The following is a 72,089-nucleotide window of genomic DNA, read 5'->3' as shown; positions in this document are numbered from 1 at the left end:
CTCCACCCTTCTGGACAACCTGGCTAATCTCGGACTCAATCAACTTGTTGACACCCCCACCCACTTAGCCGGACACACGCTCGACCCTATCTTCACCTCCAGCAAACACATCTCCTTCAATCATACCACAGCTCTCCTTTGGACGGACCATAGCTGTGTTCACTTCAGCTACAAAACTACCACGACTCACAACCCCCCACAACCTATTCCTCGAAGAAACTGGAGCAGAATCAGCACTGACCAACTCCTCACATCCCTCAACCAAAACCCTCCAACCCTCTCATCGGACCCAAATGAAGCTGCCACCAAACTCAAACAATGGATCACTCACAGCGTTGACGAATTAGCACCCCTAAAAAAACACCAGATCAAACAAGGTACCAAAAACGCCCCCTGGTTCAACTCTGACCTTAAGAATTCCAAGAAAATATGCTGTACTCTCGAAAAAACATGGAGTAAAAACCCAACCACTGACAACGTGACCAACTTCAAGGCAGCCACCCGCAAACACCACCAATTGATCCGATCCACCAAAAAATCAGCATTCAAGGATCGACTCGACAACAACGCCCACAACAGCAAGGAACTATTCGACATCGTCAAAGAATTTACCAACCCCACCGCAACCTCAAACGACATTACCCCCTCCCAAGACCTCTGCAACTCATTATCCTCTTTCTTCTACAACAAAATCGCCGACATGCATAACAGCTTTAAGGACATTTAGAAAGAACAGCCCACTCCACCCACTTCCAAAACCGAAACGCTCTCTAACAACCTTAGCGCCTGGAACCCAATCACCACTGAAGACACCGTATGCCTAATGAACTCCATCCATTCAGGTTCGCCAACCGACCCCTGTCCCCACCATATCTTCAACAAAGCAGACTCCATCATCGCACCCCATCTCCGTGATGTCATCAACTGCTCCTTCAACTCTGCTACCTTCCCAGAAAGCTGGAAACACGCCAAACTCAGTACCCTCCTGAAGAAACCCACAGCTGACCCCTCTGAACCTAAGAACTACCGCCCCATTTCCCTCCTCCCATTCCCTGCCAAAGTTATTGAGAAAGCCATCAATAGCCAGCTCGCCGCCTTCTTCGAATCCAACAACTCCCTCGATCCCTCTCAGTCAGGATTCCGAGCCAAACACAGCACCGAAACCGCCCTCATTGCAGCGACAGACGACATCCGAACACTACTGGGCAACTGAGAAACAGTTGCCCTCATCCTACTTGACCTCTCCGCCTCCTTCGACACAGTCTGTCATAGCACCCTCATACAAGGCCTCAGCAACGTCGGAATACAAGGAAAAGCCTTGGACTGGATCATCTCGTTCCTCACCGAGAGAACCCAGAGAGTCCGACTACCCCCATTCAAATCAGAGGCCACCGAAGTCATCTGCGGAGTCCCACAAGGATCTTCACTCAGCCCTACCCTCTTCAATGTTTACATGAGTCCCCTTGCATCCATCACGCAACAACACAACCTCAACATCATCTCCTACTCCGACGACACCCAGCTGATACTTTCCCTCACCAAAGACCCTAACACCGCCAAAACCAATCTTCCTGAAGGCATGAAAGAAGTAGCCGAATGGATGAAAAACAGCCGCCTAAAACTTAACTCTGACAAAACGGAAGTTCTCATCCTAGGATCTTCCCCCTCTGCCCGGGACGACTCATGGTGGCCCTGGGCACAGCACCCATACCCACAGACCATGCACGCAACCTGGGCTTCATCCTAGACTCCTCCCTCTCGATGACCAGACAAGTTAACGCTGTCTCATCCTCTTGCTTCAACGTACTCCGTATGCTCAAAAAAATCTTCAGTTGGATCCCCACCGAAACAAGAAAGACGGTCACCCACGCTCTGGTCACTAGCCGACTGGACTATGGAAACACCCTGTACGCCGGAACAACAGCCAAATTACAGAAAAAACTCCAACGCATCCAAAATGCATCCGCCAGACTCATATTGGACATCCCTCGCCAAGCTCACATTACCGACCACCTGAAAGACCTCCACTGGCTTCCCGTCAACAAAAGAATAACGTTCCGTCTCCTCACCCACGCTCACAAGGCCCTCTACAAACTAGGACCTGAATGCCTCAACACACGACTGTCCTTCTACACACCCGCCCGCCAACTAAGAACCTCCAACCAAGCGCTTGCTGCAGTTCCGCGCATCCACAGATCCACCATGGGAGGAAGATCCTTCTCCTACCTGGCGGCCACGACCTGGAACTCTCTCCCCACTCACCTCCGCCTCACACAGAACCACATTTCCTTCAGAAAGGAACTTAATACATGGCTGTTCGATAAATAATGCACCCCCTCTCACAAGCGCCTTGAGACCCTATGGGTGAGTAGTGCGCTATACAAATTCCTGAACTTGAACTTGAACTTACTGCGGGGCTCCCAAATACAGAGCATTGCAGTAGTCCAGTCTGCTAAGGATTACGCTCCTTAATACAAGTGAGCGAGTATCTTTCGGCAGATGTGGGAGAATCTGTCGTAACATCTGTAGAGAGAGAAGCAAATATTAGCAGTTTTATTTGCCTGGGACTCAATTTGGAGACTACCATCCACTAGTACCTCCAGGGTGCACACTGTTGTGGCAGGAACCAGGGGATCATCCTCTGGGGTGAGCTTAAACTCCAGCATTGGATGTTGATGCAGGCTGGTTGGCGGACAGAATATAAACTCTGTTTTTCCACCATTGAATTGCAGAGAATTTTGCCTGAGCCAGCCTACTGTCTGGAGCATACACTCCTGAAACTTGTCCATGGACACCGCCTGTTTTCCTTCCTGGTAGAACACCAATCGGGTGTCGTCCACGTGGTTAACCAGGTCGATTCCATAAGACTTGATTAGAGAGAGTAGAGGACACAGGTAGATATTGAAGAGGATGGGGCTTATTGCACACCCCTGCTGAACCCCATGAAGTACAGGAGATTGACTGGACTCAAACAGTGGCATATTCACAGTCTGTTGCCTCCCTGATAAATAGGATTGTAGCCACTGCAAGGCTCGTCCTTTCATCCTCATGTTTTCTAATCTTTCATCAGTACTGTATGGCTCACCGTATCAAATGCGGCCGACATGTCTAATAACACTAGAACAGAGAAATCTCCTTTGTCGGCAAGCAGCCGTAAATTGTCCATTACGGTAACCAGAGCAGACTCAGTACTGTAGCCCGGGCGAAAGCCAAATTGATCTCTATTTAGTAGATGATTGTCCTCTAGATAGCCTGACAAAGTTTTATTAACTATTTTCTCGAGGATTTTAACCGGGTATGGCAGAAGGGTTATAGGTCTGAAGTTGGCCGGGACCAAGGGGTCTAGGGAGGGTTTCTTAAGCAAGGGAGTAACTACAGCCTGTTTCCAAGCCTCCGGAACCACTCCTTCTTCCAGGGATTGGTTGCACATTAATCGCAACCAGGGAAGGGTTTCCTTCCCAGATACTTTCCAGATTCTATGCGGGAAGGGATCCCGGGGGGAGCCCGAGGTGATACTTTGGGCTAAGTTGTCAAAAAGGTCCTCTGAGGGGGTTTGAAAGTTTTCCATACAAGAAGCTGTCCCAAGCCCTTCAGTTAGTTGGGGTTTTACCGGTTTCCCACCCAAACTATCTCTTCCTAGTTCTTCATAGGATTTTTCTATGATTCTGGCAAGTTCAAATGGTTTGTCTGCTATATCTGTTTCCTTCAATTTCTGGCGGATCGCCACAGATGCTGCTTCTCCTTTTATGTTGGCTAATACCATAGCCGAGACCTGCTTGAAGTCTTTCAGTATTTTCATACCCAGAGTTAAAGCAGGTTCCGGATCATATTAATTTTGAATCTGTCTCAGTACATCTGGTATAACCACCATAGACAGAACACCATGTGTTTTTGTGTAGATGGAAGCAAAGACCATGCCGCAAGTGTCACAGTCTTCCACATGTGGTGCGATCCCATTGGAAGACAGATAGTCAGAATTCTGTGTTTCTCAGTAGGAGTAGTATCTGGAAATACTGCCTCTATTTGAGTAATTTTTTGTGCTAACCAGAATGGAATTTGTTCCAGTTTTGTGGGTACTTTACCAAGACATGATTGTATGTTCTGTGGTGTAATTTTGTTTGTGTTCCCCTAATGAGGGGTCAGCTGAGGAATATTAATTGTGGGTTGGACTGTTGAAGTCTGCATGACATATTGGACCAATTGTCTATGTATTTTAATTAATAGTTTTAGCTGAGCTAAAAGTTCCCGGTCTGACATTTTATCAATATCTGGATGTGGTGTGTAGCTGGCTAGAACCGGCCACGTTGCTCATGGTCTACTTAGTTGGCCGTGCCTGGTGATGTGATTTTGATGTTTTAGGGCGCCATTAAACCAGAGCAGGTGCTCTTGATAATTTAGTGGGATTTCAACGTCCTCTAAAGGAGTGTATATATCCGGAGGTTCCTCTATTTTGTAATAGTGGAAGTCTTTTGTCACAGCCTGTGCTGCTGGAAAATGTATCCATGAATAGAATACCTCTGTCTGCCGAAACTCATGTGCCTCTATCACAAATATGACTGTACCACCTCATGATGTCAGTCCATTTTCTATAAGTTTAAGAGTTATAGTTCTCCTACGTTGACCGGAATGAGTATAGCACTCGGGTCATTTTCTTGGATGGTTGTGTCATCCTCTATTAGTTGAGCTGCTATTCTAGCTCTTTCCCTTTCGTCGTCACTTTCTGACATTTTTATTGACTGAAAGTTTTTTGTTGCAGAGCGAGTTTCAAGGAAACAAAGATTAGGTGCACAATATTTTGGAACACTGTATCCTTCAACGTTGACTAAACCAAGAACTAATACATAGGATTCTCATCCTACTAAGTTCAGGCAGATATTAACCTTTCGCCCACTCCAGAAGTCTATTGGAGATTTTAAGGGAAAAAGGGGTCTGTGTGAAAAGCACGACTGAGTTACTCTAGTGTCGTGCGTTAGATTATTGCCTTACCAAACGTTGGGCGCCATGTAGTGTAGATCTTATATTCCCAATAGGCTCTGCGCATTGGAATAATATAAACAGCAGTGTAGACGTAGGACTGAGGTCGACTAGGTCTCTACTGACTATATTAGACCTAATTAGTTTTGCCAGTTAGCTCACAGGTCACTAGAAACTTTCTTGAATGTTCAGGTAAGAGTTAACTCTCCGGATTTAGACGAAGGGATTAGATTCTGACAACCATACAAACATGACAACTTTGCTCCCTCAGAAAAGAGTGTATCTCTAGAGTCATGTGAAAACAATAGGCAGCTATTTCACTCAGTCAACCGTGCATACTTAGTTTCACCAGAGTGCAGAGAAATAGAGAGACAGACGTTTTCAATAAAAGGTGGTATTTATTGAGCAGTTTTCTTTCTCATGCAAGAGAAATGAATTGCCACAATTGCAATACTTATCATAAAGCAAAGTGCGTACAGTAAAAGTAGTATTATGGAATAATACTGTAAAAGCATTGATATGGTTTCTTAGCCATATGGTACTTTAAAATGGATAAAATATATACATACATAAAAACATTGACTAACGTACTCAACTGGTGCTTATAACTACGCCTACCGCGATGTACCTGACCTTAGCCTAATACTTGGGAAGGAGTAAGTAAGTAGCAGTTTAAGTTAAGTTGGTTATGATTGTTTTGCCAAGAATCTGAATCAAGTATTCTCTTAAGGGTTTAGTCAGCTCCGTACCTTGGTAATATAATGTGGGAGGTCTGGTATCTCTTTCTTCAGGACTCGATCTCCCAGCGACCCGCAAGGGTGGCTGGAAACACCGGAGCTGGATTTTCTCGGCTGGAGAAAAAGACATTGTCTCTCTCAGTGCGTCAAAACGGGAGGGGCGGCTTCCGTGGGCTCTCGCATCAGCTGGGCTCTCTGGCAAGTAGATAGCCGCTCTGCTCCAAACCACTGTGTGTTTGCTTAAGGCAACTGTTGGTATATTTATACCTGAAAGGTGCCGAGTTTGGTGTATGGTTGGACAGAAGACGTCACTATGAACTAACAGTTCTTACTGGACTCCAGGAGTTCTTGTTCAAATCAAAACAAAAGCAGGGGGGGGGATTTCCCGGGCTGCTGGAGGCTTGATTTGTTTAAAGAACGCGTTTTGCTTTCTAGGAATCGATGGGAGTAGCCGTGCTGTGCTTTGGACTGCATGGGCTATTACTGAATATGGATATGATTCTTATGCCTTTATAAGGATATTATTCATTATAACCACATAAGGGCATTAATCAGGAATATCGAATTAGGGTCCTAGATAGAAATACAACAGAGTTAGGCCTAGATCTCTGTACTGGGGTGAATATATGACATTGTTCTGTATTCCATCCATCTATTGATCTTTTTGCATTTGTCACCCCGAGTAGGACTGGTATACTCAGACGTGAGTCCCGTGCTCTCCATGCCATTGGAGTCAAGCTATCCTGGCTGATGAGGGCTAAAAGCCCAGAACTGGTCCTAGGATGCTTGTTTCGAGTCCAGGGAGGATGTGGCCTGGCAGTTCAGGCTGGACTGTTCCCACTGGGTGCAGGGTCAAGACTGATTTGCATATGGATGGGCCCAAACTGAAATGTCATGATGAGCAAAAAACAATAGATTTAGGCCCAGATCTCTGTACTGGGGTGAATGTATGACATTGTTCTGCATTCTGTCCATCTATTGATCTTTTTGCATTTGTCACCCCGAGTAGGACTGGTATGCTCAGACGTGAGTCCGTGCTCTCCATGCCACCGGAGTAAAGCCATACTGGCTGATGAGGGCTGAAATCCCGAAACCGGTCCTAGGATGCTTGATTCCAGTCCAGGGAGGACCTGGCCTGGCAGTTTGGGCTGGACTGTTCCTATTGTGCGCATGGTCAAGACTGATTTACATATGGCTGGGTCCAAACTGGAATGGCATGGTGAACAAAAAAATGATTAATTTAGGCCCTGATCTCTGTACTGGGGTAAATGTATGACATTGTTCTGCATTCTGTCCTTCAATTTTTCTTTTTGCATTTGTCACCCCGATTGGGATGGGTATGCTCAGACATGAGTCCTGTGCTCTCCATGACACTGGAGTCAAGCTATCCTGGTTGATGAGGGCTGAAAGCCCAAAACCAGTCCTAGGATGCTTGTTTCCATTCCAGGAAGGACCTGACATGGCAGTTTGGGCTGGACTGTTCCCATTGGGTGCAGGGTCAAGACTGATTTGCATTTAGCTGGGTACAAACTGGAATGGCATGGTGAGCAAAAAATGATGGATTTAGGCCCAGATCTCTGTACTGGGGTGAATGTATGACATTGTTCTGCATTCTGTCCATCAATTGTTCTTTTTGCATTTGTCACCCCGAGTGGGATGGGTATGGTCAGACATGAGTCCCGTGCTCTCTATACCACTGGAGTCAAGCTATAAAGGCTGATGAGGGCTGAAAGCCGAAAACCGGTTTTAGGATGCTTGATTCCAGTCCAGGGAGGACGTGGATTGGCAGTTTGGGCTGGACTGTTCCCATTGAGCGCATGGTCAAGACTGATTTGCATATGGCTGGGTCCAAACTGCAATGGCATGGTAAGCAAAAAATGATTAATTTAGGCCCAGATCTCTGTACTGGGGTGAATGTATGACATTGTTCTGCATTCTGTCCATCAATTGTTCTTTTTGCATTAGTCACACCGACTGGGATGGGTATGCTCAGACGTAAGTCCTGTGCTCTCCATGCCACTGGAGTCAAGCTATCCTGGTTGATGAGGACTGAAGCCCAAAACCGGTCCTAGGATGCTTGTTTCCAGTCCAGGAAGGACCTGGCCCGGCAGTTCCATCTGGACTGCTCCCATTGGGCGCGGGGTCAAGACTGATTTGCATTTGGATGGTGTGAGGTGGCGGCCCCGCGGGCCTCCCAGGACGGCAGTTCTACCCCGCACCTACCTCAGTCTCTTCCCCTACCGGGACTACAAAAGCGCACACCATATCCTATGGCAAAGACAGAGCTCGGCAATCCGGCCATAACCCACGAGGCTCCGCCCTTCTCTCTTCCCCAGGGACCAACCAGAACCAAGAGCCCGGAGGAAGTATATCCCTCCGACCCCGGAAGTCCCGCCTTAGCGGCAGAGTCAGCACAGGATAAAAGCGGGATCCGAGCAGAACACCCTGTCGGAGTTTTGTGGCAGGAGATTCGGACTGGAGCTGAAGAAGGAGAGAAGACGTGTGACGGAGACGTGTGGACCGAAGAGTGGTGGAGCCCACAGGAGGTGGCTGAAGAGCGGCCGTAACTCACTTGGAGAGTTACGGCGGACCGGGTGAGTGTCTTAAGCCTTCCTTACCCCTACTCAATAGGAGTCCTAGTAACGCCCTGTAAATACACCCTTCTCTTTAGCATCACATACCCCACACTGTAGCATATTTGTACAGCACTTGCACTGTTTGAAGTGACCCCGTGTCCCCGTTCCCACACACCCCCTCCCGACATCCTTTCTATAAACCCCCTTGTGTTCCGACCTCCCTACACCCTCCTTTCCTCACGATATCCTTTCTCTTCCCGCCCCCTCACGACCCGGGTGACGGTGTTCGATATAACATCTGATCAAGGATAAGACTAACGGTCCTTTGTTTCTTCTCTTACTGCCCTCCGTGGACCTCCCCTACACCGGAGCTGTCGGAGAATCCCAGACCCAGGACTACACCCAAAACCCGGAGCGGACTGCGAACCCGGAACCCTTCTTACCTTCCTTTTTGTTGTGACATTTGATTCTGCCTCCTTGTATAAATAAACCTACAGAATAGCACACTACATACGGCCTCCTCGCCTGCTTTTACGGCCCGCAGATCGCCCACCCTTACATCTGGTGTTAGAAGTGGGATCTGCTGGAGGCATGGAGGCCGTGGTGAAACAGATGGCGGAATCCCAGGAGCTATTCGGGAAGCTTATGGAACAATTTCTCAAGACCGCTGAGACCGACAGGGGACAGCTCCATGACGTCCTTAAGGGTCAGGGCGTGGCCCATGAACAAACAATGGAGAAGCTAACCACCGCCCTGGGACAACCTAGACCGGTCTCCTCTTTCCCGTCAGTCGTTTTACAGAAGTATGTCCCGGGAGAGGACCCGGACTACTTCTTCACCAACTTTGAAAGGCTAGCGGATCGATGGGGTCAATACCTAGGTCCCCTTTTGACCGGCGACTTACAAGCGGCCTACCAGCAGGCCAACATCCAAGGCACCACCCCGTATGCAGATATCAAACAGTGTATATTGGAACGTTTGGGCATCGATGATGACACCTACAGGGTTCAACTGCGACAAGCAAAGGAGAAACCTCAGGAGAATCCGAGAGCTCTCTCCTTTCGGATCAAGGATCTCGCCAACCGATGGCTCCGACCTGAGACATCCACTAAAGACAATATCCTTGAAAAAATATATCTTGAACAATTTCTGAACTCCTTGCACCCGGCCACCCAGCGATGGGTGAGGCAACACTCTAGACTCACTCTTGAAACCGCCATAGAGATAGCCTCTGCCTATAGCCGGGCTCAAGAGCTCCAACGGGGAAAGGAAGAACATTCACACAAGTATTCCCACAGTATGGTCTCACGTCCCCCTCGTCCCCAAACAGCACGAAGACCGGAACCTCCACCTCTTTTGCCCTCACCGGTCCTGTTCCGACCCCCCAACCCCGGTCCCCAGTGTTACTCATGTGGTGGGTTTGGGCACATCGCACGGATGTGCCCGCAGAAGGAAGAGCCAATGGAGATCGGCCTGGTACGGAACTACCTGTGTCACCCTCCTGGGGCCGCTCCGCCGCCGTTTCACTGTCAGGTTTCTGTGGATGGACGACGATTGATGGCCCTGGCTGACACTGGGTGCCGTCAGAGTGTAGTAAGACCCCAAGATCTGGCCCATCCTGTCCAACACCCTACGGGAGTAGTGGCCATCCAATGTGTCCATGGGGACACCAAGCACTACCCTACCACTCAAGTACGGATCCATCATCAGAAGGATCCAGGAACCAACCTCACCGTAGGCCTCGTACCTGCTCTCCCTGAACAAGCCATCCTGGGGAGTGACTATCCGGGATTACCCACACTACTTCAGGAGACCTCGGATTCTCTGACCCAATGGTGGAAGGATGCTCCTTATCAGGGACAGTCTACCCCGGAGTCTACACCCAAACCACATAAACCCAAAAGCCAGAGGAGAAAAGAAAAGAAAGAGTATGTCAGCGCCTATCCCGTGTTAACCGAAGACCATCCCTGGCAGACCGATAGAGAATTCAGGGCGGCACAACAGGAGGATCCCCTCCTGCAGGAAGCCTGGGGAAGGGCCCTTGACCACGAAGATACCTTGCAAGTAGGTCCTTACTTTTTCAAGAGAAACGGGTTGCTGTACCGGGGAGGGGGGACACAACAGAACGCCCAGTTGCTCATCCCAGGTCCCTTCCAGCACAAAGTCCTCTTCCTTGCTCATAGCCACCTTTTAGGGGGTCACTTTGGGGATGAGAAAACCAGTCAAGCAGTCCTGGAGAAATTCTATTGGCCGGGGGTACACCAAATGATCAAAACCTACTGTAGGGAGTGCGTGGTCTGTCAGAAGAACAGCCGTTACCGACCACCCAGAGTCCCTTTACAACCCCTACCCCTCATAGACGTCCCGTTCAGTAGGATAGGAATGGATATCATAGGCCCCCTCCTACCTTCCCGCAGCGGGTGTCGCTATGCGTTAGTCATAGTCGACTACGCCACCCGCTTCCCGGAAGCCATACCCCTGCGCCAACCCACTACCCAGGCGATAGCAAAAGCCCTGATCACCCTGTTCTCTCGCGTAGGCTTTCCCAGAGAGATCTTGACTGATCAAGGTACACCTTTCGTGTCAGCCCTTATGAAGCGGGTCTGTGCTGAGCTGGGGATTAAGCAAATCCGTACCTCTGCCTACCATCCGCAAACGGATGGTTTGGTCGAACGGTACAACGCCACCCTCAAACAAACTCTCAAGAAGCTTTTGGGTCTGGAAGCAAAAAGGTGGGAGGATATGTTGCCACTGGCTCTGTTCGCCATACGCTGTAAAACGCAGAGCAGCACCGGCTATTCCCCTTTTGAGCTGCTGTATGGCCGGCCTCCCTGCACCCTGTTAGACATGGCACAGGAGGCCTGGGAAGCAGAGCCGGATCGCACTCGGCCGCTTCCAGAATACTTGGATAACCTCAAAACACATCTAGCCATGATACGGGACATAGTCCGACAGAACCTCGAAAATGCCCAAACTAGCCAGAAGAAACAATATGACAAAGGCACCCGTCCCAAAGTATTTGCTGTTAACGATTTGGTCCTTCTTATGATGCCCTCCTCCGACCAGAAACTCCTAGGTCGTTGGCAGGGCCCTTACACCATTCTACAGCAGGTCACGCCGGTTACCTATGAGGTGGAACTGGATGCAACACGCGGTGTCTCCCAAATATTCCATGTGAATCTGCTTAAAAAATGGGAAGGACCCCAGCCGGTGTTAACAGGAACCAGCCCAACCTTGACCTTTCCTTTTGACCCTTGTGTAGACCCTGACCTGTCTCCTGCTCTAGTCCAGGAACTCCGCAAAGCCCTAGGACCCCTTCAGAGAGTCTTCTCCTCTTCCCCAGGTCGAACCAGTATCACTGAGCATGCCATCGAAACTGAGCCAGGAAAGGTGGTCCGGCTACGACCCTATAGAGTACCCGAGGCCCGTCGGGCGGTCATAAGGCAGGAGATAGAAGACATGCAAAGGATGGGAATCATAGAACCCTCAGTGAGCAACTGGAATTCCCCTATAGTCCTTGTCCCAAAACCCGACTGGTCGGTCCGCTTCTGTATCGACTTTCGGGAGGTCAACAAAATATCCTCATTCGATACCTATCCCTTGCCCAGGGTGGACGAAATGATAGAGAGGATAGGGAAGGCGAAGTATATTTCCACCCTGGACCTTTGTAAGGGATATTGGCAAATACCCCTCAGGGAACAAGACAAGAAAAAGACAGCTTTCTCCACCCCTGAGGGGTTATACCAGTTCCTAGTCATGCCCTTTGGTCTTCACGGGGCGCCTGCCACCTTTCAGCGGGCAATGAACCATGTTTTGAGACCCCATGCACAGTACGCAGGCGCCTATCTAGACGACATCGTCATATTCAGCGACAATTGGCCACAACATGTGAAACATCTATGTAGCGTTGTCACTTCCCTGGGTTCTTTTGGTTTCGCCATAAATCCCGCCAAAACCACTCTAGCGGCAAAGACTGTCAAATACCTGGGGTATCTTCTGGGGGAGGGGCTAATAAGACCTCAGGAAAGCAAAACCGTGGCTATCAGTTCCCTATCCTTTCCACAAACAAAGAAAGACCTTCGAGCCTTTTTAGGGCTTCTCGGGTATTATCGGCGGTTCGTGCCCAACTTCTCCCAGAGAGCCGCCGCCCTGACGGATCTTCTCAAGAAGACTAACCGTTCTGATGAACTGTTACGAAACCCCTCTCCCGAAGCCTGGCACGCATTTGTTGATCTAAAAGAAGCCTTGACCTCAAGCCCTGTTTTGATACCCCCTGACTACTCCTTGCCCTTTATCTTGCAGACCGATGCTTCCGAACATGGGCTGGGGGCGGTGCTGTCACAAAAAAATCCCCTAGGTAACGAAAGGCCCATTCTCTATGTTAGTCGTAAACTATTTCCCAGGGAAAAACACTACGCAGTGGTGGAAAAAGAAGCCCTGGCCATAAAGTGGGCGATTGACAGCCTAAGGTACTACTTGGAGGGCCGAGACTTTATCCTCTATACTGACCACGCTCCCTTGGAGTGGATGGCCCGGAACAAAGGCCAGAACGACCGGGTCCTCCGCTGGTTTCTTTCCCTTCAGCCCTTCAACTTCAAAACTCTACACAGAAAAGGGGCAGATCAGGGCAATGCCGATTATCTGTCACGCTACCCTCATACTCCATCCAGTACAAGAAGGACAGCTAGGGGAAGGGTATGTGAGGTGGCGGCCCCGCGGGCCTCCCAGGACGGCAGTTCTACCCCGCACCTACCTCAGTCTCTTCCCCTACCGGGACTACAAAAGCGCACACCATATCCTATGGCAAAGACAGAGCTCGGCAATCCGGCCATAACCCACGAGGCTCCGCCCTTCTCTCTTCCCCAGGGACCAACCAGAACCAAGAGCCCGGAGGAAGTATATCCCTCCGACCCCGGAAGTCCCGCCTTAGCGGCAGAGTCAGCACAGGATAAAAGCGGGATCCGAGCAGAACACCCTGTCGGAGTTTTGTGGCAGGAGATTCGGACTGGAGCTGAAGAAGGAGAGAAGACGTGTGACGGAGACGTGTGGACCGAAGAGTGGTGGAGCCCACAGGAGGTGGCTGAAGAGCGGCCGTAACTCACTTGGAGAGTTACGGCGGACCGGGTGAGTGTCTTAAGCCTTCCTTACCCCTACTCAATAGGAGTCCTAGTAACGCCCTGTAAATACACCCTTCTCTTTAGCATCACGTACCCCACACTGTAGCATATTTGTACAGCACTTGCACTGTTTGAAGTGACCCCGTGTCCCCGTTCCCACACACCCCCTCCCGACACCCTTTCTATAAACCCCCTTGTGTTCCGACCTCCCTACACCCTCCTTTCCTCACGATATCCTTTCTCTTCCCGCCCCCTCACGACCCGGGTGACGGTGTTCGATATAACATCTGATCAAGGATAAGACTAACGGTCCTTTGTTTCTTCTCTTACTGCCCTCCGTGGACCTCCCCTACACCGGAGCTGTCGGAGAATCCCAGACCCAGGACTACACCCAAGACCCGGAGCGGACTGCGAACCCGGAACCCTTCTTACCTTCCTTTTTGTTGTGACATTTGATTCTGCCTCCTTGTATAAATAAACCTACAGAATAGCACACTACATACGGCCTCCTCGCCTGCTTTTCCGGCCCGCAGATCGCCCACCCTTACATCTGGGTACAATCTGGAATGGCATGGTGAGCAAAAAACGATGGATTTAGGCCCAGATCTCTGTACTGGGGTGAATGTATGACATTGTTCTGCAATCTGTCAATCAATTGTTCTTTTTGCATTTGTCACACAGACTGGGATGGGTATGCTCAGACGTAAGTCCTGTGCTCTCCATGGCACTGGAGGCAAGCTATCCTGACAGATGAAGGCTGAAAGCCCGAAACCGGTCCTAGGATTCTTGTTTCCAGTCCAGGAAGGACATGGCCTGGCAGGTTGGGCTGGACTGTTCCCATTGGGCACAGGGTCATGATTGATTTGCATATGGCTGGGTCAAAAAAAAAACAAATGAATTTAGATCCAGATGTCTGTACTTAGGTGAATGTATGACATTGTATTGCATTCTGTCCATCAATTGTTATTTTTGAAGACTTGATGTAACTGCATCTCTGTTCAATAGATACTCACATTTCCTCTGACATATCCATCCTTCTGTTAGTTCTTTTTAACGTTCTACTATCATGTTTGCTTCAAAATCTAATGTTGGATTGCTTGTCATGTGCCTGCAATTTCTGAATTTAGATGTTTGGTGGACAACTTGAGCTATGTAGTGATCCTTGTTGATTCTACTTCTATTGCCTACAAGTTCAATAATACTCCTTGTGCTTTTGAGTCAAGATGAAGTAGTATAACTCTTTGGGGAGGTATGTCTTTTAGTTGTGGGGTAAAATGTATTTTCTGCAATTTTTTTGTTTTCGTTGAAAACTTAGACATTTGTTCACATGAATGTATTTTGTCTGATTGAAGTTAACATTGGGTTTTAGTTTGCAAAAAATTGAAAAAATCTAACTTTTTGTTAGTTCCAGTAGGAACAAATGAGAGGCTCAATGATTGAAACTGGCCATTTATACACCGCCATCCTTTTTATGGTTTGCCCTAACTTGGGGCTGTAGCTATTTTTCTCTCTTGAAGCCCCATCATATTGAAATATGTTCCTCCTTTCTTTTTTTCATATCCCTGGGAGGGTTGACTTACACTGACACATTATCTAGTCTTTCTTTCCAGTTCACCAGCCAATTTGCAAATCCTGCTTACCAGAATGTCACTAGGTAAACTTTGCTTTCAAAAATGGACCTGCAGCTGAATCAGGGGAACCAGTATAACAAATAATATTTTTAGTTGGCAAGATATATGATGTTATTGGCCCATGTGGTGTTCTTTAGCAAAATAGGGAAACAATGAAAGCATCATAAAGGACTGTTTAGATAACCTACATGAATGGATGCCAGTAATATTGTGGTGTGCATGATACATTTCAGCAGCCTTTGAAGTTTTCTTTCACTATATTCAAACTTCAAGCATTTTAGAGCACATACATGATTCTTCAAAGGTGAAATCAGTAGTAAATATTTAACCTAGTTGTGGAGTGACATTCATGAATTATTTTTAATCAGAAAATTTAACCAAATGTGTCTACATCATTGTTAAACTGTCTAATGTTGTGATTACAATATATTATAAGTGCTTTTCCAAAATCATGACAATCATAAATACTATAATGAGCTTTTGTTTTAGTGCTGCTGTTTACAGTTGTGGTTGCAATTGTCATAGATATTAACCTTATTGAGAATAATAATCATCAGCCTTAGAAATAAACACAGAATTTCATTGGCTGCTTTTAAAATCACTTCTATTATGATTACTAAAAACAATAATATTGATAATATTAGTACTACTATTGGTACTACCGCTAATATTAGGAGTTTCATAATTAAAATAGAAGACTATATCTAAGTTCAAATGTTATTTTTTAGCTTCAATATATTCTGAAAGGGTTGCGTTCATAGGTTTTGAAAAGAAAATGAATGTATAGATAAATGAGAACGGTATCGCAAAGATACAGGTCCAGAATCCTTTACAGTGAATTGGATGTTTACTACTATGAATACCAGAGATGTCCTAGTACTTACCCTTACAAAACCCAACCCAAACAAACCTAATCCAATGTGATCCAATCGACTTAAAAATTTGCCCTGGGTTCTGACCCAGTAGTACACCCAGATTTTTGGCTTTAATGATCACCCTTTATTTAACCTTTTGCTGTGACTGAACCTCACTGCCAATATCTTACCCATGGTAAAAACATGGTAAACAGGCTCTGCATGTTTACCACCTGTGCATGCCTTTTATGGTAAGGCCACTGTGGTGCGGTATGGGGCATTTGGCTGGTTGCACTGGAGCATGTTTTCACAAGTGTGTGCATCTGTGTTCGGGCTGTGCATGGGAGACTACTGTTGTGCACACCCTAGTGAAGTAACAACACACAGGTAGCCTAGTGCAATGGGGACTATATTCACCTTGTATATGCGTATATGCGTCCTGAGCGTAATGTACACTATTAGGGAAAGTCGGTGTGCATTATTGTTCAACTATAATGACACTCTTTTTTACACATAGGGAGGAAACTGCCTTAGAATGTAGTTTCACCTCCCCAGGGCCTACAGAGACCATTGACGTCTTCTATTAGAGTGTAAACTGTGTGGGATTATCAAGTTTGTAACTTTCAAAATGGTAACTGTGCATCTTGTAGGTCATTTAGAGTTACCATATATTCCTGGATCAGTTTAGGATCAGAGCCCCGACCTTGTGGCATCCTGCTGTGCCCATTAATTGCATCTTCTCACTCAGCAGGAACCAAGGCTGCTCTACACAAAAGGAGCAATTAGAGGTACTATGCCCAGCACCTTGGAAGGAATGGGGTGGGGCAAAAACATCTGCATCAATCATTCAGCTGTCACAATTTTCAGTGGTCTTGGGCAGGCCCTTCCGGAAGGTGCCTGTCAGCTTGAGCCAAGCCGGGAGAGGATTCCAAAAAGCCCTCTCCTTGGTACAAGGGGGGCGTCTCCCTGACCCACTCAAATAAATGTTCAGTACTTTGTTTCACGAGTAAATAACTTTTTTTATCAAAAGTTCTGTAATAGTCAATAGTTGTTTTCATCAGTTTCGAATTGCTCTTGAAATAATCATCGATTCCATTGATATTGCGTAATAATAACAGTAATCGTAAACCAAACGTTTCTGTTATGCCCAATGCATTTTGGGTACAGATGCATTGCGAATGTATTGGGAATGACAGAAACATTTGGTTAAGATTACTGTTATTATGACACAATCATTATGGCATTGATGATTATTTCAAGAACAATTTGAAACTGATGTTTCCAGAAAATACGTTTTTTTACTTGTGAAAAAAAGTACTGAACATTGATTTGAGTGCATCTGGGAGACGATCCCCTTGTAGCAAGGAGAATGCTTTTTGGATTGCCTGTACATTTCTTCATACTCAGGAGGATCAACCCAGTTGTACCATCTACCTGTTTAACTTTTTTCACTCGATACATCCTATAGGAGGGTGCCTTTCTATTTCTAGTTCCAAGCCAGGAGGGAGCCACCCTTCAATCTATCAAGCAATCATTTGTAGAGTGCACTACTCACTCGTGAGGGTCTCAAGGTGGGGGGGTGCTGCTGCAACTGCTCGAATAGGGGGAGGGTGTTCCATGTCTTGGCGGTGAGGTGTGAGAATGATCTGCCACCGGCGGTCGTTCTGTTGATGCGTGGATCAGTGGCGAGGGCGAGGTCTACGAATTGGAGCTGGCATTTGATGTGTGGAAGGTGAGTCGTTTGTTGAGGTATGCTAGACCAGAGTTGTGGAGTGCCTTGTGAGCATGGATGAGGTGCTTGAAGGTGATCCTCTTGTTGACGGAGAGACAGTGCAGGTCTCGGAGGTGTGCTGTGATGTAGCTGTGGCGGGGATGTCAAGGATAAGGCATGCGGATGCGTCCTGTATGCGTTGTAGTCGTTTCCAGAGTTTGACCATGGTTCCCGCGTAGACTGCGTTGCCCTAATCCCATCTGCTGCTGACAAGGGCCTGGGTGGCCGTCCTTCTGGTTCCGGTGGGGATCCATCTGTAGATCTTGCAGAGCATTCAGAGGGTGTTGAAGCAGGAAGAGGAGACAGCGTTGACTTGCTTGGTCATTGATAGTAATGAGTCTAGGATAAACCCCAGGTTACGTGTGGTCGGTAGGTGTCGGTGCTGCTCCCAGTTTGGCCAGCCACCAGGAGTTGTCCCAGGTGGAAGGGGTGAAGTCAAGGATGAGGACCTCTGTCTTGTCTGAGTTCAGTTTCAGGCAGCTGTTCTTCATCCATTCGGTGATGGCCTTCATTTCTTTGTGGAAGTTGGTCTTGGTGGTGGTGGGGTCCTTGATGAGGGAGAGAATCAGCTGGGTGTCGTCAGTGTATGAGATGATATTGTGGGTGTGCGACCAGACGATGTTGGTGAGCTGTACCATGTAGATGTTGAAAAGGGTTGGACTGATGGATGACCCTTGGGGTACGCTGCAAAATGATCTTGGTGGCTTCAGATCGGTAAGAAGGGTGGTGGACACTCTGTGTTCTGCCGCTGAGGAAATAGGTGGTCCAGGGCTTTGTCGTGGATCCCTGCATTGTAGAGGGTGTGGTGGCAGACGGTGTCGAAGGTGGCTGAAAGGTCCAGGAGGATGAGGGCCTCAGTTTCGCCATTGCCCAGCAGGGTCCTGAAATCATCGGTGGTGGCGATGAGGGCAGTTTCGGTGCTGAGGTTGCTGCGGAATCCATATTGGGACGAGTCCAGAGCATTGTTCTCCTCAAGGAAGCGGGGAGGTTGCCTGTTGACAATCTTCTCGATGACTTTCGCCAGGAACGAGAGCAGGGAGATGGGTCAGATGTTTTTATGGGGTCCACCTTGGGATTTTTGAGAAAGGAGTTGATCTCGGCGTGCTTTCAGATCTCCGGGAAGGTGGTGGTCTCGAATGAGTTGTTGACGATCTTTCGGAAATGGGGTGCGATGATAGAGCTTGCTTTTTTGAAGAGGTGGTGCGGGCAAGGGTTGGATGGTGAGCCGGAGTGGATGGTGTTCATGATTTTTATGGTGTTGTCATTATTGACGTGGGTCCAGCAAAGCAGGAGGTTGGGTTGGCTGGGGATCAGTGGGTCTGAGATGTTGGCAGTTGTTGGGGGGCCTTGTTGTTGAAGCTGCCATGGCTGTTTGCAATCTAGCGGTGAAAGAAGATGGCTAAGGAGTCGCTGAGGTCTTGTGACGGCAGGATGTCGTTTGCATTGGAGCTGGGGTTGGAGAGTTCCTTCACGATGTTGAAGAGCTCTTTGCTGTTGTGTGCATTGTTGTTAGTGCATTCCTTGAAGGAGGTCCCTTTGGCGGTACAGATGAAATGGTGGTGCCTGCAGATGATGTTCTTTTGGGCTGCCTGGTTGTCCGGTGTCTGTTCATGGTGCCACTTCTTGTCGGGTCGTCGGCAGGTCTGCTTGGAAGCCTGGAGGTCGGCGGTGAACTAGATGGCTTTTCTGTCGGTGCGTCTGTTTGAGGGTTTTTTAATTGGGGCGAGAGTCTTTGCGCAGTTGTTGATCCATTGCCTGCGGTTGCTGGCGGCGGTGTCGACGGTGGCTGTTGGTGGGTTTCGGGCAAGGGTGGTGGTTTGCTGGTATTCGGTGACTTTGTCCCAGATGCGGCGGGGGGTCTGTTGTGGGTGGTGGTGCGTTGTGGGTTTCTCAAACGTGAAGTGGATGCAGCGATGGTCGGTCCAGTCGAGTACGGTGGTGTGGCTGAAGGTGACGTCATTGCTGGCATGAAATATGGGGTTGAGCGTGTGTCCGGCAGAGTGGGCAGGGGGCGTGACGAGCTGTTTGAGTCCGAGGTTGGCGAGGTTGGTGAGCAGGGTGGTGGAGTTGCTGTTGTTGGCGTTCTCGAGGTGGAAGCTCAGGTCTCGGATGGGGATATCATCCATGGATGCAAGGGTGTGTATGCTGACGAAGTCAACAATGGAGTCACTGAACTGTGGATGGAGTCCGGGGGTTCTGTAGATGAGGGTTCCTTTGAGGGTGGTGTTGGGCTTGATGTGGATCTGGAAGTGCAGGTGTTCGGCAGCGCTGAGGGTGTCTTCGGTGCTGGTCAAGATTCTGAGGGTATTCCTGTGGACAATGCCGATTCCTCCTCCTTCTCCGCCCACTGTTGTGGTCCCTGCAGGTGATCTTGTAGCCGTCCGGGATGGCTATCGCAATGTCGGGTGCCGAGGAGGAGTTCAACCAGGTCTCCGTCAGGAAGACGGCGTGCGGAGAGGATGTGTCAAGTAGGTCCCAGAGGACAATGGCTTGCTTGTGGGCGGAGCGGGTGTTGAGTAGTATGCATCTGAGGTGGTAAAGACCTACCCAGGTGGGTGGGGAGGAGGCTGGTGAAGCTGCAGCTCTAGCAGGAGAAGGGTCTGTGGGTGCACTTCGGAGTGGCCAGGCAGCAGGTAGATGCTCATCCGATGTTTAGTTCATGGATGGTGCTGGGGTCGTAGTGGTGGTGGGCATTGTGGTGGTCGCAAGGGCCAGGGGGTCTGGTGCTGGAAGTGGTCCAGGCGTGGACAGGTGCAGACGGTCTTGCCTTTGGCTTGCCTTTGGTGTGTCCCCTGCGCGGCTGCGCAGGGGCCACTATAAAAAGGGGAGTTGGGAGGGAGGAGCAGCTGGGAGGCGGGGTCGAATGAGTGAGAGGGGCAGGGCTGCAGGGGCACAGCGGCAGGAAGGGGAAGGCAAGGCTGGAACGCTGGAAGGGCTACATGGAGGAAAAATGGGCAGAAAAGAGCAGAATACAGAAGAAATAGAATAAAACAGCAGACAGTAAAAACAGGCAGAATAAGAACAGAGAGAGCAGATAGATACTTACGGCTCACCAGTGGGCCACCAGGGATGAGGCGCAGGTGGGAGCCTGTGGGTGGAGGAAGGCCTCAAACTCGCCACAGCAGCGAGATCAGGGAGCAGGGACACATGCACAGTTAGGTGGAGCAGTGCGACATGTTATGTTATGTTATATTATGTAAAGAAGTTTATAGAGCGCGCTTACACCCAGCGGTTGGGGACATGGGGAGCGACATGCCTGGAGCAGGATCAAGGGTTGCTCTCTTCACAGCGAATCGGCTGTCATAAGAAGGGGATGGGGGAGGTAGCAGCAGCTGGGAGGCAGGGGCAAATGGGCAAGCGAGGGGGGCGGGCTGCAGCAGGAAAGGGAAGGCAAGGCTGGAACGCTGGAAGGGCTACAGAGAAGAAAAAACGGGCAGAAAAGAGCATAATACAGAACAAATAGAATAAACAGCAGACAGTAAAAACTGGCAGTAAAAGAATAGAGAGAGCAGACAGATACTTACGCCTCACTGCTGGGCCACCACGGATGAGGTGCAGGCAGGAACTTGCAGGTTGAGTAGGGTCTTAAACTCACGGCAGCAGCGAGATCAGGAAGCAGGGACACAGGCACAGTTAGGTCGAGCTGTGTGGCCTGGGGAGAGACCTGCCTGGAGCAGGGCCAAGGGTCACTCTCTTCACCATGCAGCGGCCACCATAAGAAGGGGAGGTGGGAGAGAGGAGCAGCTGAGAGGCGGGAGCGGGGGTGAATAGGCGAGAGTCAGGGGCGAGAGCAAGGGGACGCAGCGGCAGGAAGGGGAAGGCAAGACTGGAATGCTGGAAGGGCTACAGAGAGGAAGAAACTGGCAGAAAAGAGCAGAATACAGAAACAATAGAACAGCAGGCAGTAAAAATAGGCAGAAAAAGAACCGAGAGAGCTGACAGATACTTACGACTCACCACTGGGCCACCAGGGAAGAGGCGTAGGTGGGAGCCTGCAGGTGGAGGAGGGCCTCAAACTCCTGGCAGCAGCGAGATAAGGGAGCAGAGACATGGGCACAGTTAGGTGGAGCTGTGCTGCGTGGGGAGCGACCTGCCTGGAGCAGGGTCAAGGGTCGCCTTTGAAATTCCAGTGTGCAAGTCTCTGTCAGTGATGTCAGCAAGAGGTGGAGCTGGATTTGAGTCTCAAGGAGATTATGTGCCCAGCGGCTCCTTGGTGATGCCATTTTGGATTGTCCCAGCATAGGGTTCGGACAGGTGTGGAGAGGTGATGTGGCATCCCATGATTGGTTTGGGGTGCATATCTTCGGGAACTTTCCTATCTTCTTTATAAACTCTTGCAAAAAGGAAGCCTTTTTTCTTGGCTGCAAATGTACTACCTGCTTCACTGCTGGATCCTGGGACGGCCATGAAGAACTGGAAGGAGGAACTCCTGTTTCTCCACTCAGGACCCAGGTCTCTGTACAGTTGCCCAAGGATAAGTGGGTCTCCCAAAGCCCCTCTAAGCGAGCTCTCTTATACCCCTGAGGACCAGTTAGGGGAAGCCCTACACTTTTCTGCTCCCACCAACAAAGCTGCAAAGGAGAACTGGCACAGGGAGCCAGGAGGACCCACTTTTTAGAGCACTGCTCCAATCTGGAGGCAAGAAGGTTTGTCGCAACTGCCCATGGTGGATAGAGCTTGCTAACAGGAATAAGATGAGCCTGGGATCGACCAATTCAGTCCAACGGTTCCCGACTTATGCCTTTTAAGGTTTGGCAACCTTTGACCTTTCCTTACACAGAGTGCATAGGGCTCCATCGCCATTTGATTGGATACCCCTGGGGGGAACCAGGGCCCGGTGCAAGAAAGCTGTCTTGGCAATGTTGGGGGAGAGGTGATTGGTGGGCCCCCCTGCCCTTGTCTCCATCTCACCCAGTGCCCACATGTACAGATCCATGCTAAAGAAGGCTGGGATCCCATCCCTGGACCCTACTGTCCTCTCTGGTGCAGGGAAGTGCTGTTGCACTTCCATGAGAATTTGAGGATTGGGCCGACCATTGTGCTCTCCCGCTGAAGGTGGGAGAGTCCCAGGACCCCCTTCCTGGGCTCCATTAAGGCGGATGAGAATGAGGGTGTACTGCTGCATACTTCCACATAGTCTTCTCTCCATGTGTCTGGGGAGTAGGAGGCAGCCGCAAAAGAATGCTAAGGACAGATGGCTGCTGCCACCCCCCCCCCCCACTTGTTACACTCTCCCTGCTCCCTGTCCCCATGTCAGAGGGGAGGAGAAGCGGCTATAAAAGGGAGTGGGCAGACACCAGAAAATGTTGTTAGCTCTTGCAAAAACAACAGTTGATGGACAGAATGCAGAACAATGTCATACATTTATCCCAGTACAGAGATCTGGGCTGAAATCCATCGTTTTTTTGCACTTCACACCACCCCAGTTCAGACATGGCCATATGCAAATCAGCCTTGACCCTGTGCCTCACGGGAACAGTCCAGCCCGAACTACCAAGCCATGTCTTTCCTGGACCTGAATCAAGCATCCTAGGACCGGTTTCTGGCTATCAGCCGTCTTCAGCCAGGATAGCTTGACTCCAGTGGTGTGGAGAGCATGGGACTCACTTCTGAGCATTCCCTTCCCACTCGGGGTGACAATTGGAAAAACAAAAGTTGATGGACAGAATGCAGAACAATGTCATACATTCACCCCAGTACAGAGATCTGGGCCGAAATCCATTGTTTCTTTGCACTCCACACCACCCCAGTTCAGACATGGCCATATGCAAATCAGCCTTGACCCTGTGCCTCACGGGAACAGTCCAGCCCGAACTACCAAGCCATGTCTTTCCTGGACCTGAATCAAGCATCCTAGTACCGGTTTCTGGCTATCAGCCGTCTTCAGCCAGGATAGCTTGACTCCAGTGGTGTGGAGAGCATGGGACTCACTTCTGAGCATTCCCTTCCCACTCGGGGTGACAATTGGAAAAACAAAAGTTGATGGACAGAATGCAGAACAATGTCATACATTCACCCCAGTACAGAGATCTGGGCCGAAATCCATTGTTTCTTTGCACTCCACACCACCCCAGTTCAGACATGGCCATATGCAAATCAGCCTTGACCCTTTGCCTCATTGGAACAGTCCAGCCCGAACTGCCAAGCCATGTCTTTCCTGGACCGGAATCAAGCATCCTAGGACCGGTTTCTGGGTATCAGCCATCTTCAGCCAGGATAGCTGGACTCCAGTGGTGTGGAGAGCATGGGACTCACGTCTGAGCATACCCATCCCACTCGGGGTGACAATTGCAAAAACAACAGTTGATGGACAGAATGCAGAACAATGTCATACATTTACCCCAGTACAGAGATCTGGGCCGAAATCCATAGTTTTTTTGCACTCCACCCCACCCTAGTTCAGACATGGCCATATGCAAATCAGCCTTGACCCTGTGCCTCATGGGAACAGTCCAGCCCGAACTGCCAAGTCATGTCTTTCCTGGACCGGAATCAAGCATCCTAGGACCGGTTTCTGGCTATCAGCCGTCTTCAGCCAGGATAACTTGACTCCAGTGGTGTGGAGAGCATGGGACTCACGTCTGAGCATACCCATCCCACTCGGCGTGACAATTGCGAAAACAACAGTTGATGGACAGAATGCAGAACAATGTCATACATTCACCCCAGTACAACTGCAGTTTTTGCAGTTAGCTCTTGCAGCAGCATGTAGTAGTGCTGCAGGCATGAGGAGCCGGAGGGGGCAGCCAGTGGTTGGCTCTCTGCCTGTCCTCCATCTTTGGAAAGCTGTGGGGTGCTCAAGTGATACCGGGCCCCCTTGACAAACCCTGAAAAAGCGTGGCAACAGTCTAACGTTCCATAGCAAAACAAAGGCAAACCTTTTAATGGCAATCCCTGGTATATTGGGAGAGCCGCTTCTATAATATTCACGGCACTAGGAAACTCATCCCATGATGCTTTGTGGGGCCGTTTATTGAAAGTGCATGTTTGCCCATAATTCAACCTGTGGTAGTCCTAGGACAATGTGACCCCCACCAACCCGTTCAGCACATTGTTCTCTTGCTTTGCAGGCCCTCTACTGGGCCCTAACTCCAAGTTAGGGACAATATCATCACCCTTCTCACTGTTTAACTAACTTGTAATCTTTCCTATGGCTGGAACTTTTGTTCTACAAATGGGAGTTGGTTGGTTTCTAAAGGCCTTGAGTATGGTACAGTTTTTGAAGGATTAAAATATCTGGAAAATGTGTAATGCATTGTTCTTGTAGTCATGCCGTCTGAGGGCTGATTGTATGGATACATTGGAATGTTTTTGCCCTTTATTTTGACTGATTGCAATGCTCTTTAGGTGTTGTTCTAACCAATTTAATAAGATTACAAAGTATATAGGGCATACATGTAGGAACACAAAGGTTATTCGTGATAAACGTTCTTGTGATAGGTAATAACTATTTAAAGTCTCTTGGTATATTGGGGTGAACCCTCTAGGAGGTCACCAGTGATCACCTAATGTCATCTATGGTACGTTCCATGTGCCAATGTACATTTTGTAAATAAATAGTATTTAGTGATGTGTGCGCAATAAATGTACTTCTCCTTTTTCTAAAGAAAAAGTACTGACTGGACAATTACTTATTGAGTGTTATTATTGCATGTCAATGATTGGTGATTCCTAGCCCACACCACCTCCCTGGAGTATGCCTTGGACTGCTCCGCCTTGCTACCCAGTGAGTCAAGTGCTACCATGGGGTGTCTGGTTTCCACTAAGAAAAATTTGAGGAACTATTATGTTTGCTGGCCACACAACTAATGACCAAATTTTCAAAACCTGTGTATTATATTCATCTCTGAGCTATTGTTCATCCCACAATGAATGCCAAGATCATGTAAGCACATGTATAACTATTTATGCGCTAGAAAACAAATCCTGCACACAGCCAGCAAGAGCACATGTCAAGCTATAGAGGTATCAACCAAACTAAACTAATGTTATTTGGGATACACACAATTACTAATCTGTCAGGCAAACACCAAGACTAGCCCTTAATCTGAAACTATAGTACTACATGAAACCCAATAGAAAACACTTTACCTGTGCACAATGCCATCACATGGATAGAGCAGCTAGGTTTTTTCCCCTTCGCCCTCGCTTGTTAGGATTCTGTAGATTTTATTTGCTGCAAAGGGGAAGCCAGAGGGTAACCGTAAACAATGAGACTGCACACAACACCAAAACATGATCAATTTGAAGTGAATTGAATATTTCTGGGATGCCTGCTGCAAGGTATACTTTGCCCTGGGCCCCACAAACGCTTCTGAGTGACCTGCTTGTGCCTCCGGTTGTATGCTTAAATGCAAGGTACATTGGGCCTACTGAAATAGGACAGGAGTGACTGAAAAAAACTGGATCCTCACAATAACACAGCTAGGGCACTCTCACTGGCCAAGATCGAAATCATCATGAAAAATATATGGGCAATACAAAATGGGGCACTAAGTGCATTAAGATTGCCCTTGTCTCAGTTTTCAGGAACAGGCAGAGTTGTAAGAAGATACATAATATAGTATTTGCCACAATTTTTGCAATTATCGAAGTAGTGGTCCAGAGTTCCTAATATTGCGGTTTACACTTACTTGCAGTGTGTGGATGAAAAAGGTGGGAAAATCCTTTGAATGTACTAAGAACATTTTACATTTGTTAAAAGAGGATAAAATAAGAAAAATCCACAAGGGATCAATGGTGTAGATTGCTCTTAGTTTTCCCAAGAGAAACTAACCATTGCAATCTAAAAATAATGCAAATAAGTAGATAATATAGAAATATGTGACCATGTTATTTCCATCAGATTTTTTTAATCTATTTTTTTATTTTGCTGCAATGGAACATTTACAAAAGCTATATAACACTAAATCTTTTTTACTATTTTGGCCACAGAAATATATGATGAGTTTTGGTTGTCAAAAAACATAGCCTTCAACCAAGCTGCAGCTTATGATTTTTCTTTGTGTACGATCATGTATCAATTTATGTTGTATACTCATTAACGAGAAATGGGTACAAAGGAAGTCAATGCTCTTGATATGATTAAGAATTAGTTTATGAATAGTGTTTTATTGAATAAATCTGAACTCTGAATTTAGAGCTATCTTTATTTCATGTAATTAAGAAGGCATTTTGCAAAAGGTGTGCTTTCTTGAAAACTGATTTACGGTTGGAAGCCACAAAATGGAGAATAATTCAATATATAATAACAGGTGTTATGATATTATTTGTACCCAAGATTCTCGAGGTAGAGACTGTGCCCCACTTGTGTGGGTGGGCCTAACACCCACAACATGGAAGGTCCAAAAATTCAATAGGCATCAAGCTTTTTCCGTGATATTTCAATCTTTTTCGGGATGTGTGAAGCAGGCACAACTACAAACCACAGACATTTCTGAAGACCATATACCTGGTGGAGTGCAGGGTGGAGTCGCTTGAATGGATTCTGTTTCTTATGCAGAATATCCTGAGACGTTAAACCTTGACTAAAATCTGTCGGGATAGACAAAGATCATCCGACTAAGGGTTTCTTCATTTTCCCTGATAAAGAGCTCCCGCTTGTCTGTGTGGGCCTATTCGTTGCACCAGAAACCAGTAAACATTTGGACCATGTGAAGTCTATTTCTGACCCCTACTTCAACATTCATGGGCATTATGTGTATGAAAACGTGCTGGACTTTTTGCAAGTCACATCTCTCTGGATTTCTCTAGGTCTCTAGTTTTCAGAAATTCCCAAAGCCGGTATGGTTCCCTCAATGCAGCTGAAACATTGTCAAAGCTGTGTCTAAATTAATCAAAAATTCCCTGTCACTTGCTACAGGGATGGCTGTGCAAATCCGGTTTTAGACTGCCTGGGGAGTCATAAACACAGTTTGACCTTACACTGTGGAGGTTGTGCTCCAATGCCAAAATGATGCATTGGTGCACCTGAGATTGGGTTACACCATGGCCATTTACTATTTTTTTTTAAACTTTCCTCCGCACATGTGCAAACTCTGATATCTTTCTGGCTTCTTTTTGAAGAGAGGAATGCCAAGGAACAGTCTTGAGACACTCCAGTTAGTACGCCTCCAAGACATTTTATTTTTCTCTGCACCTACATTAGTAAACTGGCACAAAGACAAAGTGGCCCCTCCTGGGCACTTCATGTGATATTACCCCTTATGATTAGTGTACTTTCTGAGGGTAAATCCCAAAGTTTTCTCCCAGGGGGCAGAAGGACACTTGAGTCATTAGAGGTGGCAGCCATTGCCCAAAGCTAGGACCCAGATGGCCTCCACCCCATTCACTTTTTAAATAAAAAATCTATCCCTGGTATCTAGGAAGCTTTGTAGTAAATGACCCCTCCCACCAACTGAGGGAAGAAAGGATGTATTGGCAGATGCATGATCTGGAAGCCCCACACCACATTTTTTTTAAAAGACAATTCTTCCTGTTATCTAGTGGAGGTAAATATTACTTTCAGCCTCCCAGTGGAGTGAAGAAAGAGTGTTGGGGCTTTAGTCACCCCCCCCCCCCTTTTTTTAAACCTTTTTGCTTCCAGGGGCCTTATTAAGCATTGTGATTGTTTGCACCGGCGCACCTTTTAAAAGTTGCGCTGGGCGCAAACAATCACAATGCTCCCTATTATGATGTATGCATTGCTGCCAAGGCAGCCGCGACCTCTCGCTGACCCTAGAGCGGTGCATTCATGTAAAGACACGGAGAAGCCGATCCGTGTTTTTAGCGTGCAGGCGGCAGTCGCCTGCACATTTACAGGGGACTAGAGATCCCCTGGCATGCTGGTGCAGTCAGTGCTGCACCAGCCTGAAAGGGGATGTCTGGGGGGTCCATGGAACCCCCCTTTACTCCCTGCAGAGGGCTGCTGTCAGGAGGTGCACTCTTCAGTGCGCCACCTTTTAAATGGCGCACAGTCAGTGCACCTCCTGATGGCTTCTTTGACTCTGCGCCTGCATCTGTAATATGCACAGGTGTAGATTCAAGGGAACCCCCTCATTTGCATAGGGCACGCCACTAGGCAAATGAGGGAACACCCTCTGAAGGTAGCTCTGGCACTTTCAATGCACAGGCAGGCGCTAGCAGTATTATAGAAGGGAACGCACAAGCGTCCGTGCCCTCTTCTGTAATACCAAAGTGCCCCGGGGGTGTGCAAAACAGGCTTAAATGCCTGTTGTGCCCCTGGGGCACTTATTGTAATACCGCCCATGGTTTCCAGAGTGCATTTTGCTCACACAAAGAGGGCAGATTAAGAACCAATAATGCACATTTCCCACTCTGTCGGGGGCAGACGGCACTCCCCTCCCACCTCAAACACTCTTCTTGTTCAGTAGATCTCTGACTGGGGATTGCCCTCATGGCAACCCCTGAACTGGGATCCACTAGTGAGATAGATCTTTGGAATGTGGAGAATCTTCCCTTTCCAATGATACCACTCCTTCTTTGTGATTAGTACCTCTGTGGCTTTGTTGTGCCGTCAAGCACTGAACACATTGAAAGCAGACAAATGACTCCTTTTACCTTGACTTTCTATAGTGCTGATGTCAGCATATTGTGCATGCTGATAGCCATTCACTAAAAACAAGCTGCAGGCTGCTGGTTAAACGCCCCCAAGAAAAAGGGAATCACTCTGGTCTGAGCAGAGGGATTCTCTGCCCATAATGCTGAGACAAGTAAGACTTTCAAGTATTCTGTACTTCATAGATAGTGAGGAGGATGTGACTGTCACGCCACCTGTATTTTTATGGTCTTGTTGTCATTTGTATCATTGTTTCAATAGAAACAGTATAGTTTTAATGTAAAATGTTTAATCAAATGTCCTATTACTTACCGGTAATCTTCATTACTCCAGGTCCAGTAGTCCTCGACACCTTCATACTAAACAAGTGGAGATAACCATCTCCCAACAGAAAAAAAGAACAGAGGCATGCTGGGACCCTAATACTGCCCCTCCCACTGAGAGTACATAAGCAGTACTTACCCAGCATCCCGTCTGTACAACCAAGCCCAGACAGGAAGGCCGGCCGCCCGGGAGGGAGGAAGGGGCGTATGAAGGTGTCGAGGACTACGGGTCCCGGAGTAATGAAGATTACCGGTAAGTAATAGGACATTACCCCCTGGTCCCTCCATCCTCGACACCTTCATACTAAACAAGTGGAGAATACCAAAGCAGAAAACCCGGCCTTCCGCACGCACAAGCACACCCAGGAAACCACAACAAAAGAAGCCACCCAAGGGAGCACCGAGAAGGAGGAAAAGAAGACCGCAGGAAACACCCGGCCCGTAACCCAGAACAGGACAACAGGGACAAGGACCGGAGACCAAGAAAAAGTCCAGGGCGGCCCGAAAAGGAGGCCGCCAACCTGAGAAACCAGCAACCGGAAACCGGACCAGTACACCAAAACCAGTCAAAACAACCCACCGGAGAAGACCGCCAAGGCCAGAACCAGCAGGAAGGGACACAGGACCAGTCAGACCCACCAGGAAGACAAGACAACCTGAAGAAGCCAAAGAAAGACAAGGTCAACAGAGCGCAGGCACAAGCACCCAGCCCAAAAGGAAGGAGAAGCACAGGGCCGAAAACACGGCCAAACTCCCAAAAAGAAAGGACTCGAGCCCAAGAGAGCTGAGGAGGAAAACCGGCCGAGAAGGCCCAGGAAGCAACAAGCACCCAGGAGCCGAACAGGACCGAAAACCCGGCCCAAAAGACAGGGACGGGAAAGAACCCCACAACCCAGTCAAAAGCCCACCAAACAAGGAAAGGCCAACAAGACCGGAAACCACAACAAAGAAAACCAGGTCGAAAACAGAGAAACCGACCAGAAGCCCAGAAAAACCCCAACCCCAAAGGGAGGGAACACAAGGCAGAAGGGGAGCACCGAGCAACCGGGAAACCCCAACAGCCGCCCAACAAAGTACAGAGGGCAGCATAAAGAAGGCGCCCAGAAAACACAGGAACGCCCAGGAACCCCACACCCAAGCCAGGCCGGCAACAAGGGCAGGAGCAGCAGGAAAAAGAAAGCCCAGGGAGCACAGCACCCAGACCAATACCACAAGGCCCCAACCCAGCAACGCCGGAGAGGAGCCAAGCAAACCTCAAAAAAGAGGACAACTAACGCCAGCACAACCGGGAAGCCAGGACCAGAGCCAAGCAACCCGATCACGCAGGAGGACCCGCAGGCCCAAACAAAACCCGGGAACGAGCCCAAGCAGAGCCCACTGCACAGCAAAAAGGCAGGGAGAAACGGGGAACCCCAGCCCACCACCGCCAGAACCACACAGAAGGGCGGAAAAGAACAGAGAAAACCGCCAAAGCTGAATCCAGAGGAAGCAGAGGGCCACAAGCAGAAGACCCCAGACAACCCTCAGCCAGGACGGAGAACCCCACCGAGGCAAGAGCACCACGGAACCACACCCCACCGAGAGAGAGGTGGGGGGAGGGCACCCAACAGCCCCACAACGGGAACCAAGGCCGGAGAAAACAAGAGAGGCAGAAGCGAACCAGGACATAAAAAACAGGAAACGCACAGCAAAACACTCCCAGAGCAGGCAAAACAGCCAGGAAGCCCAGGAGGCACAGCCCGAGGACAACCAGAATGAGCAGGAAGCCCGCAGACCACCGGAGGCAAAGGGCCCTTCAAACGCCACAACACAGGCGAAAGAAGACCGCCAAGAACCGCCAGCAGGAAAAAGGCCCCGAAGGACCCACCAGGGTGCGGGCCCAACAGCAGAGCGCCCCGCCAGGACACAAAGAGAGCCCAGGCAAGGACGCAGAGCCCAAAAGAAGACCAACACGCAAGAGCAGAAATCTCCAGCAGACACCCAGCCAGCGCAGAAAAGACAGCACGGCCCCAGACCACCACCCGGGAGAACAGGAGACCCGGAGAGGGGAAAACAGGAGCCCCGCCAAGGGCGCGGCACCAGCAAAAGACAGCCAGGCCCAAACAGCGGAGGCAGGAACACCAGAGCCCAGAAGGGAAAACACCACTGGAAAAACAACCCGGGCGGAGGAAGCACCAGGGCAAGAAGAGCAAGTTCCCCACAAGCCCCGACAGAGAAGCCAAACCCACAGGAGACCCCCAACCGGGAACAAACCCGGCAGGAACCCAGGCAGCACCAGGAGCAGGCAGAAAAACACCTAAAGCAAGCCAAAAGGCAAGCACAGGGAAAGCCCGGGCAGGAGCAAGGAACAGAAGCAGCCAGACCCCAGAATCAACCCAGACCAAAAAAGGTCCCGGGGCAACACCCGAAGGCACACGCCCCCGAAGCAAAGGAGAACAGAACCGCCACAGCCAAGGCAGCACCAAATACCCAGGCGCAGGCAGAACGCCCCAAGAGCACCAGGACTGACACCCGGAACCCGAACAGGGACCAGGCACCCCCCAAGGGAGGAACCAGAAGCCACCGCAGACCAAACCCTGACCAACCAAGCCGAAGCCAGGAAGCGGAGGCGCACCGCAAGCGGAGCACAGACCACAACATAACAGGCAGCCCGCAGCGGAGGCAAGGCCACCCGGAAAAAAAGGGGGCAGAAGCAGCACAACCAACGCTAAGCCACAACAGCCCCCCAGGAGACACCTCCAGAAGGAGGAGCAGAGGGGCAGAAAGAAAGCAGGAAAACCCGCCGCCGGCAAACAGGAACCCAGGGGAGGCAACAGGACCCCCCCTCCCCAGCCAAAACATCGACCCCCCATTAACCGGGGGCCGGGAGCTGCAAAGGAACCCGAAGAAGGGGAAACAGAAGCGAAACCCCAACAGACTGCCGTCCAGAGGAAACGAAAGGCGAGCCACGTCCAAGAGCAGCAGAGGGCAAGGGGAAGCAAGCAGGAAGGAGAAACCCCACAACACAGGGAACCCCAGGAGCAAGCAAAACACCGCCAGGAGCAGGGACACAACCAGAAGGCAGCGAACCAAGGGGAGAAGCCCGGAGGCAGAAACCCCCACCACGGAGACCAAGGGCGAGGAACACACAAAGGAGGCGCCACAGAAGGGAACTAAACCTAGGTGAAGGAAGCCAGCGCCAAAACAAAAAGGCAACAGAGGGGCAGAGCAGACAAAAGAGCACCAAACCCCAAAACAGGCCAGCATCCCGAAGCAGAACCCCCCCAGGCGAAGCAAGGAGTAGGGGCCGGCAGCAGCAGAGCAACCCCCCCCCTCCAGCCCCCGACCACAAAAAAGAGGAGCCAGGGAAGAGGCAGTGGCGTGAGGGAGAAAAAGAGCCCCGAAGAACACCAAAGAGGCACTCAGCAGCCCGCACATCCACCAACACACCCCAACCCCGGGAGCGCAACACAGCAGGGCGTCCCGGAGGAGGAGAAAAGCAGCCCGGAGCACCCCAAACCAAGGCAAACCAGGGCCACCCAAGCCAGAAGCAAGAAGCACAGCGGGGAGGGATACCAGGAGGACCCACAGGCGCAGCAGGCCACCAGCGAGAAGCACCACACAGAGGAAGACCAACCAACCTGGCAACAGGGCACACCGCCAGCATGTAGAGCAACAGCCAAGCAAGAAGGAGGCCACGGAAGCAAACCCCCGGGAGGCATACCCCGAGGCCCACCAAACCACAGCCAAGACCAGGAATGCGGGGAGGGGCAGGACAAGAGAGCCAGCCCCCACGAGGAAGAAACCAACGCTCCAGAACAGCGCCGAAAGGAAGAGACCCCAGAAGGCGCAGCCAAACAGCAGAAGAAGCCCACAAGAGCAGGCGCCGGAGACCACACGGCCACCCGGACGGCACGGGCCTGCACAGGCCAGACACATATGGCCGTACCCAACACAGCAGTACATGCAGCAAGCACATAAACAGCCGCTGATGCCATGAACCAGCAACGCCCAACCCAGGAGCACACAGGACCGCAGAAGAGCGCCCCACACACACACACACACAGAGTGCAGGCCCCCATGTAGAATGTAGAGGCAAGCGGGACACCCCTGAAGGAGGGGGGCCAACCGCAAGAACAAAGCCCTCCCCCCAACTCACAGGACACCAGGGGACCGAAAAATGGGCCCCCAGGAGGCAGAGGAACCACCGGCACCAATAGCGGCAGCCAGCAGCCCAAAAAGAGCCGAAGGAAAAACCATCTCAGCACAGGGCGCAGGGCGAGCAGGAAAGACAGCCACAAACCCCCGTCAAGTGCCACATGGTCCCCCGCCTCCAACCATCTGCCCCCAAGTTCGCCCCTAACAAGAGACACCACAGCCCAGGCGACACGTCCAAGCACCGGCGGGGACGGACCTCAGCTGAGCAGCATCAGGGCTCCGGAAACATGAAGGGGCAGTCAGCACCACACCCCCAGCATGCACCCGCCGCCCCCCAGCAACCCCCAGGACGAGGACGCGGCACAGAGGCATGACCCCCGGCGCCACGCACCAGCGCCGGGCGCGCAAACGGGGAGCAAAGCACAGATCGCAGCAAAGAAGGGGCAGAAATAAATACCGCTACGCTGAACTCACCCGGGAGGAAGGCCCGACCTACGAACCAGGGCCCCCCCCCACACCAGCCACAAGCGTACAGCAGGAACCATGCCAGGGCCAGGAAGGCAGCCGGAGGAAACATGATGCGACTTCCAGGCAGCCAGGATCCAGGAAGACGCGCCCCACCGACCTGGAAGAGAACCAAAGGCCGGCGCACCAGCCGCAAAGGGCCGGCAAACTCCAGAACACCGGCCAGAAAGAAGCCATGCCTCCCAGCAAGCCAGGCAGGCCGGGAGGCAGACACAGCAGGAAACAGCACCCCAGCCCGCGAAGCCGGGCAGGGGAGCAGGGAAGAACCAGCACGCCACCCCAGCCCAGCAGGAGCAGGAGCAGCAAACATCACAGCACACCATCAGTCCATTCTGTCGAAGACAGAAAAAAAGAACAGACGGGATGCTGGGTAAGTACTGCTTATGTACTCCCGGTGGGAGGAGCAGTATTAGGGTCCCAGCATGCCTCTGTTCTTTTTTTCTGTTGGGAGATGGTTATCTCCACTTGTTTAGTATGAAGGTGTCGAGGACGGAGGGACCAGGGGGTAATGTTTAGCTCAATAGGATTTTACCTTCAAATCATATTGACGTGTCCTTTCAAAAAATAAAAATCACAGAATGCCTTGCTCAACTGATCTTTTCCTTCGTTGTAGTTATTTTATGTCCATGTTTTGACTTTATTGTGTTTTATGCCATTGTTAATATTTTTGTATATAGCTACGAAATGGTGGCTAAAAATATACCTATGGTTGCGAAACATTTCCATTGCGATTTCTGGCAGAATGTGTACGCTGGAATACGTTTTTTGTTTGTTATTTTGCATCAGTTATTTAGTGAATGGTGTGTCTCTAATTGTCTTCATGGGGATTGGCTCGTACTCCTTCGAGGTCTCGCGTTCCCGGAGCTGCGCACACAATCACGACTACAGAAGCCCCACGAGTCAAAAAGCGCTAAGCCACTGCTAGCAGATGAAATATCCCGCTGCCACCAAGGACCCAAAGCATTTAATGAGAATAATAGCAGCTGCATGTGCAGAGACGGAGTGACGGTATAGATTACATGGTAAATCTCAGGGATAATGAAGAATCTTGGGACCTGTGCGAGGCAGCAATAAATCCGTGCCTGTTAGAACTGCAATTACTGCTGTCAATGGCCCGTTCCTTGGATATATTATTCCAAAGATGTCCCTTTCCTTATATCAATAATGGTAGAATAAAGAAAGGCTTGTGGTAATTAGCGTAGCAAGATTATGAAGAAACATGGAACCTAAAATGTGAGATCAGCAGGATTAAGTGTCTGAATTTTAACCATTTAGTTACACTGATAGAAGAATGCAAATGAAACTTTGATATAATTGCAAAGTTAGTGACATGTCTACAAATTTCGTCATTTGAAGGACATTCAACGCAGAAGAATCTATCCTGTCTTCATTTCAGTTAACATATATATATGTATATATGTATATGGAATTCAGAAGGCCATTAATAAAGTATTAATCTGGCAATTTTTTTAAACCAATTTTAACATTAACTTTATATTACTTAAGATCTGACAGAAAAAGCCACACTTTTTCTACTTAATTTTAGTACCAAATGTGTTTAGGTTAAGTAGTTGTTGTGAAAGTGACCACTTATTGGCAGTTAGTCTGTGATCACATCAGCTAAACAAGGAATGCTCACTCAAGTATAAACAAATTCAAACACAAGGTTCTTTCCGTTTTTTGTAACTTGGCTGGGCACATCCGGGGTACATCCTTTTTGGTGCTGAGCCTTCTTTTAGTCTCCACTGAGCAAATTGTGTTCTTTTAATCTAAAGTGCAGTGTTTACCATGGTTATTAAACTGTACAACAAGTCTAGTAATTGTTAACCAGCATTTCTCTTGAACGATGCACAGTGACTGCCCTTGATTTTTTTGATAAAAGATTGGCTTAAACTAGAAGAAACTAAGAACGAAGACTCATTTGCAGAATATCGTGATCGATCAAGAAGAGAAGCTGTGTGTGCCAACCCAGGACCTCATGTTGAGGCTCGTTACAATGGAATATCCCCCTAAAAAAGCAATGTCCATGAATCTCTGTACTCGCTGCCTCATTGAGTGTGCAGGAGAAGATTGTATTACCCATGGCGGCGTTGCCAGTTACATAGAGGAACTCTAATAGTAATTCTGGCAATGACAAGGAAGCTGCCAGAGTATCAACCTAATTAAAGAAAGATTTGTTTGATATAATTCTAACCATTCAAAGTGGTCCCAAACAGAAATGTATTTATATGCCCCCCATACAAGGATAAGCTCTACAACGTGCAGGTGTCATGTAGAAGGATCCAAATTCACCTGATACCTTCTCTTTCCTCTAAAGACAGTGAAACAGTTACTCTTAAACTATTCTCAAAACTGCAGTTTAGGCTGTTTTTTGTTCTTGCATCAGGATGTTGGAAACACTCTATTCTATGGCCTCTCAGACTCAACACAGAAGTCCCCTACTCCCTCCCCCTCACAGGACATCCTACACACTGTAGCACATCTCATTTAGGACCTAAACATGACCAAATCCGCCCCATCTTGATGGAACTACACATGGTGGCCTATGCCATCATCAAGACGAGTTTCACCATTAACAAAGCTGTAGCGATAAGATATGATACCCTCCCTCCCATCGTCTTTGCTGTATCACAGTTTTTGTTTGGTGTGTGGCATAGACGGAGAAGTTTTCTATATTATCTGTGTTCATCTATTAACTGTATCATATAGTGTGATAACTATCAAGTTTAATCCAATTTAAGGCTCAAGTTTTACTGTATATGTAATTTATTGTTTTAATATCCTGTGCTTCTATTTACTTATTTTATCTGCACTTTTATGGTCTGTGTTGACCGAAATAAAGTTATCAACTGATGGGAAAACCTACATATTTGTCTATCCAGCTCATTATCTCCAGTGACTTTTGGCACACCTGAGGCTGAATAGCAATGGATTGAAAAAATGAGGAAACAGCCTGTCTCAATCTATTCGTCCATGATCAGAAACAATATCTCAATTTCCACAAGGACCACTCCAATTTTTTTCTAGTTTAAAACAAAGAGCTGAAGATGCACCTCTTCCATATCTCATTCACACTCTTTTCCTTTGATCCCGTGCGGCTCTACTGGTTAGGTTTGTGTGGGAAAAGATAAATACTTCCATAAAAAATGATGAAGGATCCATTTGAGGTCGAAGGTAGTTTAATCCATCTTCTTCAGCCAGCAAGCAGTTACATAATTCCCATAACAGAAAAAGCTTAACTTCCCCCAGACACTGTACATTAGAAAAACAACACTCGAAGTGGAACATGACCACTGCAACACGAGAATGAAATATGCTGGGAATGGAGCGTGACCTCCACGAGCACGGAAAGGAAAGTGCTCGTGGAAACCACGCCCATATATGTGAAATACATATATAACAGTTTGTACTACAAGGATTCTACATACCTACAATCTGAACTAAAGCCTTTCCTTTTCTAGAACATGCTGCAAAGTGAATTGATGATCAGTCCTTCTTTGTCAGATAATGTGACTGAGACCTAGAGAAAAACATCTTCCAGTTTCATGGGGAGGGGAAGCCAGGACGCCAGGATCTCAGTCAGTGTCTCTGTGTTTCAAAGTCTGCAGCGTATCCATTAAAGCACATAACTGGACTGGCGACTATCTGATCATGTGAGCCTCCAATACCAATCTACAACTTTTTTTTCATTCAATGCACAATTTTGATCATTTTGGAAATTCACATGATGATGGCTGAAAGAAATGAATTTACTATTTTGTACTTTCTATTCTATCAATATATCGTGGGAAGAAAGAGTACAAGATAGTTTCTAGAGGGGATGCTTGGGAGGTGGATGGTGTTCTCAGGGACCCACCAAGCTTTTCCACCCAGGCAGGTGTAGCCAAACCTCACCTGCCTCTAGGATAATCCTAATTCTAATTAATAATATACCCCAGTTGGCCATTAATTTCTAACAATCAATTATGCCGAACATATGGACTTAATTCCGGTGCTTTGTGACTGATTCCCTTTATTACTTCTAAGACTTATCACAATCCAAAGCGAACCTACTAATTTAAGTAGATCTCAAATGCGTAATACCCATTAATACCTAATTGAATAAAAACATAATTTGTTTCTAGTAAATTTAGTAGCTTCGAGTATTTATTTTTAGAACTTTCATAAAGTCACTACAGTTGTAATGAATAGTGTCTCACATTAGATCAACCAATATGAGGAAAACTTCTATAATTGTTTTTTCTATATGTTAAGCTTGTATGTTCCTTGCAAAAGAAAAAGATTCTTGTACTGTATATTAAGCTCCTCATTTCATGATTTGACTCATTTCAACCTCTCCTGCCGGGGTTCTAATTTATGGAGGTCTTCTTAAGGACTATGCCCCTCTGATTTGGAAGGAACATAGACTCTAATAATGAACATAAATTTGTGAAAGTACAAAAGTATATTTTGACATAAAAGCAAATGTGCTAATTAAGTCTAATGTGGACTACTTACTGGTTTAACTTGCTGATGGTGTAATCTGAATAAATGTGGTTGAACTGTTTAAGATTGAATTTTGATGTAATGCCTAATTCTCCTCTGTGGTCTAATGTTTTCACTTTAAAGGTGGAAGATGAAACAGTTAAAAAACAATGCTCAACTAGGTATGGGGGTGGAACAAAGTGACATTTTCACATTATCCGTTAAGCAGGAAATTCAACACTTTTGGGCCGATTTTGATTCTGGTCTGGTTCGGAAAGCTCTCCGACTGAGCCGGATCCAGAGTGTTTTCCGACTGTGCCGGACTTCTCCAGTCCGACCGAGCGAGTACGATGCGGCTGCATGCTGCCAGACTCAGTTTGGTCGGACTCCCATTGAAGTCAATGGGAGCCAGTCATACGACACGTACATGGACTCCCATTGACTGAATGGGTATGTATAGCAAAAGGGTGCCCCCTGCAGTGGGTACACACTGGTGCCATTCGTACATGCCTGTGTAGGGCCCTGTGTCCAAGTCGTTAGGCTTCGGGTGACGGGGACCCTGTACGGCTCCCCAAAGGCAGCTTCCCGGATGTTTTGTGAGCCGGAAACTTTGGGTCGATCAGCTGTTCGACGCGTACATCGTACTCGCTCGGTCGTTAAACGTCTCCATTGTGCGGTGCGAATTGTGTCCGTACAAGTCGGTCAGAGCGGTTCAGATCTGGAAACAGTTTGGTTGGAACAGACATGGACAGTCTCATCATACTTGCTGGGTCTCACAGGTGTCCGTGTCAGTCGGGAAACATGCATCCGACACATACCTTTTTCCTGCTGGATTGCATTCGGAGACCTTCTGATCGAGATTGGAATCGACCTCTTAGCATTAGAAAGCCCTCCGGAATACCTTTTGCAACACAATTTGGCTATGGACAATCACTTTGATCCAAGAAGACTTTCATTGACAATACTCTAGTTAATTTACCCTCGGTCTGGAATGCCACATCTGTGTGACTGTCCATATGGATTTTTTTCTGGAATTTTCTGCTTGGATTGGATAGGTTCATACTTGTGATACACTTGTGCTGATTCTTACTGTCAAACGTAGTTAAGCATATTGCTGTGAAAGAATACTTTTAGTTTGGCACCGCCTTGCCTTCTATTTATGTAAGCATTCATCTTGCGTTTTGCAATTGGTGCTGTATATTTACTCCCTTAAAACTGAATTCTAGAAAGTGATTGTGTGGTACCTTCAAGGCAAATGTGGGAATTGTAGTCAACATCCTTGTCGAAGGGGTTATAATTTGTGCCAATAAAACCAACAGATTAAATCTATGTCCACTCTGAAATGTACAGATTTAAAACAAAATAAGATTAAGATCCGTTTGGTCACCACTGTGGCAGAGGGCACATTGAGTCATAGAAGTCTGTGAAATTCATCTACTTTCTTCCCACTATCTAACAAGACCCCCCTTGAAAGTTTTAACATTTGAAAAAAAGAACGAAATAAGGTGGACAAAATAAAATGCTGTATGAAATGGAAATTGTTTAGAGTAGTGCTCCTTGTCAAGAAGAATTCACAAGAAGACAACACCATAATCATTAACACTTCAGACAGAGATGGCACTATCGTCATCCTGTACATGGTGAAGTACAAGCCAGAATCATGAGAGATATAAATAATTAGAAGTGTTACAGGAAAATACTAATGGCTCCTGTATTATATTATCCCATTTGGCATGATCAAACCCCCCTTTTTGTCTGGACAGATACTGTTGGCTTTTATTTGACTAGGATGGATACTGCTAACCAGATCCCATTACATATACTTTGATCTCTAAAGATTGACCCAATTGGCAAACTCCTACTTGTCAATGTTAACTTTTCCATAAGGCCATAGAATATGGTGCGAATACAGCCAGGGCATGAAAAGTAAAATTTTTCATGTGGACTGCAGCACTTAGTGTGTCATCGGTTAGTACAACGAAGGAAAACATGGCTTCCAATCTACCATTGGAGCCTGATTGCTGCAGTTTAAACCTCTAATGCGATCAGTTAACACTAACCCCCAGGTGAACACCTCCCTTTTAAATAATAGTCACCACTTAGTAAGCTATGTAGCCCACAACGAAGGGTGCATGGTATTTAAAAGTGGGATTTGTAGATGTTTTTTAACCCCAATTCCATCCAGTTATAAAGGCCTAAAGGCTATTTACACTGTGGCAGACCTAGCTTACCTATGTAGAAAACTAGAGTACAGATTAAAATGACATTAGTGTATCTTGTGAATTGGACCATCAATACAAGTAATCTACTATTTTTTAATATGTATTAAAAATCAGGTGAAGGCCAATTTGTAATAAATACTAAAGACAAGTAACCTTTAGAAAGTTACTTTGTAGATGTCTGAAGTGTCAGGAGGCTTATTAGCATAAGGCTTTACTAGCTCCCTCCAGTGCTCAGCCTTGATTTAGGTGTGAAATGCCTCACAGGTGCAAATGATTGGCTGACCCAACTGGGCAGAGATGGCTCATCTGAATTCCACAGAATATGCAGGGCAGAGGCAGTGAATATTCTTTTTGACAATATAGTTTTAAATCAAGTTTGGCGGGTAAATTAAGCCACAAGTAACATATGGGCATATTTAAAAGGGAGACAACAGGATCCTAAGACATTTCCTGTGGATCCCCTGTCTGGTTGCTTAAGGAGTTTAATGTGAGTACAGTGCCTGCCTCAAAGTGGATTTTGGTATTCCAGGGAGGCTTACCATAGCACTCTCCCCACACACACACACCCAACCCTCAGAATCCAAGCTTTCTTGGATATTCCCTGATGCATTTCATTTTGGCCTGTTTGTAATACTGCAAACAGGAACTATTGCAAAGTAGGTAAGTCATGGTCTAAGAACATTTAATTCATTAGTCAGAGAGGAAATATAAGTGTTTTTAGGGTGTCCCCCCACCCACAGACTGGTGAATCCTACAATGCTGGACTCGCACACCATTTCTCAGAACACTGCTCAGCTTGCAAAAGGATTTCAGGTGGACTGAACTTGCTGCTCTTGTCATCTTTGACCTGTGAGAGGGTTCTGAGGAGGTTGGACCATCTCTCCACTTGAAATCCACAGAAGGAAAGATCTCCAAGGATGGTAAGGCTTGTCCACTGGGTTGCTCCAGAAACATAAAAAGATGAAGAGGACATTCAAGTGAGATATCCCAACTGACCAGTGGCAACTGGACCTTATGCTTTGCTATTGATCTCTGCCCGATATGTCTTGAATATTTACAACAAGGGGTGGTGAGGGACAGAGTCTCTGAATTAAACAGAATACTCTCACCCAGTCAAGAGATCAGGGCTAGATCCAACACCGTTTTTTAGCTCACTGCACCATCCCAGTTTCAGAACCTGGCTGTATGCAAATTAGTCTGTTCCTGTCCCAGTGCATGATGGGAACAGGGCAAACCAAACTACAAAAGCCAATTCTTACACTGGGAAGGAAACAAGCTACCGGGGACCGGTTTCTGGCATTTCAGCCTCTTCGGCCCGGCTTGCTTGAATCCTGATGGTGCAATGAGCAAGGGACTCACATCTGAGTATACCCTTCCACGCTTAGGGTGGACAAAAATATTTACAACAAGGGGTGGTGAGGGACAGAGTCTCTGAATTAAACAGAATACTCTCACCCAGTCAAGAGATCAGGGCTAGATCCAACACCGTTTTTTAGCTCACTGCACCATCCCAGTTTCAGAACCTGGCTGTATGCAAATTAGTCTGTTCCTGTCCCAGTGCATGATGGGAACAGGGCAAACCAAACTACAAAAGCCAATTCTTACACTGGGAAGGAAACAAGCTACCGGGGACCGGTTTCTGGCATTTCAGCCTCTTCGGCCCGGCTTGCTTGAATCCTGATGGTGCAATGAGCAAGGGACTCACATCTGAGTATACCCTTCCACGCTTAGGGTGGACAAAAATATTTACAACAAGGGGTGGTGAGGGACAGAGTCTCTGAATTAAACAGAATACTCTCACCCAGTCAAGAGATCAGGGCTAGATCCAACACCGTTTTTTAGCTCACTGCACCATCCCAGTTTCAGAACCTGGCTGTATGCAAATTAGTCTGTTCCTGTCCCAGTGCATGATGGGAACAGGGCAAACCAAACTACAAAAGCCAATTCTTACACTGGGAAGGAAACAAGCTACCGGGGACCGGTTTCTGGCATTTCAGCCTCTTCGGCCCGGCTTGCTTGAATCCTGATGGTGCAATGAGCAAGGGACTCACATCTGAGTATACCCTTCCACGCTTAGGGTGGACAAAAATATTTACAACAAGGGGTGGTGAGGGACAGAGTCTCTGAATTAAACAGAATACTCTCACCCAGTCAAGAGATCAGGGCTAGATCCAACACCGTTTTTTAGCTCACTGCACCATCCCAGTTTCAGAACCTGGCTGTATGCAAATTAGTCTGTTCCTGTCCCAGTGCATGATGGGAACAGGGCAAACCAAACTACAAAAGCCAATTCTTACACTGGGAAGGAAACAAGCTACCGGGGACCGGTTTCTGGCATTTCAGCCTCTTCGGCCCGGCTTGCTTGAATCCTGATGGTGCAATGAGCAAGGGACTCACATCTGAGTATACCCTTCCACGCTTAGGGTGGACAAAAATATTTACAACAAGGGGTGGTGAGGGACAGAGTCTCTGAATTAAACAGAATACTCTCACCCAGTCAAGAGATCAGGGCTAGATCCAACACCGTTTTTTAGCTCACTGCACCATCCCAGTTTCAGAACCTGGCTGTATGCAAATTAGTCTGTTCCTCTCCCAGTGCATGATGGGAACAGGGCAAACCAAACTACAAAAGCCAATTCTTACACTGGGAAGGAAACAAGCTACCGGGGACCGGTTTCTGGCATTTCAGCCTCTTCGGCCCGGCTTGCTTGAATCCTGATGGTGCAATGAGCAAGGGACTCACATCTGAGTATACCCTTCCACGCTTAGGGTGGACAAAAATATTTACAACAAGGGGTGGTGAGGGACAGAGTCTCTGAATTAAACAGAATACTCTCACCCAGTCAAGAGATCAGGGCTAGATCCAACACCGTTTTTTAGCTCACTGCACCATCCCAGTTTCAGAACCTGGCTGTATGCAAATTAGTCTGTTCCTGTCCCAGTGCATGATGGGAACAGGGCAAACCAAACTACAAAAGCCAATTCTTACACTGGGAAGGAAACAAGCTACCGGGGACCGGTTTCTGGCATTTCAGCCTCTTCGGCCCGGCTTGCTTGAATCCTGATGGTGCAATGAGCAAGGGACTCACATCTGAGTATACCCTTCCACGCTTAGGGTGGACAAAAATATTTACAACAAGGGGTGGTGAGGGACAGAGTCTCTGAATTAAACAGAATACTCTCACCCAGTCAAGAGATCAGGGCTAGATCCAACACCGTTTTTTAGCTCACTGCACCATCCCAGTTTCAGAACCTGGCTGTATGCAAATTAGTCTGTTCCTGTCCCAGTGCATGATGGGAACAGGGCAAACCAAACTACAAAAGCCAATTCTTACACTGGGAAGGAAACAAGCTACCGGGGACCGGTTTCTGGCATTTCAGCCTCTTCGGCCCGGCTTGCTTGAATCCTGATGGTGCAATGAGCAAGGGACTCACATCTGAGTATACCCTTCCACGCTTAGGGTGGACAAAAATATTTACAACAAGGGGTGGTGAGGGACAGAGTCTCTGAATTAAACAGAATACTCTCACCCAGTCAAGAGATCAGGGCTAGATCCAACACCGTTTTTTAGCTCACTGCACCATCCCAGTTTCAGAACCTGGCTGTATGCAAATTAGTCTGTTCCTGTCCCAGTGCATGATGGGAACAGGGCAAACCAAACTACAAAAGCCAATTCTTACACTGGGAAGGAAACAAGCTACCGGGGACCGGTTTCTGGCATTTCAGCCTCTTCGGCCCGGCTTGCTTGAATCCTGATGGTGCAATGAGCAAGGGACTCACATCTGAGTATACCCTTCCACGCTTAGGGTGGACAAAAATATTTACAACAAGGGGTGGTGAGGGACAGAGTCTCTGAATTAAACAGAATACTCTCACCCAGTCAAGAGATCAGGGCTAGATCCAACACCGTTTTTTAGCTCACTGCACCATCCCAGTTTCAGAACCTGGCTGTATGCAAATTAGTCTGTTCCTGTCCCAGTGCATGATGGGAACAGGGCAAACCAAACTACAAAAGCCAATTCTTACACTGGGAAGGAAACAAGCTACCGGGGACCGGTTTCTGGCATTTCAGCCTCTTCGGCCCGGCTTGCTTGAATCCTGATGGTGCAATGAGCAAGGGACTCACATCTGAGTATACCCTTCCACGCTTAGGGTGGACAAAAATATTTACAACAAGGGGTGGTGAGGGACAGAGTCTCTGAATTAAACAGAATACTCTCACCCAGTCAAGAGATCAGGGCTAGATCCAACACCGTTTTTTAGCTCACTGCACCATCCCAGTTTCAGAACCTGGCTGTATGCAAATTAGTCTGTTCCTGTCCCAGTGCATGATGGGAACAGGGCAAACCAAACTACAAAAGCCAATTCTTACACTGGGAAGGAAACAAGCTACCGGGGACCGGTTTCTGGCATTTCAGCCTCTTCGGCCCGGCTTGCTTGAATCCTGATGGTGCAATGAGCAAGGGACTCACATCTGAGTATACCCTTCCACGCTTAGGGTGGACAAAAATATTTACAACAAGGGGTGGTGAGGGACAGAGTCTCTGAATTAAACAGAATACTCTCACCCAGTCAAGAGATCAGGGCTAGATCCAACACCGTTTTGTAGCTCACTGCACCATCCCAGTTTCAGAACCTGGCTGTATGCAAATTAGTCTGTTCCTGTCCCAGTGCATGATGGGAACAGGGCAAACCAAACTACAAAAGCCAATTCTTACACTGGGAAGGAAACAAGCTACCGGGGACCGGTTTCTGGCATTTCAGCCTCTTCGGCCCGGCTTGCTTGAATCCTGATGGTGCAATGAGCAAGGGACTCACATCTGAGTATACCCTTCCACGCTTAGGGTGGACAAAAATATTTACAACAAGGGGTGGTGAGGGACAGAGTCTCTGAATTAAACAGAATACTCTCACCCAGTCAAGAGATCAGGGCTAGATCCAACACCGTTTTTTAGCTCACTGCACCATCCCAGTTTCAGAACCTGGCTGTATGCAAATTAGTCTGTTCCTGTCCCAGTGCATGATGGGAACAGGGCAAACCAAACTACAAAAGCCAATTCTTACACTGGGAAGGAAACAAGCTACCGGGGACCGGTTTCTGGCATTTCAGCCTCTTCGGCCCGGCTTGCTTGAATCCTGATGGTGCAATGAGCAAGGGACTCACATCTGAGTATACCCTTCCACGCTTAGGGTGGACAAAAATATTTACAACAAGGGGTGGTGAGGGACAGAGTCTCTGAATTAAACAGAATACTCTCACCCAGTCAAGAGATCAGGGCTAGATCCAACACCGTTTTTTAGCTCACTGCACCATCCCAGTTTCAGAACCTGGCTGTATGCAAATTCGTCTGTTCCTGTCCCAGTGCATGATGGGAACAGGGCAAACCAAACTACAAAAGCCAATTCTTACACTGGGAAGGAAACAAGCTACCGGGGACCGGTTTCTGGCATTTCAGCCTCTTCGGCCCGGCTTGCTTGAATCCTGATGCAAATCGATTTGGCCACTATAGGTGTGGCAGGGTATACTCAGACATGAGTCCCTTTCTCACTGCTCCATCAGGATTCAAGCAAGCCGGGCCGAAGACGGCTGAAATGCCAGAAACCGGTCCCCGGTAGCTTGTCTCCTTTCTGGTAAAGAATTGGCTTGGTAGTTTAGTCTGCCCTGTTCCCATGATGCACTGGGCCAGGGACAGACTGATTTGCATATAGCCAGGTTCTGAGCTGGGATGGGGCAGTGAGATAAATAACGGTGATGGATCAAGCCCTGATCTTTGGACTGGGTAAGAGTGGTCTGCTCAATTCAGACACTCTGTTCATCACCACCCCCTTTTGCAAATCGATTTGGCCACTATAGGTGTGGCAGGGTATACTCAGACATGAGTCCCTTTCTCACTGCTCCATCAGGATTCAAGCAAGCCGGGCCGAAGACGGCTGAAATGCCAGAAACCGGTCCCCGGTAGCTTGTCTCCTTTCTGGTAAAGAATTGGCTTGGTAGTTTAGTCTGCCCTGTTCCCATGATGCACTGGGCCAGGGACAGACTGATTTGCATATAGCCAGGTTCTGAGCTGGGATGGGGCAGTGAGATAAATAACGGTGATGGATCAAGCCCTGATCTTTGGACTGGGTAAGAGTGGTCTGCTCAATTCAGACACTCTGTTCATCACCATCCCCTTTTGCAAATCGATTTGGCTACTATAGGTGTGGCAGGGTATACTCAGACATGAGTCCCTTTCTCACTGCTCCATCAGGATTCAAGCAAGCCGGGCCGAAGACGGCTGAAATGCCAGAAACCGGTCCCCGGTAGCTTGTCTCCTTTCTGGTAAAGAATTGGCTTGGTAGTTTAGTCTGCCCTGTTCCCATGATGCACTGGGCCAGGGACAGACTGATTTGCATATAGCCAGGTTCTGAGCTGGGATGGGGCAGTGAGATAAATAACGGTGATGGATCAAGCCCTGATCTTTGGACTGGGTAAGAGTGGTCTGCTCAATTCAGACACTCTGTTCATCACCACCCCCCCTTTTGCAAATCGATATGTCTTGAAGGCCTTTGAACTTTACTTCTGTTGTTGTTTGGGCACTAAAACAAGTTTGGGAATATTTCCTACGTTTTTACTTCAGAGCTTCAAGGGTATTGACTGAAAAAATTCTGACGGCAGTTCCACGGTGTCTGACTGAATCTCTGGCTTGTCCCATGCAGAGAAATACATTTCCTCAGAAAAATGGCAAAGCCCCTTTTCAGATTGAGACTTAGGGCCTGATTAGACCTACGGAATGCTGTGGCCATGGTGGCAGTGCCGCACTGGCGGTCTGACTGCCCTATGAGAGTTTTTTGTCTGGACTGCCAAAGGACCACTGCAACCTCTGGGGATCCATTATCCCTCTGCAGTGTTACAGCAATGAGAGGCCACAATATGAAGGTGGTGCTGCTGCAGAACTGCCAAGCATAATATGAGTTTTCTGCCATGCACCCTTTTCATGCAGTGAGCCCACCATGAAAAGGGTGGCATTGAGCAAACTAGGGGGGCCCTACAGGGCCCCCTGTTGCTTCTGGGCCAGGGGATGCATACTAGGGGGCACATGTTAAACCCCACTGTCTATGTGCACCCCCAGTTCCTGCACAGCATGAACTTCACAGTCCATGCCATGCAGAAGCTTGCTTTGGCGTTCCCATTGAAGTGCCTTCCTAAGGCTCACCACCTAGGACTGCCAAAACACCACCTGGCAGACAAGAGAAAACTCTTAATGTGGCCGGCAGTCGGCGGACAAGTCTGGCACTGTAGAAGTAGGGTGCTGGCTTGGCGGTCTGCTACTACAGTGCAAAGCTCATAACCAGGTCCTAAGAAACTTTTTTGAAATCCCTATTTCCAGGCCCCAGTTGGGGGGGATATATATCGCTCCAACTCTGCTTCAAATTACGTACAGGTAACCCACACCAAAGGGATCTTTTATTAATCAATATATTGTTGAGGAACAGGGACACACCAATCTCCAGAGGCTTCTCTGTAGCTCATAACAGGAGGCCAGATTTGGGTAAATATAGTGCCTAAAAGCATAAAGCACCACTTGAGGTTATCTGGTCTTGCTAGACCCGGGAAAAGTGCAGCCTGACTACGATGGAGCATGGGACAGATACAAGGACCAGGTTGGTCTCGCTGAAATAGTTACTTACTCATAGTCTGGTGAAAAGTGCATATTTAACAATGAAAGAGGCCACGAGGAGCAGGGAGGGCATCAGCATTGTGGATGGTCATCGGTGTAGAGAGCAGTGCAGGTTGGGTTTCATGACCGGTTGTTGTTGTAGCTCAAAGATCCTATTGGGCATTAAGGATTTTTGATGCTGGAGTTTCATGTTGGTGGTCATTGAGAGCTGTTGATTCTGTAGAACGAATAGCAGATCTTGCATTGTCACTCATCGCTGGCAGTCTCTGTAGCATGAACATGAAGAGTTGGGTCCACTGAAGTTTCACCTTGGTTGGCAGTGAGATTTTGGCATGAACTGGCACATAAGTGGTGGCAAATAGCCCAACACATTGATTGCTCCTTTTTTTCTTCAGAGGGGCACACTCTGATGCCATCTAAGGGTCCAGACCCTTGGCTTCTGCCGCTTTGGGCTCAGGGACTCACTCTAGCAGATGTCAGAAGGGCTCAGGCAGGTTTATTTACAGCAGGTCAGCTGGGCAGTTGCAGAGCAGCCCATGGAGATTTGTGTGTCCCTGTAGATCCAAACATGTCTGCCACCTTACCCTTAGAGTCACTCTGTCTGGGATAAAGGTGACCAGGTCCAGTCTTCCTTCTCAGAGAATAGGGCAGGCCTCAAGCAGCAGGACGGTCTTCTGGCAGCATAGCTGTCCTCCTTCTGTGGTAAAGGAGTTTACTGAAGATTTGGTATAAGAGTACTATTTTCATACCCAGTGTCAGCTTTGAAGTGGGAGAAACTTTTGAGTTTTCCCCTCAGATGATTCAGGAAATTCCTTTTTTGTACTGAGTAACACCCACTAAAATGATCTCCATTTTTAATCAATTCAACACAGGAATGTTTCTGGGGTAAATTACGTCATTACCGGCAAGCATAGAGATAGACATAGGAATCAATGCATGACATATTGAGAGGCACATTTCAAAATCACAGCGGCCATCTTTAGCTAGTAAATGACTATACGAAGATCATTAGTTTGCAGCACCACTATCAACTATACAGTGCATTATAATTTTGAGTAATATTAATCATTTTGCGTGAAGGCAATCTAGCCTTGGATAGGCAGTGTGCGCAAAAAACTGTATAGTGTGTAGTAAATCCAAGCAGTGTTTAATGTAATGACACATTTCAACAAGAAAATAAGAAAATAATAATAAAATAAATAATATCATTTTGTGTATAAATATACATCAGATCTAGAAGGCCAAGTTGCTTAGTACGATATTGCCCTGTATGGGCTCTTAAGTGCCGAATATTTACAGTGTGGTAAAGGTTGCAAACAATGTGTCATATTTTTATGCAAATCTTGAACAGATATATAAATGCAACTGCATCAATTAACTGGATTCATAATCATTTCCTAATCAATTCTGCATCTTATATCATCTTAATGAGGTAATGTGGAATTTATGCAACATGTGCCAGTTCATCAAGAAAATGGATTTACAGTGGGAAAAAAATAAATAAATCGATTCACCGATTTGGCAAGTATTGACATTCTTGTCAGCAAGGGGTATTCCAATGATTGCATTTTTTCATGATCATCAATTGTTACCCTCGATCCATTATTTTATTTCCATTGTAATTATCATGCCTTAAAGGCCCAAACCAATTTTTATCCCATCAAAACAATTCATCAATATAATTCAGTTCATTATACCTAAATCCCACTGAATATATACACTTCCAACCTTAGAAGGCACATATCTACTGCTACGAGTGTCATTGTGCTTTCAAATCACCTTAGTGTTCTTGTTCCATTACATGTGGATCTACATTATGACAGAGAGGAATGGAGTCGACACAGAATCTTGACCACAGATTACTTTAAAAAGTTACTAGCCCAGATGAATAGCTAGTTCTTCTTCCATGTTCAAACCTAGTGGGGCCTTGGTTTGTAAGTCTATTATAAACTGTATTCCAGTCTACATAAATGAAGTTCTCTGTCTCGTCCACGTTCTTTGATTGGGACGTGGTTCAGCCAGTAGAACTTGAGAAGATTTCTATTGCTCTGGTGGAAGCGAGCAAAATGCCTTGCTATGGGACAGGTTACATCTAATTGACTTGTAGGTAAATCAAAGACAGACATCTACTTAAGACAGAACAAACCTGTATATCTCTGTATGATAAATATCTATCATGCAATGATGGCAATGTACTGGCAAAGAGACTCACAGACAGTGAATGGTCCATTCTCTGTTACTCCGAAATGCCATCCAATGAAAACAATGCATGATGCATTTAACATCTGTAATGTGACATCGTTTTGCATAACCCATATTGAGAAAGGCAAAGAATACCGAAACGCGTCTGTGGTTAATAAAGAAGTCTGAGACACCTGTGAGTGCTCCGTGAAGCTTCTTAAGGAGCATTGGTGGATGATTAATAGCATGGGGCCACGTCCATGAAAGGAGCACCCATTCATTAAAAGGAGTTCGGCATGATATGCATGGCATTTGGTGATAATATATATTTATATATATTTGTTTTTTTATCCAATGTGCCTGCGCATAGGAGGTCATGCAACATTGCCTTCATTGAAGTGCAGCCTGTTTCATTAGTTCATATTTAGTCATTTTCATGTCGACGCGTTTCAGGATAGCAATCCCTTCTTCATGGGCAGCAGGTAAGAGATATAAAAAGCGCCCTACTTCATTTTGCACGCTTTTATTCACATTAGTATGCACGCCTCCAGAGGGTGTGATTAGTTGCCTTCTGGGACATAGAGTCCCCATGGTGCGCTTGCAGTGTTTCCTTTCATAAGGTCTTTCAGCTTGCCTGCAATTTAAAGTGCATTATTCACCTTAGTAGGTAATGAGCCCAAGTCCACAGGCTTAATTGGCATGGCGCTGTACTTTTCAAGTTTGGAGGTTTCCAAACCGCAGTCTCGCAGGCTGGTTTTCCTTCTCCCCAGCCAGCGATGGTGCTCCTCCTCACGGATGGCTGCCGTGAATAATCTTTTAACCAATGTGCCTGCGCATAGGAGGTCACGCAACATTACCTTCAGAGAAGTGCAGCCTGTTTCATTAGTTCATATTTAGTCATTTTCATGCCGACGAGTTTCAGGATAACAATCCCTTCTTCATGGGCAGCAGGTAAGAGATTGAAAAAGCGCCCCACTTCATTTTGCACGTTTTTATTCACATTAGTATGCACGCCTCCAGAGGGTGTGATTAGTTGCCTTCTGGGACATAGAGTCCCCGTGGTGCACTTGCAGTGTTCCCTTTCGTAAGGTCTTTCAGCTTGCCTGCAATTTAAAGTTCATTATTCACCTTAGTAGGTAATGAGCCCAAGTCCACAGGCTTAATTGGCACGGCGCTGTACTTTTCAAGTTTGGAAGTTTCCAAACCACAGTCTCGCAGGCTGGTTTTCCTTCTCCCCAGCCTGCGATGGTGCTCCTCCTCACGGCTGGCTTCCGTGAATAATCTTTTACACCAATGTGCCTGCGCATAGGAGGTCACGCTACATTGCCTTCAGTGAAGTGCAGCCTGTTTCATTAGTTCACATTTAGTCATTTTCATGCCGACGCGTTTCAGGCATGAAAATGACTAAATATGAACTAATGAAACAGGCTGCACTTCACTCAAGGCAATGTTGCGTGACCTCCTATGCGCAGGCACATTGGTTAAAAGAAAATATATATATATATATATATATATATATATATATATATATTACCTACTGGCAGTCGCCAGTAGGTAGTTATAGTTAGGATTATTTTGAATAGGGAAATCGCAACATTCTATTGTGAATAACTTTGGCGCCGGTTGAGGAATGTGCCTGAAAATTACCTAAAATTTGCCTGGCGGGGCTCCGGCCCTTCCCTGAAAGTTTGGGGGGGAATTCGTTAAGCGGGGGCCGAGAAAAAAGGGGGGTCCCAAAACGTGTTTTCCCCATGTTAATTTCCATAGCGTGGTCAACCTCACTCTTAGCCCGAACAGCTGAATGGATTTCCACCAAACTTGGCCAAATTGTAGGGACTGGTAGCCCGATGTGCCTTTGATTTGTCTCAGGATATGTGCTCCAGTGGATTTTGAGTAATTTAGGTTAAAAAAAATATATATCTTTAAGCGCGCTCCGGTTACCGGCACCGGGGCGCGAACCAGCTCGCTAAACGAGTTCGCGCACGGAAACCTGATTGGCTCTCGGGTGTCTGTCAACATTCCAAAGAGTCCGGAGCGGCCGCCATCTTGTGTCTCGGTAGGATCGAGACACAAGAGGTGGCAAAAATAAAGGGGGAAATGACCAAATGGGGGCAGAGTAGATCCCCCCTGACCCCCTAGGTCTGATGTGGGGGCCATAAAAGGGCTCCGCGGGGCAAAAACATTTTTTTTTTTCGATTTGCACGGGTGGAGCGCCCGGTACGCGCACCGGGGAGCGTACCGTGGGAAAAAAAAGAATGACAGAGTTTTAAAAAAATGTAGCCTTTTTTTATAAATTGGAGGTAGTTCTAAAAAGAACAGTTTTTTTTCTTTTTTTGTTGTTTTATATTTTTTTATGTTTGTTTGAACATTTTGTACTTTTTTTGGCTTTAATGAACAATTTTATATATTTTTTTTTTTTTTGTGGGAAGAAACAAAAAACAGGGAATTGTAAATGGCTCAACTGAAGCAAAAAAAAAAAAAAATCAGGAAAAAATTATTGTTTTTTGGGGCAATTGTGGTTGTCACCAGCACGGTTGATGAGCTTTATGCTTTGCTCACCATAGGTTATGGTCTTACCACAAAAAATACAACTGATTTTGTATTCCCCAAACTGGGGTTGTATGTTTTGGACAATCTCCCTTGTCTCTGGTCCCGATGGAGTGGGTTGCTTTCTTTTGGAGGCGCTGGGTGAAGATTGGGGAGGGTTTGTGGCCAGTTCTCGGACCTCTACCGCAGCATAGTTGTTGGAATGCCTGCGCTGCATGTGGCGAGTCATGGTGTTCTTGCCAAATGAGTATTTTTTGCTAGGGTTCCCCCTTGAAAGTTCCATTTTACAGATTAGACAAGTCACCTTTGGCGGATTCACCTTTTTTGAGGCCACTTGGAATGGAAAAAAACTCCCATTCAATGTGCTGCTTTGGCCTATATGGGGTATTGTCTTCTGGCAGGAATGTCCTCCTCCCCTCCTCCTCCTCCTCCTCCTCCTCCTATTCTTCATCTCCACCACTGTGGTGTTGTGGTGGTCCTCTTGGTGGTGATGGTGGTGGTGGTGGCTGAGATGCTCCTGCTGCTGCTGCTACTGAAGCCATTTTTCAGTCCAAAAAAGTACATAGAGGTCTTTCAACAGGTCTTCTTCACTCAAAGTACAAAGTGAGAATGAGGAAAAAAAGGTGGGGGCTTTCATCATTAGGAAAAAAAACCTGTCCTGAACCAATGAAAAGTGTTAATTTCAGGTCACATGACCAGGGCTTTCATGTTTTGGAATCCAAAACTGTCCTGCACCAATAAAAAGTGTTATTTTTAGGTCACATGACCCGACGCACTTACGCTACGCGCCCCCGGGCGCGCCCAGGGGCACGTTGCGTAAGCGCGTCGGATGCTTACGTTGCACATTCATATGCGCTCGAGTGCTTCCGGGTGCGTTTACGCCGTGCGTATCACGCGGACGCGGCTACGCGATACCTCATGATGATGTTTTCGTTCGCGGCAAAAGCGCTAACGGGACGCTCACCAGTACGGCCCTGGGGCGCGCCGCAGGACTGCGCTTTCCTGTGCGCTCACCGGGACGCGCACCGGGAGCGCTCCAGGGCAAAAAAATTAAAAAATTAAAAAACATGAATAATATACATAAAAAAAATAGTATTACATAAATATACATTATAGGATTCATTATAAAAAATATTACATTTCATAGCTATAGAAATTTGCTATTATAAAACCTTTGAAATTCACTGAAAAAACCATAGGTTTCACACCAATTATAGTTAGGAATTAGCATTTAAAAAACCTATGAAATTCACTAAAAAAACCATAGGTTTCACACCAGTTAGTTATTGAGTGATGTAATATGTGACGTCATCAGCAGTGCATTGCAGGCGCGCAAGTTATAGTGAGTCCAACTAACTATAACGTGGGAATTTCAATGGTTTTATGTCAGTAAAATTTCCATGTAACTATAACTGGTGTGAAACCTATGGTTTTTTCAGTGAATTTAATAGGCTTTTTAAATGCTAATTCCTAACTTTAACTGGTGTGAAACCTATGGTTTTTTCAGTGAATTTCATAGGTTTTTTAATTGCTAATTCCTTTCTATATCGAGTTTGTAACCTACGTTTTTTTTTAATTTGCTGATTTGTGTGAGTATTAATTAGTATTTTTTTTTATAATAATACTTAAAAAAAAATAATAATTTATCATTTTTTTGGGGGGAGCTCCAGAGCGCTACTTGCGTTCGTGTAAAAAAATATAAATGAAAAGTAAATAATAACGCAAGACATTTAGTACCATACATATAAAAGCAGTTTTTTTGAATAAGGAAATGAAAATAATTTTGCATTTCCGTGAAACTATCAAAACGTCACTTCGGCGCGTTGCGTAAGTGCCCCCGGAAGCGCCTACGTTCCCGCGGCGTATGCGCCTCGGAAGCGCCTATGTTCGCACCGCGTATGCGCCCCGGAAGCGCCTACGTTCGCGCCGCCGGAAGCGCTCCGGTGCGCGCAGCATCAGCGCGTCAAGTCATGTGACCTTAAAATAACACTTTTCATTGGTTGCTAACAGTTTTTTTTTACAAAGAATGAAATCCCCACCCATTTCCTTCCCTTCTTCTTTCACTTTTGTGACTGAAAGACCTGCCTTTTTGCTCTTGCATCTTTCTTGGTTAATCATGGCTGCCAGACCATCCAGCAGTGAAGATGAGCCTGAATTCATCGATGAAGAGCCTCCTCAGCCAAAGGTGAAAGAGCATTTCATCTGGAAATTTTTTTCCATACCAGAAGGACTGAAAAAGGTAAATGCTCCAAAAGTGGAGTGCAGGATCTGCAAAAAAGTCCTGTCACGGGGTGACCCCAAAAAGAAATATTCTTTTGGGAACTTCACAATGATACGGCATGTGGAGAGGAGGCACCCCCAGAATTTTGCCCGGGAAAGTGTCAGGGCTCTGGCACAAGAGGTTCCCAGTGATGGGGCCTCTACATCCACCGGAGGAGCAACTACTTCTGTAAGGGGGCGATCCCAGGAGCTGGTTCCAAATATTCAACCTGCATTCAACAAAGGTGTCCTGAAATGCAGATACTGCGATCAACTCCTTACCTTTGGGGAGCAAAGTGTCCTGCTCATAATATTTTTTTTGTTTTTTTGCTCCTGTTGAGCAGTTTCCATTCACTGTTTTTGTTTCTGTTCAGAAAAAAGAAAAAAGAAGAAAAAAAAAGTTCTTTTCAGAACTACCTCCAATTCTCATCAAAGAGCATTCCGCCCGATTCATGAACCTAAATTGCGCTCGCAAGGGGCCGGATTCTGAGAATCCGGCCCTTTGCGAGAGCGATTTTTGCATTTGGGATTCAGCATCCCAAATGCAAAAATCGCTAATTGCGATTTCGCAAATGTGCGAGGAATTACATGTAAGGAATCTCTATTAGAGATTCCTTAAATGCAATTCAACATCCAATTTAAATTTGCGAATTCGCAATTTCTTGCCGCAATTTACCGCGAGGTCAGACCTCGCGGTAAATTGCGAAAACTCAGAAAAATGCATTTAAATGCATTTTTCTGAGTTGCATCTTACACACACACACATGTCCTTTGGACATGTGTGTGTGCAACACCTGTGTGAAATTTCATTTGAGGGGTGCTACAGGGTGTCCTGTGGACACCCCTGGCACCCTTCAAATCGCAATCTCATTTGCGATTAGCTAATTGCTAATCGCAAATAAGGAATACTCCCCATTCATTCCTATGGGCCTTTTGGCCCATAGGAATGAATGGCGAGTTATTCCTTATTTGCGATTAGCAATTTGCTAATCGCAAATAAGGAATCAGTAGGAATCGCATTTTATTATGCGATTCCTACATGATTACCGTTTTGCGAGTCCTTAATAGCGAATCGCTATGATTCGCTATTAGGGGCTCGCAAAACGACCTGTTGATGAATCAGGCTGTATATTCTTTAAAAAATGAAAAAGAGTAAGTGAAGTGGAGTGCATTGATAATGGAAAGGAAAATGTGTAAGAAAGAACAGAAAGGTATGAGAGGAGAAAGGAAGTGAAGTAGGGGGACTGAAAGAAGGTGAGTGTTGGGAAGGAAAGTAAGGAGAAGGAGAGTGAATATGGGGAATGTGGATATTCAAAGAAAATGTTGAAAAGGAGCGGGGGTGTGGAAGGGTAAGAAAAGATGCATTGCTGGAGTTGCATCATTTTTGTGACACTCCAGCAATGCATCACTTTTGCGCATACAGATACGTCTGAAATACCGACGTATCTGTAAGTACTTCCGACATAATATGTCATATATTTAATATTTTTGTGACGCACCAGTGCTGTAAAAAATGCACCTTATTGAGTCATATTTACAAAGTGACGCATCAAGGTAGATGCGTCACTTTGTAAACCCCTACGCCACATTATACCTACGTCAGGTGTAATGTATGCAAAAGGGATGTATTGACACAAGAAAGGGTCGTAGAGGTGACGCAGTGAAATCTATGAGATATCACTGCGTCACTTTTATGACACTGTTGCGCCCAAATCTTACGCCTGTTTCACAGCAGGCGTGCAGGCCCTTTCACATGGGGCCTGGCCCCATGTGAAAGGATGCATTGCTGGAGTTGCATCATTTTTGTGACACACTCCAGCTGTTGCGTTCTAATCTAGGACCCTGATCGATACTGTGACCGTACGCCTCTATACCGCTATATTCCCCTTGTACCCATATATTGGCATAACCAATCAAATGCAATATTCAGAAACTCGTCTCTGGCCTCACACGAACAGAGCCACATTTCAGAATCGCTTCCTCTGCCACTTCCTTTGCAGCTAATTAGTGCAATGACATAGCAGAAGTTACTATCTAAGATTCCTAGATTAACACTCCGAGTTCTTCAACAAGATAAAAACTCAGCAACCTGGGAAAGCCCCGCTTGCTATGTTTTGATTAGTAATAGAACTCTAATGAGCACTGCTAGACGATCCCTTCCTAGTGACATCTTTATTGACGTCTTATGTCCAAAAACTTACGTCAAACAAGGCACCTTTCACGTATAAATATTACCAATGTTGCCTTAAGCAAACGCTGATGTTGCTACTGTTTCGCTGAAGCTGAAGCTGCTGTTATGCTGATGATACCATAGCTGCTATCACTACTGCTATCGCTGCTAACGAGCGAACAATGGTGTGGTGAACTTAGGAGCTGAACAGCCGTCCCCTGCAAGAGCCCAGCAGTTGCAAGCTGCCCATGGACGCTGCCCCTCCTCCTCCTCGACGCGCTGAGAGAGACGCTCTCTTTTCTCCTGCAGAGAAATCCAGCTCCGGCGTTTCCAGTCTACTCTTGCGAGTGACTGGGATATCGAGTTCACTGAAGGAGATACCAGACCTTCATCATTCTATTCCAGAGGTATGGTGTTGACTAAACCCTTAGAGAGAATTCTTGAAGCAAACCTTGGCAAAACCAACTTAACTAAAAGCTACTTACTTACTCCCCTCCCAAGTATTAGGCTTAGGTCAGGTACACTGGGGTAGGCGTAGTTAGAAACACAAGTTGACTATTTTAGCCTAATGTATATATGAATGTATATATGTTTTATTCATTTTAAACCATTGTATGGCTAAGAAACCACATCAATGCTTTTACAGTATTATTTCGCAATACTCATCTTACTGTACGTACTTTTTATAATAACAAGTCTTGCAATTGTGGCAATTCATTTCTCTTGTACGAGAAGAAAGACTGTTCAATAAATGTTACCCTTTATTGAAAACGCCCGTGTCTCTATTCTCTACATATTGTGAAAGTAATCTGCACAACAACTGACTGAGTAAAATAACTGTCTATTGTTTCACACGACCCTAGAGATTGACTCTTATCCGAGGAGCAAAGTTGTCATGTTGCACGGTTGTTGGAAAACTGAATCCCTTCTTGTCTGTACCAGGGAAGCTGATCACTTCCTATTCAGTCAAGAAAGTTTCCAGTGACCTCTGAGCTAGTTGGTAACAAACCCAATTAAGTTTAGCATAGTCAGTAGAGGCCTGGAAGATCCGCACTTCTAGGTCGATACTACTGTTTATGTTATTCCAATGCGCAGGGCCTATTGGGAAAATAGGAACTACACTACATGGAGCCCAAACGTTTGGTAAGGCGATAAACTAACGCAAGACGTTAGAGTAACTCAGTCGTGCATTTTTCACACAGACCCCATTCTCCCGTAAATACTCCAATAGACGTCTGGAGTGGGTGAAAGGTTAAAATCCGCCCGAACTCAGTAGGAAGAGATTCCTATGTAAAGCTCTGGTTTATTCAACGTTGAAGGATACAGTGTTCCAAAATATTGCGCACCTAATCTTTGTCTCCTTGGAGACCTGCTCTGAAAACCTGCATTTATAAAATGTCAGAAGAAAACAACGGAACCACTGGGGGTGCAGTAAATGCGACTCAGCAGGGTCCCTACGGGACTACTGAACTGGGTGCGATAATCATCCCGGCACATTTAAGAAAATCTATAACGTTAAAACTTATAGAAAATGGACTGACCACACAAGGTGGCACAGTCGTCTTTGTGATAGAGGCACACGAATATCGGCAGACAGAGGTATTCTATTCATGGATAAAATTTCCAGCGGCAAACACCGCAACACACGAGTTCCACTACTATGTAGTAGGAGTTCCACCGGATGAATACGCTCCTTTCGAGGAGATTGAAATCCCATTAAAATACCAAGAACATTTACTTTGGTTTAAAGGAGCCCTAAAATATAATGATCATATTACCAGGCTCGGTCCACTAGGTAGACCAGGAGCAATGTGGCCGGTTCTAGCCAGCTACACACCACATCCGGACATTTCAAAAATGTCTAAAGAAGAGCTGTTAGTACAACTAAAAACATTAATTGAAATACATAGGCAACAAGTCCAATATGTAATGCGGACTACTGCAGTCCAACCAGCTGTTAATGTAACACAGCTGACCCCTCATCAGGGGAACACTAATAAAATTACACCACAGAACATACAGTCATGTCTTGGTAAAATACCCATAAAAAGGGAACAAATTCCTTTCTGGTTAGCGCAGAAAATCACTCAAATAGAGGCAGTATTTCCGGATACCACCCCTATTGAGAAACACAGAATCTTGACCATCTGCCTTCCTATGGGAATCGCACCACATGTGGAGGACTGTGACACTTGGGGTACAGTCTTTGCTTCCATTTACACAAAAACACATGGTGTTCCGTCTATGGAGGTAATACCAGATGTACTAAGACAGATTCGATGAATAAGGTCCTGAACCTGCTTTAACTCTTGGTATGAAATTACTGAAAGTCTTCAAGCAGGTCTTGGCTATATTATTAGCCAATATAAAGGGAGAAGCAGCATCTGTGGCGATCCGCCAGAAGTTGAGGGAAACAGATATAACAGATCAACCAATTGAGCTTGCCAGAATCATAGAAAAATGCTATGAAGAACTAGGTAGAGACAGCTTGGGTGGGAAGCCAGTAAAGCCCTAACTGCTCGAAAATCCTGAAAAATTATTTATGAAAAATAATTCAAACACTCCTAAAAAGAGCTGGGATGGAAATAAACAATCCACTCCCAAGGAAAAAGTTTTCCAGCCCAGAGGAAGGTCTCCTCGATGGAGGGAAAGAACTCCGACTCGAGAACACCAGTCTCCCCAGAGGGAGCCCTCTGAGAAAATATATAACCTTAGAAATAGGGATAATTTGAAGAAGCCTTATAGATATCAAAGTATTGATACACGTCCCTCTCGATCTTTTTCGCAGAAATCGGAAAGAAGAGAACGGTCAGACCCAGGAGATTACGCCAAGTCCAAAGACAAGGAACCTGCTCAGAGTAAAAAATCTCAATTTCTCAAAAAGAAGGTAGCCAGTATTAGAGTAATCAACCATGCCGAGAATACTGAGGACACAGTTGAAAAACGGGGAGTGGGCACAGACAATGTTAGACAGTGCAGCAGAAATCAGTATAGCCCGCAAGATCTTGATGAGTCATCTGGAGACAGTGGACACGAATGAATACATTCAGGTTGAAACTGCTGACACCAGACTTAGCGAGCCCCATTAAATATACGAAATAACATTGCGTATAGAGGGTGATAAGACTAGCAAAATAAGGGGTCTGTTTTGGGAAAAACTCTCAAAAGGCTATGATATTCTGTTAGCTGAAAAAGATTGGCCCCCAGAGTTTGTCAGGGAGTGCCCTTGTGGCGAAGAAATGATTATGCCTGCCTTCTCGAATCACATTCCGATTCACAAAAAATATACTTATGCAAGGAAATGGGCAGTAGCCCAGGCACCGGCATTATATAAAAATCATGTAGGATGGGATGAGGACTCTCCTCCTCACAAAATCCAGTAAAAAAGTGAACCAACTGCACAAAGGCAGTATCCCATTAAGCAAGAAGCTAAAAAACAAGTCAGGGAGATCTTAGATCAACTTGAATACCAGGGGGTGTTTGAAACATGCACCTCTCAAATGAACAATCCTTTGTTTCCTGTCTCCAAGCCAGACAATTCATATCGTCTAGTTTTGGATTACAGACACCTTAATGCATGTTGCAAAACATTTGCAGTACAAAATTCGCATAGTGCTGCACTAATGAACAACATAGTTAGGAAAAAATATAAAACGACATTAGACATATCTAATGGTTTCTTTTGTCTAAACATTGCACCAGAAAGCAGGTATTTGACCGCTTTCTCCGTAATGGGGTCCCAGAAAAATTTCTGTAGGCTCCCAAGGGGTTCAAGAAAAGCCCAGGACTATTCTCAGCTAGAGTAGCAGAGTTACTACAAATATATGATGATGAGGCATTATCTTACGTAGATGATATCTATCTCACAGATGACGACTTGGATACTCACTTGAAAAGAGTGAACACCATTATACTTGGGTTCGCAGCAGAGGGTTACAAATTCAACTTTAAAAAGTCTCGAACTGCCCATCTGACAGTATTATTTTTAGGATACGAATTATCAAGTGAAGGAAAAAGTCTAGCGGACAACTTCTTAGAGAAGTGCGCTGTACTCCAAGCTCCAAAAACGCTGAAGAATTTACAATCAATTCTAGGCTTTCTGAATTTCGGAAGAACTTACATTCTAAATTACGCAGAGAGGGTTAAACCTCTCTACGAACTAATTAAACCTGATTTTAAACAAATCACCTGGACTCAAAAACACACAGAAATTTTGAGATCACTGCAAACGGACATGTTAGCAAAAACAAAATTAGATACACGTGACAACTCACGCGATCTTGTAATCAAGTCCATCCCAGGAGGATGCGGATTCACGTACCTGACCTCTAATGAGGGAGAAAAGGTAACAATTTCAATTAAATCTCACTTGTACACACAAGTAGAAAAAACATTCAGTCCCACAGAAAGAACTGTGAAAGCAGTGCAAATTGCATTAGCAAATGAACGAGAATTAGCACATGGTAAACGGATTAATATCCTCACAGCAGAATCCGCCTTCGAGGCGCTATTCAGCCCGTAAACCTGCCTACAGTGTCACTGGATGCAAAGTGGATACAGTGTGTAGATTCTCTTGGAGCGGAAGATGTGGAATACTATTTCGCCCCGCAATTCGAAGAACTGAATGATTTAGAATATGAAGAAGAATATCCTCTGCCAATCGAACTTCTGCCTCTCCCACAGTATGCCTGTATAATCTATACAGATAGATTTGTACAGCATTTCAACGTAGAGAGCAAATCCTACGATGCCGCCTGTGCGATTGTTAAAGATCGCTGGCTGTGCGGTAAATTCAGACCGAAAATAACAAAAACTGAATCAGTAAGAAACTGTTCGGCTCAGAGAGCTGAAATCAGATCTTTAAAGATGGCGCTCGAAAATGCAGAACGTGAATTCCCCACACTAATCATGTGCGATTCTCATTTATGCGTCAACTCTTACAACAATAAGTTGCAGAGCTGGATTGAAAACGATTACAAAGATGACACAGGTGCCACAATAAAGCATAAATTGCTCTGAAACCAGGTAGCCCTTTTACAGAAAGAACTACAAAAGACTCACGTGATACACGCACAGAGTCTTCAACGTGATGGCGTTCACGTTGCAGGGAATTCATTGGCTAACACAGCCACAGCGGAAGCAACTAAACCGGCTTCCGTAGCCACAAAAAAACGTGCAGAAAAATACATAGACGGGGAAACCATGCTGGCAGTCAAAACGCCCGTAAAAGGCGACTGTGAAGCACTACCCGTGAACTATCCACTCAATTATGCATACGTAATCGATGCAAACTCCGTTCCTTTTGTTCGAATCCCTGGAGTGGGGGATAGGGTAATTCCAAACACGAACAGGAGAATATTTTTAATAGCAGACGCACACATGGGATTGGGTCCTAGGCACAAAAATATCAATGAATCTCTGACTGAATTACAATCAGTATACTGGTGGCCGGGAATGAGCGTGCAACATCAAATATATGTAAACAATTGTCCCGACTGCGACAGGGATCGCAGTAGTGAACTACGCTACCGGCTACCAATCAGAAACAGCGCAACGCTGTCTACATGCCATCCTGCGTCCTATCAATCATTAAGGCTAAATGAACTTAAAAAATGTGGCCTCCAGCGCTCGGCTGACGCCAGAACGGTTATAAAAGATCTGCGAGTCTTTATCGGCACATACACAATTGCCATGTTCCATTCTGACCAGAGTCCTGCTTTCAGCTCTCAAGCTTATAAGGAGGCCATGGCCAGCATGGGAGTTGGGTTGCGGTATTCTTGTCCGTCACACCCCGAAGGGAATAGTGTGGTAGAAAGAAAAAACCGGGACATAAAGCAATCTATAACGGCGAAGGTATTAGGTTCAGGCGCTGGGTGGGTCAAACATTTAATAAGTGTCCAGATCAGTCTTAATAATTTGCCAAGAAATTCTCTAAAAGGTTTCAGCCCATACGAACTATTGTTCGGAACTAGAATGAGAGTTCAGGACCTAGATAGTCAAGTATCAGTGGTACAAGATAAGAAAACAGACTTTGACATCAAAGATCGTTTGGCTGTTTTACAGGACTTGAACGAAACAAGAAAATCCTTAAGCAACATAAAGTTAAAGCAACAGCCAGATACCACTGACGAGGCACCACAAGCAACAGCCCCAGCAAGGCCTGTCTGGATTCCAAAGATTGGGGATCTAGTCAGAGAAAAAATAGCGGTGAGGAAGGAATTTGGGCCTTTTTACAGAAAAGCAGTACCTGTCTTGGCAGTCACCGGAACAAGATCAGTAGTACTACCGCCACTTGCTGGTAAAAAGGAGAACAGAGTTGTATCAATCGACCTGGTAAAACCACAAGCATGTGGCCTATAATCAACAGTAGGCCCAGTGGACTCCCAAGAAACAACAGAATACCCAAACTTGCAACAATCCAAGAGGTTCAAACTGAAAGACTAATCACATTCGATCAGCCTGCAGTGCACAGAGAAGGACTATGCAATAATGCCATGGAACTCGTGCCTCTTGAGACACAGATTGAAACAGTTCGTCAAGAAACACCAGTCTACAATGATGTGGCATCAGAAAGTGCTACCGAAAGACAAATTGAAAAAACAATCCCAACAATTGACAGAACTGCCTCTGGTTATTTCATCGACTTCGACAAATTTTCCGAGGATCAAAGTAACCCCGAAGTGATGCCAGAAACAAAAAAGACTTTTAAAGAAAAAGCAACAGAACTCTTTCACCAACTGAAGGAAATCTACCTTATTTCTCCATGGTTAGAGTTCTGGTTTGGTCTAGGTGTATTTTTCCTCCTGCTTTGGCTCATCATGGTACTTTGTTTGGGAAAATTCATTGAGGGAAAATATAGTACAATGGACACAGCAAGTCAGAACATCAACTTAGTCCTCAAACCACACAGATCATCCCACGTGAAGAAAAGAGAACTGTCAACAGTAAATGTCACAGCCATTCCAATACCCAGTGGGGTAGTATGGGAGAAAACTGACTATGAGATCTATGGTCCGGTTGAGATCCTGAAATATCCTCATCAACTAAAGGTTTCCTTAAGTGACTTTGTAAAACCTAGTACATTCTCTGATGATTGGGACTTTGACAGTATTAATAACATGATGTCTGATTTAGTAATGTCAGCTAGATTCACAGATCATGATTATTTACAAGGTTCGTCTAGTTATGAACAGATGTTCTGTTTTACACATTATGGCGATGATTACTTGCATAAATCTGCACAGCCTAGAAATGTTTTTAAGTATAATCAATGGAAACATTGTGCTACACCACCTAAAAGCAGTTCTAAAACATTCTTTGAGAAATTCAAGTACTTCTCAGGGTTTAACACAAGTGATGCAGAAACGTTTTATTATAAACTGTTAGATAAAACAGGATTGAAAACAATGCTGACAAAAACTAAATTGATATATTCAGAAGCATTTTATGAAAAAATGATGACATTTGGTTTTGATTATTGGAAAAATAACATTGAAACAAAAACCATCTGGGGTACGAAAGATTGGCAGGTACAAGGCCTAGAAGCATTATTCAGAACCTGCATGATACCAGAACAAATGATGTTTTTAAATGACACAATTCACCAAACATCCTGTCTTGGCCTAGCTAAGATCAAAGACCTAAACAAACCGTCTATTCCAAAGCCAATACCTGAAAATGTAACGACAGATATTGAGATAGACATATCTAAAATTTTACATTTTAACAGAACACATCCTGATTGGAAAAAGTGGTTAATCTGGCCTACTGACACAAACAACTGTCAGGATAGATTCCTGAATAAAACACAGGGGTTAAAAATGACCAGACAAGACCCTAGATACTCCCAGAGACAACATCCAGGGATAGTAACAACATACAGTGTATGGAAACTCTGCCTCAAATGGCTAGGATCATCCACACTGGCTGAAATTAAGCAACACTTGTCTTTACTTAAAGATGGTGCTGATTTGCGCAATTTCATTCTTGGACCACGCAAACAACGTCAAAAACGCTTCATAGCGGCCAGCATCTATGCTACATACAACGAGGCTTGGAAAGTCACACAAATTGAAACAGATGAACAAATACGAGAAATTGATCGTATTAATTTGGAAAAATCACTTTCTGTAGTGGACAATGGGTTAATGACTCTGTCCTCCAGAATATATTTGTTGGACAATATTGTATCCTCTGCCTTTGCTATAATAGACAGAGACTTGCTAATGTTACAGCATGGCCAGTCACAATTACGTTCTATTGCACAATTAGGCTGGACGCTGCAAAATCTTTGTTCAGGCTATGTGCCTTGGCGTTTAATAAACACAACGTCATTGTTTTCCATGTTTAACCTTACTGATAAACAAATCAGCTTGGCACAGAAAGGAGCAGACTATACAATCATGAGCATCGAAAAACTTGAGAGATTACCATTGACAATGTCAGAGAGTCCTGTCATTGAATGGATAATACATGGGATTATCACAATTCCGATAACAACTTTCCGATTTAAAAAGTGCCTTGAATACATACCTACTGGCCAGTATGAACGATTGGGTAAAGATATGTTAAGTCAGCATGGAAATTACCATACACACATTCATGCTATAGTGACAGCGACAAAAATGTATTCCTTAGTGGTGACAATTGTAAACGTTCACTAAGCGGTATACTTTTGTGCCAGGGAATTAATTTACACGGAGCCTGTGAAGGTAATTCTAACAACCTTTCATGCCACCAGCTTGTCACACCTGCAACGCAGATAGAGCCTTTTTTTATGCAACTCGCAAATGGGAGTTACATTCTAAGAACGGATCACAGATGTTGTGGCCTTTTGCCAGGGAAAGCGTATCTCGTAAGCGTAACTTCCATGGTCAAATGCTGTATGCAAGCATTGTTCCCGAGCGGCCCTGGAGACATAGAGACTCCCATCTGGCCTCGTCTGCATTTCTCTTCTATACAAATTGATACTTTAAGCAAAATGAAGTCTGTGCTTTTGCAGACAACAGTGCCCATCACGTCATCAAAAGAGACGTATGATCTCCTAGTTGCAAGGACAGCTACAGAGGTTCATGACCTTTTATCAACAAATTGCCCCATGCATTTCGTAGAAATGTTGAGCCAACTCCTTAACATGTCTGGTGCCACAGGCATCCCAGGCATATTTAAGACGATTTTTACGGGACTGCTAACACCATTTCAAGCAATTCTGGGAATTGTTCCAATTCTGTACATTCAGTCTTTGGCGGCATACTCCTATTTTTGGGACTTGTAGCAGGGATTTTATTTTTGACCCTCCTGCTCCGATATGGCAAGCCACAGCTCAGACATGACTCCTATGGGAATGGAAGAAACAATCCTAGCAGTGCGCTACCGGGACAGAATAACTAGAGTCCTTGGATTGGCCAGGCTGAGAGATCTAAACATGACCTGGTTCCTTTCATTCAGACCTATATGGCAAAACTGCATCTTACCTGTACTACGATGTATGCTATGCGGAGATGAGTGTGTGTTGGACACCTGTCTTGCACTTCCATCAGCTGTACCAATGGATATCTATACTTTGCTCAGCCCGATAACGGCTCACGCATTGTGTTGTCCCCAGCGGCTACCAATCCTGATGACGGCATTCGTTGAGACTCCTGTACTACGACTAGGTGGTAACAGTGGAGCGAGTGACAAAAGCAACATCACCCAGGTACGACCTTCTGTGAACATTGCTGATCCAGCCTTTGATGACAGCAATCATTCTCACACCTGCCAAGTTACAGCACTATCGAATTTGGTCGAACTGTCACCTGATTTTGTAGACCAATTCTTTGAGAGCCTGTCTGATATGATGTTCTCACCCGAACAGAAACAATAACTTTAGAGAAGCATTCCGACACACAGCGTTCCCATGAACTCTGAATTCGGCCTTCAGTTTTGAACAACAAAAACTGCTAAAAAGTGTTGGAACTCTATTTTTCCCGTTCAAGCAATAATTCTTTTGAATTGAACACTTTTTAATATTCACCTTTTTTCTGGCACGAAAAATTCTTTGCTTAAAGTAGAACTATTCATAGAGAACAGAAGCTTCTACTTCTATTTTTAGATACATCTAGAGACATAATAACTTTACACCAGCCTCTAGCACATTTTACTGCAATGCATTTATATGTGATGAAACTATCTCGCCCTTCTGTTCTGTATTCAGAGATATTTCATGTGTAATTCTTTTTGCAAAATCGTTCATTGATTTCATATGCTATAATTTTGAATGATTTCTATGCTTCAAAAACGTACAGTACCTACCTTTTCACGTATTACCAATACGCCTATTTCAAATGCATATATGTATTTTGGGGTGGGCAATGTTACACATGCATCTTATTGCTCTAGTTTTAGTAATTTGATGGACATGAATTCGTGGAGTGGGTGTTGCGTTCTAATCTAGGACCCTGATCGATACTGCAACCTTATGCCTCTATACGGCTATAATCCCCTTGTACCCCTATATTGGCATAACCGATCAAATGCAATATTCAGAAACTAGTCTCTGGCCTCACACGAACAAAGCCACATTTCAGAATCGCTTCCTCTGCCACTTCCTTTGCAGCTAATTAGTGCAATGACATAGCAGAAGTTACTATCTAAGATTCCTAGATTAACACTCCGAGTTCTTCAAAAAGATAAAAACTCAGCAACCTGGGAAAGCCCCGCTTGCTATGTTTTGATTAGTAATAGAACTCTAATGAGCACTGATAGACGATCACTTCCTAGTGACATCTTTATTGATGTCTTATGTCCAAAAACTTACGTCAAACAAGGCACCTTTCAGGTATAAATATTACCAACGTTGCCTTAAGCAAACGCTGATGTTGCTACTGTTTTGCTGAAGCTGAAGCTGCTGTTATGCTGATGATACCATAGCTGCTATCGCTACTGCTATCGCTGCTAACGTGCGAACAATGGTGTGGTGAACTTAGGAGCTGAACAGCCGTCACCTGCAAGAGCCCAGCAGATGCAAGCTGCCCACGGGCGCTGCCCCTCCTCCTCCTCGACGCGCTGAGAGAGACGCTGTTTTTTCTCCTGCAGAGAAATCCAGCTCTGGCGTTTCCAGTCTACTCTTGCGAGTGACTGGGATATCGAGTTCCCTGGAGGAGATACCAGACCTCCATCATTCTATTCCAGAGGTATGGTGTTGACTAAACCCTTAGAGAGAATTCTTGAAGCAAACCTTGGCAAAACCAACTTAACTAAAAGCTACTTACTTACTCCCCTCCCAAGTATTAGGCTTAGGCCAGGTACACTGGGGTAGGCGTAGTTAGAAGCACCAGTTGAGTATTTTAGTCTAATGTATATATGAATGTATATATGTTTTATTCATTTTAAACCATTGTATGGCTAAGAAACCATATCAATGCTTGTACAGTATTATTTTGCAATACTCATCTTACTGTATGTACTTTTTATAATAACAAGTCTTGCAATTGTGGCAATTCATTTCTCTTGTACGAGAAGAAAGACTGTTCAATAAATGTTACCCTTTATTGAAAACGCCCGTCTCTCTATTCTCTACATATTGTGAAAGTAATCTGCACAACAACTGACTGAGTAAAATAACTGTCTATTGTTTCACACAACCCTAGAGATTGACTCTTATCTGAGGAGCAAAGTTGTCATGTTGCACGGTTGTTGGAAAACTGAATCCCTTCTTGTCTGTACCAGGGAAGCTGATCACTTCCTATTCAGTCAAGAAAGTTTCCAGTGACCTCTGAGCTAGTTGGTAACAAACCCAATTAAGTTTAGCATAGTCAGTAGAGGCCTGGAAGATCCGCACTTCTACGTCGATACTACTGTTTATGTTATTCCAATGCGCAGGGCCTATTGGGAAAATAGGAACTACACTACACAGCAATGCATCACTTTTGCGCTTACAGATACGTCTGAAATACTGACGTATCTGTAAGTACTTCCGACATAATATGTCATATATATATTTTTGTGACGCATCAGTACAGTAAAAAATGCACCTTACTCAGTCATATTTACAAAGTGACGCATCTAGGTAGATGCATCATTTTGTAAGCCCCTGCGCCACATTATACCTACATCAGGTGTAAAGTATGCAAAAGGGACGTATTGACGCAAGAATGGGTCGTAGAGGTGACTCAGTGAAATCTATGAGATATCACTGCGTCACTTTTATGACGCTGTTGCGTCCAAATCTTACGCCTGTATCAAAGCTGGTTTTTTCAGTGAATTTCATAGGTTTTTTAAATGCTAATTCCTAACTATAACTGGTGGGAAACCTATGGTTTTTTCAGTGAATTTCATAGGTTTTTTAAATGCTAATTCCTAACTATAACTGGTGTGAAACCTTTGGTTTTTTCAGTGAATTTCATAGGTTTTTTTAATGCTAATTCCTAACTTTTTATACAGACTCATACCTATGTGTTTTTTAGTGAATTGCTAAAGTATGTTTTTCTAAAAATGAACACTATAATGTATATTGAGATAATATTTTTAATTTAAAATAGTTTTTTTTTTATATTTCACTCTGGTGCGCTTCCGGTGCGCGCACCGGTGCGCGTACTGTCAGCGCACTAAGAAAAAAAAAGAAAAAAAAAGAATGAAGGAGGGACTGTGTAATAGATAGTTAGACAGATAAAAAGTGTAAGAGGAAGTAACTGAGAAAAGAAAAATGAATAAGGGAGCAAAAGAAAGAAGAAATAGGAAGAAGACTAAAGCAGAGGTTAAGGGAGAATGTAAATGGATGTTGAAAGTAAAAAGAAGGACAGTTAAGTATGGGAATGACAGGTAGTGACGGAATCAGAGGAAAAGAATAGCAGTGATGGAGGGAAAGTAAATAGCAGTGAATATAAGTAAAGAGGGGTGAAAGAGGGTACATGTAAGTGAATAAGGGTAACACATGGGGAGTAATAGAGAGAAAGAAGAGAGAGAGTAAAAGAAGGAGTGTCACAAAGGGACTAAGTGAACCAGTAAAAAAGGTAAGTGAAGGAGTGTGCATAGGCAGAAGTACTGAAAGAAATTGAATGTGGTAGGAAGTAAACATGGAAGAAAAGAATAAGTGAGGGAAGCAAAGTAAGGAAATAGGTGTGCGGTAGGGTGACAGAAAAATAGTGAAAATAAAACAAAAGGTGATAACAAAAAAACATTTTACAAACACACTTACCATATAATCTATGCAAATTTGTATCTGTGAAAGATAAAGGAAAAAACATGTTATAATTACATAAAAATGTATAATAAAATAGAAGAAACAGTTCATGAGGTTTAAAAATCTACAAAAGTTTACTAAGAAATGAAGCAATAGTGAAGGATACAAAAACAGAAAGAAAGTAATGTAGAAAGAAAAAAAAAGGAAAAAGAAATAGTTAGAGAACAAATTCCTAAAGGTAAATAAGATACTAAAAGAATGTAAAATATCAAAACAAAATGAGTAAAGATAAGAAAGTAAAAGAAAAATGAGTGAAAAGGAGAGAAGTCTGATTGATAAACTATAAATAAAATAGAGCAATAGAAGATGATTGAGAGTGAGTGAAGTGAAGTCACAGAGTGAAGGGATGAAAGAAATGAAGTTATTATAGAACGATGGATAAAACAGGAGTGAGAGAGTAAGTACACAGAAAGACAAAAGGAAGAACTAACTGAACTACAGTACAATGAGTGTGAAAGAAAAAAAAATGGAGAAAGAGAAAGAGGGTTAGGAAACTAAAGCAGTGGTACTAAGAGAATATGAAAAAGATAAAAAGTGGTGGAAGGAACAGAGGAAATGCAGATAGTTCCTATTAGATTAAGAAGTTGTGAATGAAGTGCAGTAAAGAAACAGCGATGAAAAAAGAGTGTAAATTAGTAAAGAGAGGTAAATAAGGGTGAAAAAGAAAATGAGTGTATAACAATGTGAACACAATATAAATTACACAATGCAAACTACACAATAACTTCTACAATATGTTACATTATTTATTTTTGCTGTTCTCAGAATATATTGAATTCCACTTAAATTAGTGAGTTCAAAGTCTTCATCATATAACAGCGGGAAAAAAAAAACACAATCTAAAAGATTGTGTTTAAAAAAAACCATTCAAACATACATCTCATATATGTACACTAATCTTTGATTCACTTACTTTTCCATGAGGCCAAATAGAAGATAGTGAAGGTCCTTTTGGTGGAAAAAAAGTCTGCTGTGCCTTATAAGTTCCATTTCATCAACTTCCTATGAAAAAAGATCTAAAAACATCATACCATACACAATCCTCACGGCCAATTTGTGTCTGATATATCAGTATTTTTTACTTTGAGATCCACTTAAAGTATCTACATGAGATAAATAATTTAAAATATTAGATTAACTAACTAACTAACTAACTTTTATTA

Source organism: Lissotriton vulgaris, chromosome 6, assembly GCF_964263255.1.
Source record: "Lissotriton vulgaris chromosome 6, aLisVul1.2, whole genome shotgun sequence".
Taxonomy (NCBI): domain Eukaryota; kingdom Metazoa; phylum Chordata; class Amphibia; order Caudata; family Salamandridae; genus Lissotriton; species Lissotriton vulgaris.
This window is presented reverse-complemented; position numbering follows the sequence as displayed.